The sequence below is a fragment of the Talpa europaea genome (genome assembly GCF_964194135.1).
Source record: "Talpa europaea genome assembly, chromosome: 6".
NCBI lineage: Eukaryota > Metazoa > Chordata > Mammalia > Eulipotyphla > Talpidae > Talpa > Talpa europaea.
The window spans coordinates 118,906,807-118,978,895 of record NC_140072.1 but is presented as its reverse complement, the minus strand read 5'-3'; the positions used below and the strand labels follow the sequence as shown (position 1 = coordinate 118,978,895).

At 36.7% G+C, this 72,089-nt stretch overlaps 1 protein-coding gene across 1 annotated transcript; it reads right to left on the bottom strand.

Moving 5' to 3' along the window:
- Positions 1–12,046: 12,046 nt before the first annotated feature.
- On the bottom strand, positions 12,047–64,892 carry NDFIP2 (Nedd4 family interacting protein 2; the record flags this gene model as incomplete). The annotated part of the gene is made up of 7 exons (XM_084235380.1): positions 12,047–12,150; positions 14,823–14,889; positions 19,712–19,836; positions 25,484–25,577; positions 30,986–31,119; positions 35,629–35,794; positions 64,572–64,892. The coding sequence occupies 7 exons, from the start codon at positions 64,890–64,892 to the stop codon at positions 12,047–12,049; spliced, it is 1,011 nt and encodes a 336-aa protein (XP_084091506.1).
- Positions 64,893–72,089: the final 7,197 nt, after the last annotated feature.

The following is a 72,089-nucleotide window of genomic DNA, read 5'->3' as shown; positions in this document are numbered from 1 at the left end:
TGCTATAAGTGAAACCATTCGATATTTTTCTTTTTCCTTCTGGCTTATTTCACTGAGCATAATTCCTTCTAGCTCCATCCACATTGCTGCAAATGGCATGAGTTTATTTTTTGATTGCTGAGTAATATTCCATGGTGTATATGTACCACATCTTCTTGATCCAGTCATGTATTTTTGGGCATTTGGGTTGTTCCCAGGTTTTACCTATTGTAAACAGTGCTGCAATAAACATAGGGATACAGGTGTTCTTTTGAATCAATGTTTTTGTGTACAAAGGAGGGATTCTAAATGTTGACTGGTTTAGCCAGGGTCACTGCCACATCCTAAGAAGCCAGTTTGGTCCTGAAACAAGGAAATGAATTTTAAACCCAGAATCATTTTAGTCTGCTCCACATCTACTGAGACTAGATGTACTTGGCATCCCTGACCCATTTCCTCATAATAATCTGGTTCCAGAGACTTCTAACCAAAAAGAATCTGTAAGATCCTAATGGACATTTAAATGCTGCAAATACCAGATCCTGAATAGCCTAGTTTTCAAAGGCCCCATTGAAGACATAAATCATCTTTCATCTAGAGACTAAGGGACCAAGGAAATAAATCTTTATTTCTCTGAAGAAATCAACTATCTTTGCAGGAATAGATTTTCCCCTGAGAGCCGTTTCCTGGAGTAAAGAGAAAAAGTTGCACTATCTCAGACACTGTACCTCTCACCAGAAGTTACACTGACGTACGACACAAGTCACCCTAGAAAAAAATTCATGTAAAAAATCTCTAAAAATATACTGTAAACTGTTAAAAGTGATCATTCCTGGAGAGAGAGAAGGAGCAAGGAGGTATGTTAGCAGAAGGTACGGGAGATACCAAAATATGTTATATACTTATACTGTGCAAGTGGAGAAGAGATGCCTCCACCCTAGTTGACTTCTGAAGTCAGCAATACCTGCTGGGTGGCAGGGTACTCACAATAACATGTGGAGAACTTGGACCTGATGTTTTAAAGTTGCTTATGAACTGGGCACATTAGAAGCTGTGGTTCCACTACACATGGATCCTGACTTCAAGCAGACATGCGGAGGCTTGAAAGCAAATTACTGTGACCCAAAAGTAGGAAGTGATTGAACAAAGAATCTTAGAATAAATGACATGAGAATGATGTCACTTCTCACTTAAAATGAGAAGGCAATTACTTCCTTCTGAGGCTCAAGGAGGCTAGAAGAGCATGCAAGAGATGAGAGAGATGTTTCTTTTTTTTTTTTTTTGTAAAGGCAGAAATAGTTTTATTTTTTTTTAAATAATAAATTTTATTTTTATATTCCCCCATACAACTGCACATGCCCCATTCTGACCCCAATCCCTCCCCTCCCGGCCCCCACCCCCCAAAAAGTGTCTCTGGTTCATAGTTTTTTTATTTTGATTTTCACTTTCTTATAGTTATTCATTTTCCTGGTCCCTTATTTAAGTTTTCTAGATTCCTGCTATGAGTGAGACCATCCGGTATTTTTCTTTTTCTTTTTGGCTTATTTCGCTGAGCATGATCCCTTCCAGCGCCATCCATGTTGCTGAAAATTGCATGTGTTTATCTTTTTTGAATGCTGAGTAATATTCCATGGTATATATGTACCACATCTTGATCCAGTCATCTATTTTTGGGCATTTGGGCTGTTTCCAAAGCTTAGCTATTGTAAACAGTGCTGCTATAAACATAGGGGTGCAGGTGTTCTTTGGAATTGATGTTTCTGTGTCCTTTGGGTAAATACCTAGGAGTGGAATTGCTGGATCATATGGAAGCTCTATGTTTAGTAGGTCCAGAAATCTCCACACAGCTCTCCATAGTGGTTGGACCAGTTTGCACTCCCACCAACAGTGCAGGAGAGTTCCTTTTTCTCCACAACCTCGCCAACATTTGTTGTTGCTAGTTTTTTTAATATGTGCCATTCTCACTGGTGTAAGATGGTATCTCATGGTAGTTTTGATTTGCATTTCCCTGATTGCAAGTGATGTTGAACATTTTTTCATATGTCTGTTGGCCATTTGCATTTCCTCTTCAGAGAAGTTTCTTTTTAGCTCTTCTGCCCATTTTTTGACTGGGTTATTTTCTTTGTTGTTGTTGAGTCTCATCAGCTCTTTGCAGATTTTTGTGATCAGTCCTTTATCATTAGTGTTGGGTGCAAAAATGTTCTCCCAGTTGGTGGGGTTGAGAGAGATGTTTCTATCTGGTTGCATTTTTACTTTTTCTTTAGGATCTTGTTCCAATGTCACCTCTGGAGTGAAGCAAGCACTGGTCCTCCCTGAGTTCATTTGCTCTGATCTGGGAATTTTTGTTCCTGCCTCAATCTTAGAGCAGTTTCCTGTTTTTAAATCTTAGATTCCAAGTTAAAGAACAGAAATCATTTTACTTAGCCTGCTACAGAAATAGAGTCTAGCACTAACATCCACCCCATTTATCCATTCGTTCAACTTGTTGAACGTTCTGTGAGGTGTTGGGGAAACATCCAAAGTCGATGAGATATAGAGCTTATAACCTCTATCACTGAATTGAGTAACACAAAAATCAATGTGTGTGGCATCTTGAGTTCCTTAACAGAAATAATACATAGACCTATGGGAACCAAGAGGTCCAGAAACAGAGTAAGAGGAAGAGAGAAAGGCTACCCAAAAGAAAGGATATTAAATGTAATATTTTGGGGGGGCCTCCCCTGGTGGCGCAGGCAATTGAGCACCGCACTGTGAAGCTGTCCGCAGCCTCTGCAGCGCCAGTTCAATCCCTGCTGGCCGGCGAGTGTCCCACTGGCGCAGCAGACCTCTCCTGTCTCACCCACTGCTCCCCTCAGCAGTGTATTTCGTCAGTCTGCCTGTTCTGTTCCCTGCTCTGTCTCTGGTGAATCCCCTCACCCTCCCACACATCTGGCCTGTACCCTGGTTCTTGTATAAAAATAAATAAATCTTTAAAAAAATAAATTTAATCCTTTTTTGAAAAAGGTGGAAATAGGTAAATGGATTTCATGTGGAGGGGACAGCATCATCCCCTCAAGAACTAGACACTGTCACTCAAAAACATTATTCCCAAAATTATGGTCAGACTAGACTACGGGATTTAGCTCCCATCTAAGTATTTCCCTTTGGAGTAATACATTTTTTAAATGACTCCCATACTAAGATCCCGCGATTTTGCAGAACTGCCATCTTCAAGTTAAGTCACCAAAATGACCAACACAAAGGGAAAAAGGAGAAGCATCTGCTGCCAGTGCCCTAGGCCGTTTAGAAAGCATGGACTTGTTGCTTTGGCCACATACATGCCAATCTATAAGGTGAGATTATAGACATCAAGCGGATGGGCACTGGTCAAATAGGAATGCCCCACAGGTTACCACAGCAACACTGGAAGTCTGTAATTTTACCCAGCATGCAGTTGGCATTGTAAACAAGGCAAGTGCAAGATTCTTAGCAAGAGAATTCATTGTAGTACTGAGCAGATGAAGCATTCTAGCATTCTAGCGCCAGGAGAGCTTCCTGAAATGTGTGGAAGTAAATGGTCATGAAAAAAAGGAATCCAAAGAAAAAGATACTTGAATTCCTCTGAGGCGCCAGCCTGCTCTGTCCAGAGAAGCACTTTATGAAAACCCATGGAAAGGAGCCTAAACAGCTGGAACCTATTCCCTAAGAGTTCATGGCATGATTGGTGTGAAAAAAATATAATAATAAAAGACCTCTGAACTATTTTAAAAAATCTTAATTATAGGAGCAAGCTAAAGAACTAATTTATCCTGGAATCAGAAACAACCCGCCCACCAGCTTTATATTTTCTGATCGCTTTCTATCCAGGATTTCAGTGCACTGACTCCCTGTGCAAAAGCAATGTCACCAATTCTAAAGTAACATCATCTAATGGATTCACAGTGAAACTCCAAGGGACTGGCCTCCAGGGCCTTCAGCCTGAGAGCCTGAGCTTCCTCTCCCTAAGGGCTGGAGTGCTTTATTGCTCAGTAAACAGACCACTCCCTTCCTCTCTTTGCTTGTGTCCCTTAAAATCAATTGTCATCTAAGCAACTTTTGCTTTAATTCCACTTGCCGCAGAGAAGATAGAAGGAGCCAACATTAGGTCAACATGATCCTGTTATAATCACCCCTTTCAAAGAAGCTGGCAGATACAATGCCCACATCAGGCAAGGACTTATTTGAAGTCCTGGAGGCATCTGTTAACACTAACAGGCGGCCTGGTCAGGAAACACACGAAGCAAAGATGTAGTAATAATGCCTACCTCTTTCTTTTGCATAAATCTTGCCTAATCCTCAGGTACATATTATGCTTCCCAACAAACAGGTGAGGAAACTGAGGCTTTGGTTAAGCAAATTGCCTGAGCTTGCATGAGAGTTGATTTTTGAATCCATGCTTAATCTAGCTCCAAAACCCAGTCTGTTACACAAAGCAGCCTCTTTTAATAATCCATAAGCTCCTACAGATAAAGATGCTAGTGGAAAGAAATTACATTTTCTGAGGCAAGAAAAATCAACTATTATGGTAGAGTAATTCAATTCTGCTCATTATATAGGATTATGGAGGAAATAACTCATCTCACACCAGTTTGTCACAAGGCTCCCATACTGTCCTGGTAATACAATCCTCAAAGCCATATTTTATATATATATATATAAAGGCCCGAAAATCAGAAGGGTTCTCACTCATGAGAGGTCATAAAGTAGGAACTCAGTAAATGCTAACTAACCTTCCAAGATCTGTATTCATGTGCCTTGTCCTGTCCCTGCAAGAACTGATACATTGGTCCTAATACTTTCTATCATGTATATACAAGGAACTAGAGGATGAAAGGATACAATGATGAGAAAGGAGTTAGTAGCATCACTAGACCAAGTTTCTAGAACCTCAAATCATGGGAAAGAAATGTGCTGTTATTGGGGCACACAATTGCACTGAAACCTTTGGTAATTGAGACTGGAGTATTAATTGCCCAAAAATTCCCAGCTGATTGTCACACACTTTACTGAATTAGAGTCACAGCTCTAGAGAGAGATCCCAAGAATCAGTCCTTCAAGAATTCATCCCTAGAGATCCCATAGGATTAGGGAAATCTAAGACTCAGATTTATCATTTAAAAGTTCATAAGTCTCAGTGAACTGATGCAGCATGTTTTCCAAAGTCTGTTCATCATTTAAACAGTCTGAATTTGAAAGTGATACTTCACACATATTCTATCACCACCTATGATATTAGAGTGGTCACCAGTGCCTGCTAGCAATTAAGAGTTTGTAGGTCATGTCTCTGAATGTCTAAAATGGGAATTAAATTTCTAGAGCTCCAATTGGATTGCATAGGCAACCAAGTCACTATTCAGGAATTCAGATGATTGAAGAACTAAGTTTGATGGAAAGGAATAATACATACATTTCCACAGAGGAATTGATGCAGAAGTACTGCTCTTATATTTCCAGAGGGTTCGTACTTTTCAGCAAAGTTATTTGCTACTTTTCATATTCTGAAGAGGCTGTTCTCCAGATTTCTTCTGAGCTTTGGGAAAACTTTTATTTGCTGACCTTGTCATACTTCTGGTGAAGCTAAAAGATGACACGATCCTCTAAGGAAGGAGAGCCTCTGCCCCTACTTGTGTCAACGAGGGTAAAGTGTTGATTTAGTTAAGACAAACACAAAAGGATGGAAAGTAATAAAGTGGTTCTCTTAACAAGCATTATAGAAAAACAATCTCTACGATTACATAAACCGGAAGTATGTGATTTTGGTTTGCTATATAACCTCAGCTTTTAAAAGGGTAATATCCTCTTTAGTTAGCTACTGGATTTTTAATTTACTTTTTCTTTTTTAAAGATTTATTTATTTATACAAGAACTGGGGTACAGGCCAGATGTGTGGGAGGGTGAGAGGATTCACCAGAGACAGAGCAGTGAACAGAAAAGGCAGACTAAAATACACTGTTGAGGGGAGCAGCAGGCGTGACAGGAAAGGTCTGCCACGCCATGTGGGTTGCTCCACGTCTGGCAGGGATGAAACTCATGCTTCAGAGGCTGCGGACAGCTTTACAGAGCTGTGCTCAACCACCTGCGCCATCAGGGAGGCCCGCTCCTAGATTTTTTTAAATGATTTTTCATTTAAATATTTTTTTTCCCAGAAGCAGACAGGTCAAGCTCTCAAGATAAAAACAGCTAAGTTGAAAATATCAAGTTAAAGCAAGTAAACCCATTGAGTTTAAAATAAACATGTTTTTATACTTTTTATGAAATATGAACTTTTTGATATCTTCTTAATAACTTGATGCCTCTACACTAAGTAAAAATACCAGTTCATAAACAGGTCTGATCCATGGAGGCCACTGATCTTTTGCAAAGTAAAAAGAAACAAATTATTTTCATAGATGATATTTTCACATTTATTAAAGTAAATGGCAGTCTGTCTCCTAAATGCAAGTTACTATGCCAAGTTAAATGATGTCCAACACTCTAACCTAATCACATGCCAGATGTTTTCACCTTAAATTGGATCTGCCATATAAACACTTTGGTGAAACCAATGTGGTAACAATAGTGCAAGTCTTAAAACTAATTTTAAAACGATACATCACAAGGCCTCCCCGGTGGCGCAGCGGTTGAGCGCTGGGTTGCGAAGCTGCCCGCAGCCTCTGCAGCACCGGTTCGTTCCCCAGCTGCTCCCCGGCCACTGGAGGAGGGTCCCACATGGCGCACAGACCTCTCCTGCTGCCCGCTGCTCCCCTCAGCAGTGTACTTCGGTCCTTCTGCCTGTTCTGCTCCCTGCTCTGGCTCTGGTGAATTCTCTCACCCTCCTGTGCTTCTGACTGTACCCAGTGCTTGTATATATAAATAAATAAATAAATAAATAAATAAATAAATCTTTAAAAAAAAAAAAAAAAGGATACATCACAGTTCACATTTCCACATCTACAGAATTTTATTAACAAGCAAAAACATGTATGTTTTATATATAAGCAAGGACATTCCCATAATATTAAGTGAAATATTTCATCTAGCAGTTACTTTATCAAGAATGAGGTTTTTCAAAAGACTAATATATTTCATGGCTATTTGAAGAATTAAATAAACAAAGTAACGTTTAACAGCACTTTAAAAACACCAGAGCTTCTTGCTTAGTATTTACCATAAGCTGGAATCATTCAAATACAACCACTTCTATTTAAAAAAGAAAGATTCTCTGCCTGTTCCACAGGCCAGATAGTTAGGAAAGGTTGATGATCAGCTCCTACCCTAATAATCCAGATTCTTCCCTTAAAGGGAAGTGGGCTGAGGCAGGCACTTCTCAATACAGAGTATGGTTATATACAGGGTGGTCATATAATGTGTCCTCCAAGTTGGAACAATGAAGTGTGAGCAGAACACTGTTTAATTAAACAGAGAAAAAAGCAATAACCAAGAGTCTTCAGAGCAGACTTAGGATATATGTTACGCTAATTAAATATTAGTCTCAAATATACTATCATCGTTACTTTTGTACTTTTGGGGACAGTACAGACCAACAGGAAAAAAATTAAATCAAAGAACCCTGAATTTTGTTCAATTAGACTTTTTGAACTCCACTTTTCCTATAAGGAGAGGTTTAACTGAAAATATTAGTGTTTGTTTTTTACAGGTTAAAATTTATGAACCACCTCAAAGCCATGGGATATATCTTACAGACTTAAAAATAAAAGATTAGAGACTAGTATTTTTTTCTCTTAGACTTTCATTTTAACTGTGCAATAGGATTCATCTTTAATTTTAAACTTTTAAAATCTATCCTGAACACTGGATAAATTAAAACTTATCTCTGAAGTATATAAAAATGGATTATACTGTCCATAACTAGTTTCTTAAATATAATAGAAATAATAAATTTTTGCATTAACTTCGAAGCCTCAGTTCACATTCATTCAAAAATTGTTTAGATACCCTAACAAGAGTTTTCAATTTCAATCTTTAAGGCAAAGTGCAAAGATGGTAAGTGTTCCCCAAACATAACAGCAGCTATTCTGTCCAAGCTCACAGGAAATGAGAGAAATATGCAGCATTGGATCTTGTAAGGAAGGGAATGGAAATTTAAAAAAATAATATTCTGATGCCCTTGCTTGGATGATGAGATTTAAGATGACCATTGAATTGTGCCAGTTGTAGAGGATTAGGTAATGTGCACATTTGAATCTTATAAATTTGAGGGGAAAAAATCAAAACAAAAAGTGAAGTTTTGATGTTGGATGAAAAGGGACACATCCATATTCAGAAGCCAAGTACGAATAACCACAAAAACTAAAATAAAATTTAAATAAAGTGATGTTTGATAACTGACCAAGTTATTTAAAATTACAATAGCTTAATTTTATTTTTAAATTTTTAAAAGAACAACGCATGGGTCTACAGGAAATTAACATGATTAAAAAAGATATCTAGCATGAGTTTACATTTCTCATAAGTATGTTCTAATTGTAATTAATTTCCAAATTAGGCAACTACATTTTTTTGCTTTCATTACCCCCACAATATTACATCAAGGGGTGTAACATATGTACTTGATTAAATGAGTGAAAGCAAAATTTAGAAGGCTCCATTAGCGAAACGAAACTGCATGTTTTACTTATCAAAGATAGTGAAATAAATCAGAAACAGAGAAATACAAAAGAAGTTATAAAGTATCATAAGTTTTATTTTTTCAGAAATGGAAAATGTCCCTGAATAGTTTTAGATGTATCTTTTAGTAGCAGTGTCTAATAATAATTTTTTATCGTATTTCTGTATTAAATGATTGTTTAGTTTAATAGGCTATAAAGTTTCCATCATTTTTAATGATGGCATTCAAAAGAAAAGAAGTAACTGACAAGAATAAGACATAAAATGATTTGCAGTAGCTTACCGGGCCTCCCCGGTGGCAGAGTGGGTTGAGCGCAACACTGTGAAGCTGTCTACAGCCTCCGCGGCGCCAGTTCGATTCCCAGCCAGCCAGGGAGATTTCCCACGTGGGGCAGCAGACCTCTCCTGTCTTGCCCACTGCTCCCTTCAGCAGTGTATTTCCGTCCTTCTGTCTGTTCTGCTCCCTGCTCTGTCTTTGGTGGATTCTCTCACCCTCCCCCGCCTCTGGCCTGTACCCCAGTGCTTGTATAAATAAATAAATCTTAAAAAAAAAAAAAAAAAGGCAGTAGATTACCATCGTAGATTCTACTTATAATAATGGTCACACACACACTCTCTTTAACACACATCCACACCCCACATACCTATATTTCACAAAGTCACATTTCCGTAACTTGAAAACAGACATCGCCCATATCTTGATTCAGGGGTTATGATTTCTCCAAGTTAATCCTAATATCATAGAGCAAAAAGCTATTAATTATTGTAGTTTTTATTAGCCAAGTTTAACAAACTAAAAAGCTAAAAAAAAAAATTACAATGATATTGAAAGATTACTTTTATTGAATTTTAAAAGACAAATGGGAATCTTATTCAGAAAATGAATTTATTAAATGAAATAAATATATCTAATACAATCTCTTCCTGCAAGAATCTCTAAAATAGGAAATGCCAAAAACCAAGTCCCTAATTTGAGAATCCCTAAAACTGGCATGTCCCTTAAAAGAAAAGTACTTCTTTACAAAGGACATGTGGAATACTCACATTTTCTTAAAATTTGTTCTAAAAAAGAACTCTATCTTTAACATCCAGATTTTCTCTATATATTAAGTTACTTAATTTATAATTAATGAAAAGATATCTAGACACAATTTCTAAGAAAACAATGAAGAAAAAAATTTGTGCATGGTTATTTACAGTTTTGCTAAATAATGATATAGAGATCATGTTCAAAAATTTGACAAAGCCTTTCTAATAATCAGCACTGTAAGTTTCAAAAAAAACCTTTATATATAACAAAGGATGTTTCATGTATAGAGTTATTAGATAAATCTAAGACCAGAAACTAAAGCATTTGACATGGTTAATAATTTCATTTTTATTATACTAAATGTCAGGTCAGAAGTCAATGGCATTTACATGCTGGAAGACTGTTTTTCACTCAACTCTTTCAATTATATCGAACACTGATTAACCAAATGTGACTGAATTTACTGCTACAACTTTATGTTTCTTTCAAGTATAGGCAAATCTTTTAAATGGGTACATATGCAAATGTGCAAAACAAATGAAATGTAAATATTGAACAGAATGAACAGAAATGGTTTTTAAGCATAAACCATCCTGCCATTCCACTTTGAAACTCTATCTTTTCTTCACGAATTTGTCTTCTGTTATTAGTAGTCTTCTATCCTGTTAAAAGTTGTAGGTTTACAGATGATCTGGAAATTTCACATTGGTATAAGAAAGGAATGTCTGGTTGATGCAGTCTAGGAACAAAGAAAGAAACTTAATATTATTAAGCTGCATTTATAAATAACAAAATAAAATACATGTATAAAAGTAAAAACAATACAATAAAAACTCAACTGAAACATTACTTCAAGTATATATTTTGTTAAAGATGACAAAGTAGCATATAGCAGAATGTATTCTAGACTTAAAAGCATCTATAGCAGACCATGTAGAAAATATTTACATCATATTTTCAAGTCTTAAAAATGCAAAGAAGATAATCATAGTGACTACTCACAGAATATCATTTAAAGTAGTAAAATTACTTTGCCATTTTCTTACAATTAATACTCAAACTCTTAATGTAACTGCTTGCAAGGGCATTTCACTGGTTTAAAAAAATGTGACATCTTCCGGGGAAGAGAGGAACCTTATTGGGACATTTAAAGTGGTACTTTAAGCAACTGTATTCATTGTACTCTTCAGTAAAAATAGGAAAATTATGTTAGCCTATATATAAATAAATAATGATTTAAGTAACAAAATCACAAATCAGCTTTTTTAAAAAAAAGATTTATTTATTTATGCATATATGAACAGGGGTATAGGCCAGAGGTGCGGAGGGGGAGAGGATTCACCAGAGACAGAGTGGGGAGCAGAACAGGCAGACTGACTGAAAACGCTGCTGAGGGGAGCAGCAGGCAAGACAGGAGAGGTCTGCTGTGCCATGTGGGTAGCTCCCTGAATGGCCAGGGATCGAATTTGTGCTGCAGAGGCTGCGGCTAGCTTCATAGTGCTGTGCTTAACCCCTTGCGCCACCAGGGAGGCCCACAAACCACACTTTTATAAAATGAATACTTTGTTATAGTAACCTTGAAACTTGAAACTTATAGTAACCTAGTAACCCTGAATGTATGTATACTGGCACATACATTCAGAAATTGTTTTACTAAACATTTTATTCATGCATTTCAAATACTTGAAAAGTTCAAATCATTTCTAGATGTGAATCAGGCTATGGAGTAAAGATATAAGGTCTTTTTATATAAAGATAATGAATACACAATAAATAAATTTGATTACTATACACACAGCCTCCAGAAACTCACTGGGTAACTAGTAAATCCACCTCTGCTCAATTCTTTATATTCCCATGTATTTAAGCTATAGCCTTCAGTGTTGATTCAAAGTGTCAACATTAAGAAAACAGTAAAAGCGTTCCTATTCTATTTTCTTCACATAACTTTTACTCCAACCCAGTTTGTTAAGATCGGTGCATGGCAAATTGCTTTTCAATCACAGAATTGATTTTTGTTTTTTCACCAGATGTTTATGTGGAATCAAATTGTTTTATGCATTATGTAAGTGCTTTCTCATATTTTGTTTTTCAAGCCTTCAAATTTTGTGCTGATGGCTACTTCATACATCCTGTGGTCACATTTTTTAAAGTTTTAAAAGTCCAATTTAAAGTTTCCATTTAGTCATGATATATTTAAATTAATTCATGAATGTAAAATTAAAAAATTTTAAAGTTCTCTTAAACTTACTAAATTTCAATAACCAAACTGGTTAACAGTATTCTATTCTAAATACATTAAATGCTAAATCTGAATAAACAACGTAAGTACATAGTAGACATTTAGTAAGTATTTGGTGAATGTGAATACACAAAGGGAATAAACAGTTAACTTGTTAATATTTCTTACCTCTATAGTAAGAAGAAGTATCTTGTTCTATGAGCAGCTGCCATACTTTCAGACATGTTTCTGACTTTTAGATAATTAACAAATCCTCTGAAGAAAAGGAGCAGACCTGAGAAGATTGAAATAATATATATGTATTATGTCCTTATACAGAAAGAGAGCATGATAAATTTTAAATAATTATACCAAGATTCTCTTAGCCTAAGGAATTTTAATATGTAGGATTCCATTCATTCCACAGTATACTTTACACTATAAAGAGAGCTCCAGTATAAGGAAATATAATAAAATTTTAGTGCCACCCCAATTTTTTTCAATTTGTTAAACCCAGATGTATCTAAAGTATAAAAAATAAAGTAAATCTAGCCACAAAAATCCAAAATATATACATTTTAATGTATACATTTACAAATATATATGAAACAATTTAAATTACAGTTACCTAATACATTTAAATGAACTCAACTTGCAGAAATCTTGTTTTATAACAAAAATTTCAATTATTGTAACTACTAAGCAAAGATATATTTACTTACATAAAGTATTCTAGAGAAAATATATTCATGTAGTTTCTAACAATTATGGGATAAAATCAATAAGCCTGTATGGCAATATCAAATGCCCATCCTCTGTAAAATCTTCATTGGAAGAAATAATCATTATGTAAATAACTTTAAATACTAGTTCTTATTTTCAAGTTGTAGTAAAAGATTAATTTGTAATAAAAATAAAGATAAGAGGAATCAGGAAAGAATGTTTGAGATGCAGCTGCTCACAAGCTGCTCTAGTGATTTCTTGAATGACCTGGGTTATATCTTACACTTATCTCAGTTTTCTCCATTGTAAAATAGCATTTTTAAATAACCATTTACATCACAGGTATTTTTCATAATTAATTAAACAATGCCTGTGAAATGCTTCAAAGTTTCAGATGAAAAAACTTAGCTAAGTATAAAAAACATTATTACTGGAGGTAAGCCTTTGATATATAGAAGCATACAATTCTAAGAAAAACATTTATTAACTCCAGTAAATTTTTAACCAGGTAATGGTGGGAGGCAAAAACATAAAAAGAAGGTATGTTTGTGTGAAACCTTCCTCACTATGTGGAAGAGCCTGTTCATTTAAAATACAAAGTCCCAAACTAAATTTATATCCCAACTCCAAGATGGTAATCAAAGCACTAAAAAAAGAAGCATGGTTATAATAAATTGGAGTAAAGATAATAAAGATATACAAATAACAACTTAAACAAGTGGTATAAATTTCAGTAAAATTTGATTCCATCTGCTTCCCATATCCTAACTCCCTCCATTTGTGGCTCACTCTGAATTCCACCCTCATGCCCTTCCAGATGCAGTTCAAAGATAATGTTATTATGATCCAAATATAAAAAGTATTATTGAAAAACATAAACCAAAATTATTTGTGAAATCCCTTCTTTTATCTATGAAACTGCTATTCTAAGATAGATTTCATTATGCTCAGACATTTATATTTCTAAAATAAGCCAACTCATATCTAGAAATCAATCACTCAGCAGTTATTGTCTCTTGGAGTTCTACAATGTGCTAAACATTCTTTCGAGTATATGTGAGAGCAATATTTTTATCATGGATTAAATTTTCAGTCTCCCAAATAAATGCAACATTATGGCTCTGATATGAACTAGGGATGTCTTCTGCATTCTCTCTGCCTCCTAGTTGTCTTTCTATAATATATTCATTTAAATGTACTCATTTAACATGCTTGAATACTTAGTAGGCTTTATTTCTTTGCATTTCCTACTTTTATGTAAGAAGCTCAATAAGGAACACAGAATTCATGCAGTCAGAACAAAATCAACAATGTAAACTGGCAAATGTTTGTATGAGTCTGAGTCGCCAATAAAGTTACAACACTACAATAATTTCACTATAACTATTAAAGAAAGAATACAGGATTTAGGAACTTAAATAACCACTAAGAATTTGTATCCCAAACGATCCCAAAGAACCGATAGCATAACTAAATAAAAACTTAAAGAGAACACTGCCATCTACTGAAATGCTATTACTTTCTGGTATAATTATTTTACTAGAGAAATGCAGGCTATTAAACCTAAGTAGAAACAAAATGCATTCTTCTTACCAGTAAATAAATTTGAAATATGGACTAAAGGTATAATGTGATAATTAACATAATTATCAAACATCTGAAGTGAAAACCACAGGTAAATAAAATAGGAAATTCAGAGAATTCATCAATATCAATAAGGAAACATACCTAGTTAAGAAGACACACAGCAGAAGTTCTGTGATCACTAGCCATGAAGCCCTTCCTATGCCTGGCTAATTAATGATTAATGCAAGGCACATTTCAAACTGTGAAGAATGTTTCCATGATCCAAAAATAAGAGAATGGATAGAACTATTCTACTGTCAAATTCATTAAAAGAAATGATGTATGTGTATTTTCAAAGATAAATGCTGAAAACATTTTGTAATCATGTTAGAAATTTCAAATTTTGTAGTATTCAACTATTCAATAATAATTCTGTAGTATTCAATAACCATCATTTTTTTTAAACTGGCAGGCTCTGGATTTTAAATCAAGAAAATCTAGAGAGTTACAGAGAATTATTTAAATATCTGAGTTAAGTATTTAGACATGAAAATTTACCACAGAAAAATTATTTTATATAATTTACAATAATTTATTTACACCTTACAATTTCATTAAATTAAAAAGTTAAACTAAATGCAAAGTAAACAAACTGAAATGTATTAAGAGTAAACTTACCAAGTACAAGAAATATCCACCAAAGCCAATATTGTCCATTGAAATAGCCAGTAAAATAATCCGAAAACTGTGGAGTGAACATAAAATACATTAACCGTGCTTGCATCGCTAAAATGAAAATTGTGGATAGCCTGCCTCATGATATACCTCAAATAATATTAAGCACTTAAAAACATTACCTATATCTGAGGGAAAAAATGCATACAATAGCAAATTCATACAAAATATTTATCATAAACAAAACAAGTTCAAACTGCTTATAAGAAAGATAAATGCTATATATCTGAATCCAACATTTTCTCATTAAAGAATTCACATGTCAATTCTTTTTTCATAATCTCTCAAAGCCACAACTACCATTCCAAACACACTACAGCAACCTGCTGCTTTAGATATTAACACCAAAAGCCACATTAGTTTAATCTTATCAGATGGGGATGTTCTACTGACCTCTAAAAAGAAGAGCTTTTGACCTTCTGTACACCCCCTACTGTTAATCACTGCCAAGAATACTAGGCACATAAAGACCCCCAACTCATTAGTCTTTTTATTTTCAAACTAGATGCTCCAGCATTCAGTTCCCAACCGTGAGCTGAAAACAGCTAAATGAACCTTGAAGTGTCATTTCAACAGTTCCTATTAGTGGCCACAGTAGACAGTTTTATATTCTCTGTGAAATGAGAATATGAACAAGCAGATGGAAGGCAGGGTTAGATGACACTGGACACAGGTATCTTTTCCTTGGTTAGACTCTAGACATCAATGATTCACTATTTAAAAAGTTTAAAGAATCAGTCTTGGCTACAGAGTTATTTCAGATAATTCTATCCTCTTACCCTCTAGCATCTAAACAATGTTGTAAATAATGAAATTACTCAAAAAAATACAAAAAAATCAACTTGCTTTTTATCTATTGTTTCCACTGGTCTCCCAATTTAATTTGATTCAACTAAAAATGACTTTTTGGTAAGTGAAAATTTGCCTTCAAATTTGAAATTATTTAAAATTATCTATCTCCAACTTCCTACGTAATTATTTCCAACTATTACTGGCAAATTTCCATAAAAGTTTAAAAATCCTACAGCTTTGAAAATAACAGAAATGCCTAGAAGTTGTAAATCATGTCACTGCTGCGGACACACATAACTAAAGATTATCTAAGTCAGTAAAACCTTTTAAGTATTTTCACAGGAAGTATTTACAATTAATAAATGAACCATGATGCAAATTCTCAGCTTAGCATTTTGAAAATTTCAAAGCACCATTAAACATGGAAATCCAGGGGACTCCTGTTCACCTTTAAAATATATACAGGGCCTCCCTGGTGGCGCAGCGGTTGAGCGCTGGGTTGCGAAGCTGCCCGCAGCCTCCGCAGCTCCGGTTCGATTCCCGGCTGCTCCCCGGCCACTGGAGGAGGGTCCCACATGGCGCGCAGACCTCTCCTGCCGCCCACTGCTCCCCTCAGCAGTGTACCTGGGTCCTTCTGCCTGCTCTGCTCCCCGCTCTGGCTCTGGTGAATTCTCTCACCCTCCCGCGCTTCTGACTGTACCCAGTGCTTGTATAAATAAATAAATAAATCTAAAAAAAATAAAATAAAATAAAATATATACAAGCTGGGCCTCCCCGGTGACGCAGCGGTTGAGCGCTGGGTTGTGAGGCTGCCCGCAGCCTCTGCAGCACCGGTTCGATCCCCGGCTGCTCCCCGGCCACTGGAGGAGGGTCCCACATGGCGCCCAGACCTCTCCTGCCGCCCACTGCTCCCCTCAGCAGTGTACTTCGGTCCTTCTGCCTGCTCTGCTCCCCGCTCTGGCTCTGGTGAATTCTCTCACCCTCCCGCGCTTCTGACTGTACCCAGTGCTTGTATAAATAAATAAATAAATAAGTAAAATAAAAATAAATCTTTAAAAAATAAATAAAATAAAATATATACAGGGGAAAAACTAAAAAATTGGAAAAATATAGCTTGTAAAGTAGGAATTACCTTCACCTTGAAGTCAAAGAGAAAGACTCACTATGTGAAAAGAATAACCTAGTAAGATTTTTAGGTTCATGACTGAGTTATCAAAAATGTTTTAAAATACTAAGCACCATAAGGTAGAGCCACGTGGATATGCTTTTTTAAATAAGTAAATCAATCAAGTTGATGAGCCAATCAGAAGCTGCAGAAAACTAATTTTGGGGGGGAGGATCAACAATGAGAATTTATCTGATTTTATTTTATTAACTTAACATCCTACTTTGAAAAAAACTTGCTAGTTTTTAATAAAACATATATAAATTTTTAAAGAAACAATAAAAATATCAAAAAGTCTTAGATAGAACTAGTATCAGAATCTAGTAAATCTAGTAAAATCTAGTAAAAGGAAAGCAGCAGTATAATTTATAAATTACTTAGAGTTAATAAAAGGAAACACCCAGCTTTTGGGAGAGAACCTTTCTCTCAGCACTAAATTGCAAGGAGAATTTACTGCTTGGAGCATCATAATAAAAGTCAAAGTAGTGTGACAGAGGCAGAACAGAATTAAGGCAACAGGCACTGATTCTAATCCTTATACAAACTATCAAATATTGAAGTTATCAGGCCCTTTTTATTCTTAGTTTCATCAACAATAAAATTACTAGACTGTCACTAGCATTACTGATTCAGATAGGGTTAAACAATTTCATATTTGCAATGAACTATGCCTGGAACATATTTAGTGCACAATAAATGGCAGCTGTTGTTATTTTATACAAAAGATTCTTTTTAAATTATTTTCTTATGTCAATTCTCAGTACACACCAAAGGTACAAACATAACTTTAATTCAGTCAAGGTATTTTAAAGATAAACTAAACAGTTTTGATGATCAAACTTGATATATAGTACATATCTTGCAAAACATTGAAAAATTCCAGTACTGAGTTTATCATAGCCCAGCTTATCATATTACATGCAGTTAATTACTAGATAATTTATCCCCCTCTTAAACTAGGGATTTATGAAAAAAATGAGGCTCTAGAATGATACAATTTACCAAATTTAGGAGAACTGAAAAAATACAACTCAAAAAAAAAAAAAAGAAAAACGAAAAAATACAACTCAAATTATTTTGTGTTCCATAATTTAAATGAGAAGTTCCATTTGAATTAATTCTATTACTAACAACCAAAGTTGGACATATCTAGGTCCAACTCTTGAACGTTTTCTAGTAATAACTTTTACAACAGTAGTATGCTTTAAAACATCTCATAGATTTACACTCATGGTGGGGGACACAATATTACATTTTTTGAAATAAAATTAGAACAAGAATCTGCCAGGGAGCAAGTTTTACAATGACTCAGGATTTAATCATCTAAGAAGTCAGTCTACAGGCCCCAACCAAGAATCTATGATTAATAACTAAAACTTGTAATCTGATCTGATGGGATTATTGAAAACCTGGGAAGCTACAATAGAAATTTTAAAATAATGGACACATTAAGCCCATAGTTTTTATATGGATAATTTTACATGGGTAATTTTTAAATCAAATTGATAATTCAGGTGCATAAGTGAAATCTAAAGCATTTAATTCTTTTTTTTAATTTATTTTTTATTTATACAATAGCTGGGGTACAGGCCAGAAGCACAGGAGGGTGAGAAGATTCACCAGAGACAGAGTGGGGAGCAGAACAGGCAGACGAACTGAAAACACTGCTGAGGGAAGCAGCTGGCGTGACAGGAGAGGTCTGCCACGCCATGTGGGAATCTCCCTGGCTGGCCGGGAATCGAACCCGTGCTGTAGAGGCTACGGACAGCTTCACAGTGCTGTTCTCAACCCATTGCGCCACCGGGGAGGCCCAAACCTAAAGCATATAGCAGAAGCTGACACATTAGTTCTGATTCAACTGAAAATTTTGAGGATCTAATGTATTCAACTAGAAATCAATGTTTAACAAACTATGATTTGTAGAAATAATGTTCTAACAAATACAATGTTATTAACTGTATAATAGCATTTATATGTGGGAGTAGCTTTTAGACCTATCAAAACAATAAACACCCACACTCAATCATTCTCCTAGACTTATTCTGAAAAAAGTTTTATAAAAAAGGAACCAACAGGAGTCTTTATGAGGCAAAAATAAAGAGCTGATGGAAGATCATACAAACAATACTACTGCCTATGTGACCTTTACAGAAAACTATTTTGGGAATAGAAGTTGATGAGCTGGGAGAAACAAAAAGACATATTACTTCCCTATTCACCATCATATAAATAAGATGTATACAGATAAAGAATGATTTCCTAGAATAGGAAATGAGGAAAAAAACAGAAGTAACATAAAGGGAAAAAAGAAAGTCCTAATAGTCACCTCAAAGATTTATGCTTTACTTTTGAACTCTCAATGCTACTAAAAAAATAAAGAGTAAGAAGATAATTAAGTCAACTAACCAGTAGAAGATTTTTACATTTCAAATGATTTTAGGAATGTCTGCATCGCACAATAATAATAACCATGATTTACTGAATACATATGAATGTTATAAACTAGGCAAAGTACTTTTATTATTTCCATAACTCACAAAAATTCTTTTTAAAAAAAAAAACCTATTACAAGCTTATTATAAAGAAACCAAAGCTCAAAACAATTCTAAAATTTTAAGTTAAAACATATACAAAAAAGGAGAGTCAAATTCAAGTTTTTCTAATTGCAAGTCTTTTCCCATGTATTAACAAGCTGTCATATAATAAATTATTAGTATGTTCACACCAAAGAAGTCATTGTAGTAATTAAATAAGGAAGTTAAGAACAAGCCTCAACAGAATTGAAATCACATGCCAAAAAAAATGAACATTCGTAAACCACATAGGAAATTTTAATTTTAGAGATAAAAATAAAAGTGGCTATTATGATACTCACCCTGACAATAAGGATCCATTTGATCAATGAAAGACCAAATCCACAGATAGCACCATACCTTCCGGCTATGGTATTGGTGATACAGAAGGATAAACAAAATCCAAGCCAGTTGAAAATAAATGCCACTAAAAGAGAAACAGTTTGTTTAAATGTCACACCTTGGAAACAAATTGAGACAACAGAAATAGCAGTCTCAATACAAACAGCAATCTCTCAATACAACTCAGCCTTTTTTATATACTATAACTTTTGCAAATATATTCATTATTTGTCTACACATTAACAATTGGATAAGCTTGGTCTCTTGTCACTTTGGTCAACAAAAATAATTTCATAAAAACTTATCCTAATGGGTAAAACTACACTTTTAACCCAGCTTATGAAGTAGTCCCCATGTGATCTCACCCAAGAGGTCTAGAGTAAGCAATCAACCAACCAAACCAGGTTTTTTTAAATGCACACAAAGATGAATGAAGTAACTTATAAATATGGTTTTTAGAATAAACATCATCTCTTCTTCATACCTAACAAAAGTTGCTCTATATACTCCCTTGAAGGCTACCCCTCTCTATAGTCTCTGTTTCAGGGAAGGGTCCACTCTACTCTTAGCCCCCAAAATGTAAGCCCTGAGTAGTCTGGGCAGGAAAGGGGTGTTGGACAGGGGGGAATTTTAGGAGGCTTAAACTCTGTCAATCATTATTTGGTTCTTAAAAATACAGCAAGAGGGCCTCCCCGGTGGCACAGCGGTTGAGCGCTGGGTTGCGAAGCTGACTGCAGCCTCTGCAGCGCCGGTTCGATCCCCGGCTGCTCCCCAGCTACCAGAGGAGGGTCCCACATGGCACGCAGACCTCTCCTGCCGCCCGCTGCTCCCCTCAGCAGTGTACTTCGGTCCTTCTGCCTGCTCTGCTCCCCGCTCTGACTCTGGTGAATCCTCTCACCCTCCCGCACTTCTGACTGTACCCAGTGTTTGTATAAACAAATAAATAAATAAATAAAAATAAATCTAAAAAAAAAAAAAAAAACACAGCAAGAGTAGAATGTAATATATAGGTTAAATAACAGAGATGCCAAATCACTGTGGAAACTGGGTGATGGAAGTTTATCAATCTATTGCCCAATTTTATATATATTTGAAAATTTCTCTAATAAAAGTTTGTTTAAAAAAAAAAAGAAATGGTCCGTCCTCTACCATTTAATGACATGTTTGGACACAGTATCTAGAATTCCCTCTGGGATCATGCTATCAACCTGAGGATTAAATATCAATCCAAAGTGTGGGGGGAGTGAAGAAAAGCAAAAAACATCAGAGTCACAGCGCTGGTGCTTTCTGTCCCTGAGATCTGCTTATCCATGGACTTTCTGTTTTGTGAGATAATTTCCCATTTGAAAAACAGGTGAGGAAGGGTTTTCGATGACTTGAGCCAAAATCACTTTGACACAGGTCCTTGAGATGGAATGAGTGTCCTATTTGTGTCTAAGACATCAAAATAACAATAGTCATGACATCAAAACTTGTAAAGATCAATTTGAGCCTAAATTTGGCCCATCCTCTTACCATGTGCATCTTCAACCAACCCTCAGAGAAAACAAAGCAAATTATTTAAAGAAATTCTGATTCCTCAGAATTCAAGAAAAAAAGCTAATACTCTAGGGTAAGTTTAACTGAAATAGCTATTTCTTTGCAGTAATTCTCCCACTCAAGTAATTTCTTCCTTTCTAATGCCCTCCACTCTCATCTTTTCTGATCATTCATGGAAAGCAGGATACAGAGCAACAGTCAGAAGATTGAGTTTTGAAATGAAAAATATGTGTATGAGTCACAGTGTGCCCCACTCCCTAGACGTGGCCTCGGACTCACTCTGATTTCTGTGAACCACAGTTCTCTGATCAGTAAGTACAAGGGTAACAAAAGATTAAGTGAGATCATGAATGTAAAAAGCTTAGCATAGTGCAAAACTGAGCACAAGGTGATTGCTAAAGAAATATCAGCTATCACTACTACTAATGAGCTCTCACTTTACAAGTAAGTCCGACCTTTTCTGTGAAAAAAATTTCAGGAGACGCTCCTGGAAATAAAGCTTGTTTACTCTCCACTTTCTTTAATTTTGAGGCCTAAATACTGTTCAATATTTTAATATCCTCTATGTCTGTGCTACCCAATGCCACTAATAACACTACTTCTTCCTCCTGTCCCAGGAACTCATTCTTCTCTACAAAGGAGGTTATTCACATTTAAGCTCCTTGCAATTATATAAAATTAAAGAGTGATTTCCTCAGTCACATGCACCATATTTCAAGTGCTCAACAGTCACATGTGATTTGAAGCTACCACACTGGACCAAAAAAATATAGAACATTCTATTACCGGAAACAGCTGCTCTCTGCCTAATTGACTATTTGTGTTAGTTGTGGGGGAAAATATTACACTTTACCAACCAAAATATAATTCTGTGTCTATTTAAAATAAAGAATTTACAACAACAAATAGTACTAGAAATTCCCAACTGGTGTGCCACAACTGTGTAATGACAGACTGTAATGTTATTTCTCTCCTCAGCCTTTAAGGCAGGAAGGAGAAGCCTGGGGCAGAGAGCAGACTACCACCAGCCATGAGCACCTTTACTCTAGTATGCTGTAAACATTTCATTATTTTGTAAGCATGTCATGTTTTTAAAACATAGAAAGCATTGATGGAGAAAATTCAAAACAGCAAAATATTCCAAAAATATATCTCTACTTTTGAGCATGTATTTTTTTTTTTTGGAGGGAAAAAAAAATTCAAGTACTGTCCAGTTTCTTCAAAATCAGACTTACTGCTATGTATTACAGACCTCATTGCATGCATTATAGGAATAAGACACAAAAGAGAATAAAAGTCTTTTCTGAGCCATCATATTTTATTTTTGATCCCTGCCACCAATATGGTTATCTATATAACCTGTATTCATGTAATACATAGTATGTTATGAACTAAACTCTGCCCCTCAATTTACAGATTAAAATCCAAACATTCCAGTATTTAAGAGATAAGGCCTTTAGGGAGGTAATTATGATTACATGAGGTTACATGGGTAGAGTCCTAATCCTAGAAAATTGGTGTCTTATAAGAAAGAGTGGAGGAGTCAAGTCTCTCTCTATACACATGGAAAAACCATGTGAAGACACAGCAAAATGACAGCCATTTGCAAGGACCGAAGAAAATTCTTTCTCACCAGAAACCAAATTTTCCAGCACCCTGATTTTGGATTTCTAATCTACAAAATTTTGAGAAAATTAATTTCCAAGTAAAATGCTTCTATAAGCATTCCCTCTTTCTCAAGTTTTTGGAAGACTTTGAGAAGTACAGATATTAGTTTGTCTTTGAAGATTTGGTAGAACCCACTAAAGTAAAAATATCTGGCCCTAGGCTTTTTTGGTTTTGGGAGACTGAATTTCTGCTTCAATTTCCTTGCTTTTAATTTTCTATTTCATTTATTTCTGCTCTAATTTTTATTATTTCTTTCCTTCTGTTGGCTTCTAGTTCTGTTTGTTCTTCCAGTTCCTATTCCCCATACAGCTATGCCCAAGATGGAACCCAAAGAATCAACACACTTATAGACTATATTCCTTAGGAAAGTAAGTTTTTAGGGAGCAGGGAGCAAAGAAGCGGGACAATTAACTCAGAAAAGTTAGTACTAAGTGTTGCTCTTATTATGCTTCTCTAAATCACCTTCAGAGTGCCCAGCTTTGTAAGAAAGCTAATCAGACCGGTTCAGACAGGTTAATGACATGAAAGAAGGCTGCCTATCACTTAAAATCATATTACTTGCAACTAAAAGTAACTGAATTTCCAGTTAAAGATAGGGAAGGAACACTCTATAATTAATGATATTTTATATCTTTTAACTCATTTGATTCTCACACACTAGTCTTTTACTAAGGACAAGGTCAAAATTAATACCATTTTACAGAAGAGCAAAATGAGACTTAGACCAGTGAAGCTCCACATGAAGTTAAAGACAAGCAAGTAAAAAACTAGGATTGGGGCAGATTATCTAAGTCTTTCACCTCTCCCGCCCAGTGATACACTTGTATATATTATCCAAAGATAACCTAAAAAAGCAATACTATACACAGTTTATTCATTAAATTTAAACACTTTTAAATTTTCAGCAGTCACAAAATACTTATTAAGTAGGAAGGGAAAAATAGCAACTTATAGTAAAGAAAACTTAATTTCTAGGTTTCAACTGACAAATACTGACTTCTATTCTCTTAAAGAAAAAAATCTTTTAAAAAGATGAAAGACAAAAAAGGTTAAGCATACATGAGGCATTTTGTGATGATACGTTAAGGGACTACAAGAAACAAAAACATTATCAATGATTACATACATTTCTTTATATTTTCTGAACAAGAACATGAAATTATCTTACCAAATTTATATGTAATTTTTTTTTAGTGAAGACTAAAATGTAAACTTTGAAAACAGAGAAGGCAAGAATTATAACAAAAGGTTTAATTAAAATATTCTTATTGATATTCTAGGTTTTTTTTGTTTGTTTGTTTGTTTTTTGTGGGACCCTCGCCAGTGGCCAGGGATCGAACTGGCGCTGCAGAGGAGATATTCTAGTTTTATTTGTACAATGTATACAACCTAAAGTGCGTAAGTTATAAAACACATTAAAGAAAATCTACTTCTGCATTTTAGAAAGAGACAATAGAATCTAGACAAAAGTTGCTAGATTAAGCATGGAAAATGGAGCAAGTTGCAATTTTCAGAATGGCCACTAGATGGTAGTAATTACAAATCTATGTTTACCCAACAAAAAAGGTCAAGCACTCACCAGAAAAAACAATCTACCACAAAAAAAGAAATCAATAAATGAAGGTAAAAAACAATCTACAATTTTACCCTTATAATATTGGTACAATATTTCTGGAATAAGAAGAATTAAAATACAAGTTATAGAAATGTAAAACATAATTTACATTATATATGCTGAAATGTAAACATTTATATTCATATACCAACATGGCAAAAAATAAAGACAACCAAGTGTTTAGGTTATCATGCATTTATAGCACTGCTATATTAGTGAAATGTTTTCAAATCTAAATAATAAAAATTAAAAAGACGATAGTAGGGTTAAGTGAAATATAACAGCAAATAAGTCAATAATTAGGTGGTGTCAAATATTTTTACTTATAGCAGGTACTTATATTACAAACACCACAATAAACTTCAGTTATTTTTCAACTATGATCTCTCAAAAGACAAAAACCATGAAAATAATTAATGTTTACAATAGTTTTGTAAACAATGTGGGAAATTTGTTATCTATATAAAGGGTTACCAGTTGAACTATAAAAGGATGTAAAAACCAAGGCGCTTTTCCAATCTTTCCTCTTCAGTTTAAAGACACTCATGTTAAGTCCTCTGTCCCCAAAGCAGCATTTATAGATTTATTTGACATGTACCTACAGCACTAAATAGACCTGCAGCATTCTCATACATAAATTCAGCTAAAATAGACTTTTATATCTCTGCACAGTCAGACTGTATAATGACTGCAATAGGTAGTTATCAGGTAAGTGTTTAAATAAATTTTAGGATTTGTAATGTAACATGATCACACAGTTCAAAATTAGGAACAATTTACATTTTGAACTAGATACAAGCTAACAGTATCTACTTTCTCCATCATATTACATTAAACATACACATAAACAATAAGTGCAAAAAAAAAAAAAAAGAAAAGAAAAATAGCTTACAGTGAAATTAAGACTTACTGAAAAATGCCAGCATGAAAATCCCATCATTACCCACTCTGAGCTGGTCTGCATCACTGAAGTCATCTCTTGGTGGACATTCTTCCTCCTGAATCTATAAAAATTAACATTATATATAACTAGATATAATTTGCTAAAATAATTAAAACTCTATTATCCTAAATGCAAAGATAAGATGTAAATAAAATCTAGTATCTTCAGTTTGTGGTATAGACAAAATGAGATAATTAACTACAATGCCTAGTGCACAGTAAATACTCAAGAACCAGTACTAATTAACCTAAACAGAGAAAAAGTTGAATAAATAACACCACACTAATGAAAATGCTATCAATAAAGATAAATGTGACACTGATGTATTAATGTGAAAAAGGAACTTCCATACTCAGTGTTGGAATATAAATTAGTACAATCTCTATGGTTAGCAAAGTAGCAATAATTGGCAAAGATAAAAATGTTGACACCCTTTAGCCCAGCAGTTTCAGCTTTCAAAATATATTGTAAAGATATGCAGATATTTTTCCCACTTATAAAAATGATGTATTACAGATAATTGATTATAGCAATGTTAATACGAACAAAATATTAGATGCACTTTAAATACCCATTAATAGTGGAATACTGTGAGGAAATAATTCTTCACAAGTCACTGCATAACTTCCGAGGAAGAGGCACTGACTGATTTATTGTACTATCTTTTTAAGAATATTTATATCATAGATAGTTTTTAAAAGAAAGAAATAATGCATCACCAGAGCAGAAGTATGGACATGCTTATTCACCATTAGAAAATTCTGGGATCCTGAAACTCAGGATTCCAGACTGCACATGAAGGCATAGTTGGACCTCCTGGGTTGCCCTTTGGGGGCAGAGGTTTGGGAAATGATATGAGAAAATGCTTGTGCTTTAAGCTACTACCATTGCTGTGAATAGTAAAAATTTTGTCTCGGATTCAGCTGTCTCTTATCATTTGCCATCATCCAAGAAACTGTGACAAACTTATCAGTTAGTTTACAAGTAGGATAAATCTCAGACGTTCACAATTCTTGACATACCAAATGAAATGTAAATTACTATATATCTAACTAATGAAATTCGAAAAGCAATGTAAAAATTTTAAAATATAAAAGAACAAGTTTTGACCATTCTCATGACAATCTCCAAAATACATTAAGTAAAAATCATGTGTACAATACTTTTCATGTATTGAATTTTATACTAACAAATTAATCTATCTGCATATAAATATAGAGAAATTCTCTCAAAGTACATACAAAACGCCAATGTTCAACAAATATTGATAAAATACCCATATTATACAAAACTTTCATTTCCTGGTACTTGGGATAAATGAGAGCACATAAAACCAAGATGCTTGCTTCTCTGGAACCTATGTTCCAGAAAAGGGAGCCTGAGAGTCATCAAAGACATAATAAATAATTTACCTATTTAATCATTAAAAGATAAATGATGCTCTACAAAGAAAAATGTAAGGAATAGGATGTTGAGAAATGCTATGAAATTAATGGTTACAGTTTTCAATATGGTGGCCAAATAGGCCTCATTGAGTCAACACTTGAACAAAGACTTAAAGGAGAGGTAGGAAGAGTCAGCTATGCATGTATCTTAGAGAAGTGTTACAGGCAGAAGAATGTCAGCACCATGGTCCTAAAGTTGAATAATATGTGGAATATTAGAGAAAGAGCAATGAGCGTGTCACAGTTCACTAGAGTGAACAAGAGAGAAAATAGGAAGAAATGACATCAAAGATTCACCTGAAGGACTCTGGATTTTAATGGCAAACTGGTAGATCTTTCAAGGTGGTAATCAGGTTAAGTAACAGGCCTGATTCACATATATATAATCTCAGTTGGGTACTGATGTCTCCATTTTGTGTTAGTATACACAGAGGCTCAGAGAGGCTAGGCTGATATCAGAAGGCCAGCCAACTCGAGGAGAAGGAAAGTAATTTAATTGGTCGACAAACTGAGGAGGGCAGCAAACTAGTGTCTGAAAGACCACTGTCCTGCTATTTGGCAGAGGGAAGGGGTATTCATCTAGAGTTACAAGAGAGCTGGAAGGGTGCGGGGATGGTAAAGGATCAGCATGTCCATCCTTGCAACACAAGCATCTGGTGACTGTCTGACGCCAGCATGCCTTCACCATCACATGGTGGTCAGCCAGTCTGCTGTTATCTTTTTAGTGAAGCTCCTTCCCCTTGGAATATAAAAGAGCAGGGTTGATCAAGCCTAGAGGGTAAATAAAGGAAATGGGAGACCTTATCTGGTAGGACAGAGAAAGACATATATTTTATTGCTGCATCAAAGCATCCTGCCTGAGATCACATAATTAGCAAGGTCAAAGCAGGCTTTGGTTCTAGGACACTGATGCTCTTTCAATACCATCCTATAGTTTCACTATGCACTTGCTTCCCACAAAGAAAAAAGATCTTCAAATCCTTATTTTTAATTATTTGGGCAAAATGGTTCCTCAAATTCTGCAGTCATATATCCTAGGCAACCTTCTTATGGTAAATTTAATGACTGGCAATGATCAAATGCATATTAATAAAACTGTATATACTTCAAATTAATTCAAGAAATAAACATTAAAGCACAGTGTAAGCCCAAACAAACAAAATCCAATCTCAGTATGGTAGCCAGTGTAGGGTAAGGCAAAAAAAGTATCAGGCTTTTCTGCCCTCCCACTATTAGGAGAGATGACAGAACACTGCGGTCCCGAATGCATGCCTGATGGTGGGCACCTGGAGTAGGGTGTGGGCATATGTAGATGGGATTCACCTGGGCTAAGACTGGGCTTTTAAGGGTGGCGTCACGGGGACGCCAGTAGAAACAGAGAAGCAAAAGAACCACGAGAACAAGGCCACCAGAGAACGCCAGAGAGCCCAGATAGAGTGAGGACTTGCTGGAGGCCTGCCAGCCTCCCAGCACCCCTGCCTGCCATGTACCTGGTAAATCCCAATAAAAGCCTGCAAATGCCACTGAGGGCTCCAGGACTCTTTCCTACTTTACCCCGTCTGGGATCATAGAAAACGTGCTCCGTGGCCTGTCCTGACCTTACAGCCAGAATATAAATTCTTTATACTCTCTTGAAACACAAGCATGGAGATTTTATCATAGATGATCATTTAGACATATATATGCATAAAATGTCTTTTACAACATTATCACCAGAAGAGCACACACATATTGGAAAATAATTGTTCACTGGAGAGAAATAGCCACTAAATTGTACTGTGTACTGATTCCAGGGAATTTTAATTCCAGTCATTAAAATAACAAAAATATTTCTATAAACTATTTAAAATAAAGCCAGCAGAGGCACTGTCTGCCTTTTTTTCTGCATTAGCTTTCCAAGGAGGATATATCCAACTCCACTAAATACTGATTTATAAATCATAAAATTGGTGAAAGACACAAAAATACTGAAGGGCTATAATGGAACTGTGGAATTTTCTCCCTAATTTCTCACCTGTAAAGAAAGCACTCATTAATTTTTTATTATTATTATTAAACACCAACAATGTGCCAGGTAATAGAAACGTAAATACAAAGATCCTGTACGGGAGCTGCTCACAATTAGTTAATAGTTTTTATGTCAAAAGACCAGCTACTGAAACAATTTAAGACAAGATGTCAAAAAACAAACACTCCATTACAAAGTTATGAGACTAACTGATGAACAGTCAAATTATATCCAGTGAATTATCTGGAATGCAAATACTTTTCATAGAAATATTGAAAATGAGTTGTTCATTTGCGTAAATCAATTTAATCATTCCTTGATATGCATGCAACCCTATACATGAGAAACAGAAAACAGTAGAAGAGTCCAGTTTCCAAGTCTCCTCGCTACCCACATTCTTCCGGTGAGAGTGATTTAAAAATTCAGCTTTCAGCTCACCCAGCAGAGACTCATTTACAACTGAATGCACTCAAATGCTAACCAGACCGGTTTTGTTTTGTTGTTTTTTTTTTTTTTTAATCTGAACCAGGTGTAAAAACTCACACTCAAACATTCACAGAGAAATGGGGTGCTGGAGCACTAAATTAGAAAGCACTGGTGAATTAAGATTTTCTTTTTAACAAGGACATAAGTTCTTTGATAGTTATATTTTGCTTTCTATGAAACTTCCTCACAAGCCAGAGTTACAATGATATCAGAAGCAAGTAAAAACAGAAAACTTTTCTTTATGGACATGTTCCAGCTCAGGCTGGAGATCACATTACCTTCTAAAGAAAGGCGCGGGAAAGGACAGGGAAGGGTTGCAAAGGTCCTCTTCAGAGCTTTCTCTCGAAAAGGTAAAAATCACTGGATGCTTTTCTCAGAGTACAGGAAGCAGGAACTACAGTTTCCTACTTTCTCCTTAGAGTTCTCTCTCACTGCACAGAAGCTAGGAGTAGAAGACTCAAGGTCCATAACAACCTTTAGAGGGCCCTGGCCATTCCAAGGTCTCTAGGAGACATGCCCTAAGGACAGGATGTCCCTCAGCTGCACTCGAAGTGCGTGTGTGTACACAAATGTCGGGTACACACATTTACGAAATAAGAGGCCTGGAGTTCATTCTGATAGAAACTCCACACTTCATCAACCTATCTTCCCTCTCCACAGTGCTGTTTGTTCTCTTCAGCATCAAAATCCTGTACTGATGCCGCCCTCTTCATAGACTTGCCTTCTCTCCTCTCCCAGAGGGAAAGACGTAACTAATAATTTGGGTTTTACTGGCTTTACATAAATGCCCAATTCTATTTGCTGATGTTAACTCGGTGTGTGCTGGAGCATGGAAGGAAGAGCAGGTATGGAAAGGGCTGTATCAGATGAAAGAAACCCATCCAGAAAAAATGCTCACAGGAGAAAGCAGGTGTGATCCTTGACCATCATTCCAAAATTCTAGGGTGGGATGTGTAAAAGGGCAAAAAGTGAGGTGACAAACATAATCTGAAGGCCTTGTGATTTATTTCTCTGTGCTATTTATCCTACCTTGAAGTCATTCATCTTGTCACTAGACTGGTTATGCTAATACGTAAGACAACAATAAAAAAGTGATTGATGATGATTGCTGTGGACCACAGAGCTAAACTTTAATAAAAGGAGGGCAATAAAGACATCAATAGTGAAGTCAATGGAGTGTAGGTAACTAGAGTGAATCAGTCATAAGGATTTGGGGGAGTGGGATGAAGAGCGGACTATGATACCTAAAGTCAAAATACAGAAAGTAATAAAGTTCTATTCACAATAAGGTCTAGGATGACCACAGGTTTAGATGGCGGGGAAAGATCAATGAAAGTAGAAACAGAAGTGAAAGATCAAGGAATGAAGAAGCGAATTAACTGTGAGTGCCAATTTCACCAAAAAATAGTAAATTTTTAGAAAACAATCTACATGCACACTCTTAAATAAACACAGAATTATTTCTGATATTAATAGATGTACATATCAATAAGGAAAAAGTCTCAAAAGGAAATGATAACGTTGTCTTACTCTTTGAGATGTTTCTGCAGCTGCAGCTGCCATTGCAGCAGCTTTAGCCTTCTCAGCTTCGTCATATGTAGGAAGAGAGGTAGCAACACTATAGGGAGGTGGCACAGGATAAAACTCACTGTAAACTTCTGTATCTGAAGAAAAACAATTAAAAAAGGATAACCATCAAAACAATAATTTACAACAGGCCACTACTATTGTTTGTTGTAGTCCTATGCTATAAACTATGTAACGCATAAATCACTGCTATAATGATGTATATTAATTTAGACCTATAATTATTATAAAGAGAAAGGACAGAAAAATATCATCTACAGGCTAATACACAAAACAATAACATGAAGAATGAGATTCTGAAATCTCATGCTGATAATATGAGCATCCTCTCTGCCTATTGCAATGCTCGAATAATTTACTTATCCATCATCTCACCATCAAAAAAGAAATAATCAGGAGTAATAGAAAACATTTATATAGTAATAATCATTTAATATCCACTTCTCTACACATTGATCCTAGCAATTCCGAGATTAGAAAAGTTAAGTGACCTCAGAATCTCACAATCAGTAAAAAGAAGAACTCAGGGATTTCCTTACTTCATTTACTTTGCACTGATAATGTATACAAGGTTATGTTATCTCCAATATTCCTGGTACCTTCTATATAGGCCAATTTTAGCAACTGCCCTAAGCTCCTAAGCAAACTCAGTATTTCTTTTTGTTAAAAGATTAGTTTCCACTTGTTAATTTTACTTATAAAATTTTACTCTCAAAGTCTGTAGTTTTCAACCAGAGAATTTAAAGTTTGGGGAGCTCCAGTCCTAGCTCCTCCTCTTAGAAGTTGTGTGACTACAAGCAAATCATTAGTCACTATGAAGTTCCACCTTCTAGTTCATAATACTGACCCAAAAAGCTATTACTTGCTATTATGGAGTGAAACAGAAAAGTACGCCAGAAGATTCTTTAAAGGAACTGTGAAACATTACACAAATGTCCCCTATTGCTGATGTTGTCCAGACCTATAAAATCAGACATAAAGTGACCTACTGAAGAACATAATCTCCAGAGAAAACTGGTGTTTTTTAAGCTCTCAGGCTTAAAATATAACAACACTAATTAAGCAGCTCATGAAAAAGAATATCAATTAGTTTCATTAGCGACCTACAGTGCTAAAATTATTGTACATGTTCAGTTATTGTCATTAATAACCTTTTAGCAAAATTGTAAAAAATAAAGACCGTTAATCTCAGAGACAATAAAAATAACTGAACACCCAGGAAGCAGGCTCAGCTTCTTTTTCGCTTGAAATTTATCAAACCTTTAAAAATGACTTGCTACATCATCAAAACTATACCAGATTATAAAAAATGAGAAGCTTCACAATTCATTTTATGTTGCTTCTATAATATTAATAATAAACCCATAAAGTCAGTACATAAAGGTTCCATTAACAAAGCTGTAAAATTCTAAATACAAATCTAAATCCAGAAATCAGAATATGAAAATAAACAGATGTACCCCAGAATGAAGGGGTAAACTAATAACATAAAGAAGAAATCTACTAATAACATGCCTTATTATATCAAGAGTTAAAGGATTAAAACCATGTAATTTTATGATAAGGGACCAAAGAGATGGCTGCAAGATGGAACCATTTACTGAAATGATGAAAACGACTGTCAGAAGAGGTGAACTGGTGATAGGGGAACAGCCAGTATGCAGATGTGTTGGTTTTATTTTATTTTTTTTTTAAAGATTTATTTATTTATACAAGCACTGGGCACAGTCAGAAGCACGGGAGGGTGAGAGAATTCACCAGAGACAGAGCGGGGAGCAGAACAGGCAGAATGACGAAACATACTGCTGAGCGGAGCAGTGGGCGTGGCGTGGAGAGGTCTGCGCGCCATGTGGGATCCTCACCAGGGTGCAGGGGATTGAACCGGCGCTGCAGAGGCTGCAGGCAGCTTCACAGCCCAGCGCTCAACCGCTGCGCCACCAGGGGAGGCCCAGATGTGGAAGTTTTGAACTCAAGCCCATTCTACAATATTCTGTTCTTTGAAATTCTTCCCATTAATAGTATTGAATAAGGAATAAACTTAGTGACTCACCTCTAACAAACCAAATATATCAGATAAGACACTGACTTTTGAGGCAATGATATAAAAGGTGATACAGTTTCCATCTAGCTTTTAGAGTACTTGTTCTTGGAGGGCCTCCCCAGGTGGTGCAGGCAGTTGAGCGCAGTGCTGTGAAGCTGTCCACAGCCCACATGGCAAGCAGACCTCTCCTGTCTCACCCGCTGCTCCCCTCAGCAGTGTATTTCGTCAGTCTTCCTGTTCTGTTCCCCACTCTGTCTCTGGTGAATTCTCTCACCCTCCCGCGCATCTGGCCTGTACCCTAGTTCTTGTATGTATGGATAAATATTTTTTTTTTTTTTTTTGGGTGGGACCCTCACCGGTGGATGGGGAACAAACCAGCACTGCAGAGGCTGCCGGCAGCCTCACAGCCCAGCGCTCAACCGCCGCGCCACCAGGGGAGGCCCATAAATAAATCTTTAAAAAAAAATATACTCTTCATTTAAGGAAGCCGAAGCCACATATGGGCCATATTAGGGCCAAATAGGCTGACAGCCCAACGGAGGCCCTAAGCTGAGGCTTGCATCAACCACCACACATATGAATAAGGAAATCTTCAAACAAACTCCGGGCCCAGTGACCTTAGACAACAATCACAGGAGAGCCTGGGAGAGATCATAATCAAGCCTAGTTCATTCCTAAAACCATGAGAATTAATAATAATAAATCACCGCTATTTTACTCCATCAAGTCAGAAGCGCGGGAGGGTGAGAAAATTCACCAGAGCCAGAGCGGGGAGCAGAGCAGGCAGAAGGACCGAAGTACACTGCTGAGGGGAGCAGCGGGCGGCAGGAGAGGTCTGCGCGCCATGCGGGACCCTCCTCAGGTAGCCGAGGAGCAGCCGGGGGATCGAACAGGCGCCGCAGAAGCTGTGGGCAGCTTCGCAACCCAGCGCTCAACCACTGTGCCACTGGGGAGGCCCTACTCCATTAAGTTTTGAGAGAGTTACACAACAATAGCAATGTAGTAACAACAAACTGCTGCTATTTCGCTCCCAGCATCTTTCATCGTTCAGACACAGACATCAGGAAAACAACTCATTCTCTTTTTTCAAGACTATCAAATTTTTTTTAATCTGAGGTACCAAAATTACTGCACTGTATTTCGAAACTTGTAAAACAATAAATTCACGCACAATAAATTTCAGCACACATAAATCCAGATGTTAAATCTTATAGCCAAAAGTTGAATAACAGAAATCAATATATAAACTGTGCCTCAAACTGGGTACTGTACAAGCATATTGATCAAATAAACTTTCTATACAAATAAAAGCACCACCTATTTACTAACTTAACTATTGAGAACATCTTTATAGAAAAGATGATTTTCAGTAACCACTCTAAAAAGCAAAAAAAACTGGTGGAAGAAATATTGGGTCTTTTTACATATCCCAAGACAAAATTTGGATAAGCAAGCTAAGTAACTAGAGGAAGTTGAGTTCAAGAAAAGTAAGGAACTTTAATTACAGATTAAGGGATAGGGAAAATTAAATATTGCAGTGAAGGATTTTTACACTGAATTGGTTTTCAATAATTGATTTAAAAAATAAATGTTTCAGAATGAGTACATAAAATATTTAGCAGATTTTATATTAACATACAAAATCATATTTAAAATATTAATTTATGGGCCTTCCTGGTGGCACAAGGGGTTGACATGCAGCCTATGGGGCTGTCGCAGCCACTGCAGCATGAGTCTGATTCCCGGCCAGGGAGCTACCCACATGGCACAGCGGACCTCTCCTGGCTCACTCGCTGCTCCCCTCAGCAGTGTATTTTAGCCAGTCCACCTGTTCTGTTCCCTACTCTGTCTTTGGTGAGTCTTCTCACCCCCTGCATCTCTGGCCTGTACCCCAGTTCTTGCATGCATAAATAAATAAATCTTTAAAAAAATTATTTATAATGATTAACTTAGCATTATACTGGAAAAACAGAAATTGTGTTCAGAGAACTATCTAAGGGTAGTTCTTTAGAATGCCCTGCAAAGATAAAATGAAAAAGTAGCAAGCAGGAAGCACTGCTTGGTACCCCAAAATTATTACCATATGAATGGAATAACATTACATATACTCTTCAATTCCTTTCACAGTACTCACATTTCCACTCATCAATAATGCCTGACTTTATTTAGACTATATAAGTAGATATATACACATATCTGTGTGTTACATGTTTTTAAGCATGCATGTGTCTGTGTGTATGCATACATAATAGATATATGTGTGTGTTTATTTACTTCAAAAGTAATATGCTGGTCCACCAAGAATAGAGTCAGAAAGTTTAAATAGCCACACTTCAATTTTTTTAAAACAATATGAGACAAGTTAATATATAAAATAAATATTTCACTAGCCTTCCTTAGGAAAATATTTTTTTAAAAAAAATCACAAAACCAAAGCCCAAGAACAGACATGATAATTACAGAAAACCATACTGGTAAGACAACAAAAAATAAAAACAGTAAGTTAAAACATTACTATCTGTTTCATACTAAAATAGGACAATACCTGAAGTTGTAGGTACTTCCACAGTAATACTACTGTAAGGGGGAGGAGAAGAGTCTGATTCCAGTACTGACGCTGAAGGAGCAGTCTGCACACTCTGAGGTGTTCGGTTTGATGTTGATGGTTGCTCTACAGGAGATGATTCTGAATTATCCTCCTCATTGTGAAGCTAAGAGACCAAAGGAAAAAGGAAACATAAATATGGTTCTGATTATTTTTTCAAAATGTAAAGCTAAAGGCCTCCCCTGGTGGCGCAGTGGTTGGGCGCTGGGCTGTGAAGCTGCCCGCAGCCTCAGAAGCGTCGGTTCAATACGCAGCCGCCGGCAAGGGTCCCACATGGCGCACAGACCTCTCCTGCCACCCGCTGCTTCCCTCAGCAGTGTACTTCCTCAGTCTGCCTGTTCTGTTCCCTGTTCTGGCTCTGGTGAATTCTCTCACCCTCCCGCGCTTCTGACTGTACCCAGTGCTTGTATAAATAAATAAATAAATCTTTAAAAATATATATATATATAAAGTAAAGCTAATTTTAAAGATCATTTCAGGCAAAGGATCACTTTTTAGCAAGATGCAAAGTAAAATAGCATTTTAAAGGATGAACATAGTTTTTAAATGACCTAAGAAGCTCAAAATTTTGAGTTTCTTTAAAATAAAAATGAAGCTCAAATTAAGAATTTATAAAGAAAAAAAAATTCATGATTATAAAGATTCAAGTATATTCAGCCCTTCAGTAAATATTGTCTATCACCTCTCAATCACTGTATATCACAAAAAATAGTAAAAAGTTTAACAATATTACACATGGTACTATTGCTACTAGTCTCTGGAATAACTGGAAATAAAAACTGAATTAATGTAATGGGACAACAATATATAAAAACATTCCCCAAAATGAGGAATACTCTAAGGAGGTTTTCTCAAGTACCACAAGAATTATTCACAAAGGAAAATGAGTCAATGTGTAAATAAAATTTTGGAAAATGTTCCTTATCAGAGCAAATTTATTTTTTTAACTTATAGGAACAATCCTTGTTAAATTAACCATCTCAACAAATTTATTGAATGCTAGCTAATAAGAGTTAAATGATATGTTGAGATTTTTAATGATTTAATTCATTTAATCCTCAGGAAAAAACACCTGTAAATAATTCTAAAGCATCACAGTAACTAGGAAGGGTGAAGCCCAAATGAAACCCAAGCAGTGTGGCTGCAGACCTTATACTTCATGTATAGTAATCTTTTAAACCCAATAACCCAGTCTATAATCTCTACCCACCTTCGCACAGAACTTCCAACTTACTTTAAATGCAATAGGAGTCAATAATAACTACATACAGGCAAACTAATCTGAGGTGAAGAAAAGCAGCACTACTATAAAAAGTGACACATCAACCAAGGTACTGTAACTGGAAATGAGGTCTTATTAAAATATTTTAAGAATTTGCTTAAAACAACTGGAGTTTTGGTTTGAAGAACTACAAGTTTTCATCATTAATTAATTTTCACATCTTAATTAGTTCTTCCTTTAAGAAAGTAAACGTTGAGAATAATCCCTCACAAAAATTTTGTCATATGTACGTACGTACACATACAAATTGAGATCTTGTGGTATTGTGAAACAAACATGCATTTTAGAGTTGAGAAAGAACAGTATGCAATTCGTGTTCCACTCTTAGGTCTCCTGATAAACTTATCTTCATTGATTGCCGTGCCTCTGTGTCTCCATATGTAAGTTCGGAATAAAGTCAAAATCCTCACAGAGCTGTGAAACAATACTTGGAAAGCATTTAACATACTGCCTAAGACACAGAAGGCATTTAATAAATACTAGTTTTCCCCTTCTTTCATTTATTATACTTAATTTCATGGACTCAAAGACAAATTATGTGGTGATATCAATCCAGTAAGTCTTCGCTTGCTTTTAAATTATACATATGCTGGGCCTCCCCGGTGGCACAGCGGTTGAGCGCTGGGTTGCGAAACTGCGCGCGGCCTCTGCGGCGCCGGTTCGATCCCCGGCTGCTCCCCGGCCACCAGAGGAGGGTCCCACATGGCGTGCAGACCTCTCCTGCCGCCCGCTGCTCCCCTCAGCAGTGTACTTCGGTCCTTCTGCCTGCTCTGCTCCCCGCTCTGGCTCTGGTGAATTCTCTCACCCTCCCGCGCTTCTGACTGTACCCAGTGCATGTATAAACAAAACAAAACAAACAAACCAGCAAACAAATAAATAAAGCATGCCTCTATAAAAAAAAAAAATAAAAAATAAATTATACATATGCAAAGTAGAACAGGGGATCAATTTACAACATTGTTGTATGCATGTGTCTCGTTAAGTGAGTACGCTAGCAAAGCATTTTTGCAAGTTGATAAATGCATAATTTTTAACAAAATGGTCACAAATAGACCTAAAATAACCTTTCAAGTTAGTAAGATGTTTTCCATAATACCAAGGTTTATATAATAAAGTCAACCCACAGAAACTAAATTCTAAGCTCCAATAACCATAAAGGGAACTTTGTGTGAGCTTCACATTTCCTTGTAGTACCTTTCCAAGCAGGCCCTAAGTGACCACACTCCTGACTAGCAAAACTCTGCCCCCGGTCACAAATAATCTCCCATGTTTCCCATTACCAGGTACTCAGGAAAATTTCTACTTCAATCATTCCTGATCATATTTGTAAGAGCAAAGTGCTGGATGAATTAACGAAGGCAAATAAAAAAGCACAGCTATATCTTTAGCAGTATCAACCAAGCAATTGAGCAATAGCAAGTGGCAAAATGAGGAAATTACTTCTCCTTTTGGAAAAGAGGGTTTATTAAAATGGAGATATAATGACCTGGACTAAAAAAAAATTTCTGTATAACAACATGGTTCTCCTCTAGTTGGTTGCTAACAAGAAATACTGCTTACCATACATATAAAATACATATATGTGTCCCCACACAATGACCAACTCATTCTTTCTTTAAACTCATCATAATTTATTCAAAAAGCTACAACAAAAAAATAACTACAGACAGTTTTACACATATGATCTCAGAAGTAAAGCTCTGGAATGTGTACAACAAATCTTAATTTATTCTAAATGCTCTACCTAACACCTCCAGTTTCATTTCTACAAAATTATTAACATGCACATTTGCTATGTGTCAACAATAAAACCCAATAATTCAGTCTATAATCTCTACCCACTATAGCACAGAACTTCCAACTTACTTTAAATGTAATATTGTAATTTTGATATCCCTGTAAACTCTTTAAGATGAAATGCTACTATAAATTAATTTCTCCTGATTGCCTTTTAAATAAATCCATACAAAGGTTCAAATCAAATTACATGTTTATCCCAATAGATAATGCCAATTGACAAAATTTTTCCTTCATCATGCTGTCCAATAATTTCACATTCTTTAGGGATCACCTTAACAGAAAAAAAAGAGGGAAGTGAGGCAGGATCTATATGCAGAAATGAACCATGCTCTGTGGGCTATCCACACAGCACCTCAAGTTAACCTCCCAGCTGGTCCTACTTATGAGCCTCCTGAGAAAACATACATCAAATGAAAATTAAAATGTCTTCAATATGATGATCAGGGAGATGAAAAGTTGAATACCGAATCACCATTTTTTAGCCTGAAGGAAAAAAGGGTAGTCTTAAACATAGTTGTGGCTAGTCTTTACTGGTGTATATTGAAATCTTTTAATGACAAGAAGCTATAAGCATCATGATGAACTTGTTGGAAGTCCGGCCTTCCAGAGTATAAACTACTGTTTCTTTTAGATTAATTAGCATACCTCCTATACTCTAGCCTTCATTCTACCTGAAGATGACAAAATACTAACATAACAAGCAGAAGCTTTGCTTTTGAGAAGTTGAAAATAATACAAACCTCACAGAACGTTTCCTAATGTGCCAAGGTAAGAATCTACCAATGTACTACAAAGTGTTTGACCAACTGGGCCCTCCCTGTACCAGACCTGACGGGCTAAACCAGTTATGTGGCCTTTTCTTATTTTTCTGGCCATTTCTTTTCTGTTTCAATTTGGGCATATGCTAGAACTACAGTAACAGAGCTTTTATAAAGGGGGGAAAAAAACATTTTTAAAGTTGTAAAAAAAAAAAAGATATCTGACAGCTGATATATTCTGGATAGTACCATATGCTGACTATATTTAGTACCAGAGCACAATACTGGGAAGGGAAGTTAGTAGTTACAAGACACAAATTTTAGCTGAATTGAAAAAACTTTTAATTTAATTATAACTTTAATTATTAGAAAACTAATCTTTCCGTAGGGCAACAAATACTTTCAGGGAGAGTTTAGGTGATTATCTGGCTGTAAGGCTGCTGTTAAATAACCAGGACCACCATACACGGGTATTTCCTAGGACAGACCCACTTTCATATGCCTATTGTTCTAAGGCCCACTCAATTAGCATTTTCTCTACCCCTTTCAGCCTCCAAAAAAAAACCCAAAACACTCTATGCTCAACCTCCAGATATCGATACAATAACAGTACAATACTAGAAAAGATGACCAAGGTCTCTTCACACTCTATGATAACATGACTCTTGATAAAACCCAAGCAGTCTCTATCATTCTATGTTGCTTATTTAACATCTGACTAAAGTAGATTAAGGTTCAGTTGGTAGAGTCAAGCTACTCATTTCAGTTACCAAAGAAGAATGTGAACTGCTCTACCAATAATGGTAGGTATAAATAGCCAACAGGTGCTCAGATAGCTAAGCAGTCTAAACTATTAGCCCAAAAGATAGGTCCCACAAATTACTGCTGCTTGGCAAGTGGATTTAACTTTCTACCAACAAAAGTGAATCATAGCAACCTTCCTCATGAACACATACATACCAATACCCAAACTAACAGGATTTTCACTATTTTAGATTTCCTATCAAAAATTTTTCACTTAACTTTTGCTATCTCTTGATATTTTTCCACTTAATAGAGCTAACTTACAACAAAACAAAATATTAACCATTAAGAATGCATCAGTAACAAATGAATATTAATTTAAAAAAAAACTGTGAATTGGCAAATCAAGCCTAATTTTCAGCTTCTCCTTTGGAATGACACAGAGTTGGTTGTTTTTTATAGTTTACAATATAATAAAAGCAGAAGAATGTATGCACAACTAAGTTGTCTTTTAAACAAAAAGTTCCTGTGTCATTTTAAAACTGGTGTTGTCTGCTCATAATATATCCACTGAAAGATGCAGAAAAGTGTTATGCATTATATATGGATTCTTAACATTAAGAGAGATACTATTTGTGGGCCTCCCCGGTGGCGCAGCGGTTGAGCGCTGAGTTGCGAAACTGCGCGCGGCCTCTGCGGCGCCGGTTCGATCCCCGGCTGCTCCCCGGCCACCGGAGGAGGGTCCCACATGGCGCGCAGACCTCTCCTGCCTCCCGCTGCTCCCCTCAGCAGTGTACTTCGGTCCTTCTGCCTGCTCTGCTCCCCGCTCTGGCTCTGGTGAATTCTCTCACCCTCCCGCGCTTCTGACTGTACCCAGTGCATGTATAAAAAAACAAAACAAACAAACAAACCAGCAAACAAATAAAGCATGCCTCTATTAAAAAAAAAAAAAAAAAAGAGAGAGAGATACTATTTGTGTAATACATATGGGCAGTCAAACTTTTGGGACATATACACAAGAAACAGCAAGGAGTTTCAGGTGAGGGGATGACTTCATCTCTCTACTCCTTAAATATTTTACCCTAAATACAAATTAATTGGAATTTTTAACTCTTTATAAATAAAACCAAAATGCAATAAAATTGAAACCTCTAATTCTGGTTTGGCACGTGTCAGAAACAAAAATGTTAAGGTAAATACTATGAATGAAAAATATTCTCCAATATAAAATATTATGCAGTATTACAAAAGCTCTCCTTGGTTTATGCAATGCAGTTTTCTGTTGAAAATGACATGATCTGAAATTTTAGCCAAACAGATAATATATTTGAAGAATGAAAACAAGAAAGTCTATCTTTTTCAGGAAAAAAACAGGAGTGGTATAATAAATGAGGCATTTTTCAAAATCTGGCCAATTATTTTGGGTTTTTGTCTCTCTACAATACAACAGCCTGATTTCATGCATTTTTTTTTTTTTAGATCGATTTATGATGACAACGCTGTGGTCTTAAGTAATTAGGATATCCGGTCTCAGTCAGGATAATGTTCTCCTTAGGCACAGCACTGGCATGGCTGAAAACAATTTGTCTAGCCAGTTAGAAATGAGTTAATATTATTCCACAGTTATATAATAATTCAACATTTAAAATCGATGAATTAGAGCTATATGAATCATCTTAAATCTTTAAAACATACTAAGCAAATACAGCAAGCTGAAAAAAGAATAAAACAGCCAAATAGCGTAACAAATACATTTTTACGTAATCTTTAAGTATCAGTTGTATACAGATACACAAACTTATGGTAAAACCATGCAAATAAATTATATACACCAACTTCAAAACAGGGTAAGACATGAATGTAACATTTTAGTTTATGTTTCTTTTAAGAAAAAGAAAAAATGTTCCAGACTTGAAGCAAATATGGCAAATTGCTAACATCTATTATCTCCACAGCAGATACAGAACTATCTTTCACATTTTCTATACTTTGAAATGTTTCATATTATTAATGTTTACATTAAAAAAATGGTAAGCTAGTCAAGTTGTCTTTCATATATAAATACATCTAGCATTCATGAGTCCTTGAAAAAAAAAAACCATTATGAAATCCAGGCAATCAAAAAATAATCAAAGAAAAAGGCAAAGATAAAGAAAACCAATGGGAAAAGACATGAGGATTAGCACTGAATCCTTTTGGGTATAGACTAATGATATGTAGAGACCTAATGACAAAATAGTTTCTGCAAACAGAAAACAAACATTATATACCCTGAAAAAATAAAAATATAAGCAACTAGAAAAATCAGGAAATGGGGAAAAGAAATGAGAGAAACAATTAGTATCACTTACCTCATATTTCATAGCAAGGATTTAATCTTTAGTATCTAAAATAAAAAATTACTCCAATTCCATGTAAGTTTATATTCCTATCCTCATTTTACTGTAATCCTACAGAACCTAATAGCACTGTGGTAAAGAAACCTTTATCTAGAATTCTGTAGTTCTTTTAGTTTTTTTCCTTGCTGCTAAATTATAAATATTCAAAAACTTTTTTCATTTTTTTAAATAGTATAACACTATCCCACTCTAATCTCATTACTCCTAACTATAGCACAAATGGAATGATGTTCATCAAATGTTAACATATTTCTGGTTGCTAAGATTGGGTGCCAAGATTGATTCTTTCTTTGTACTCACGTTGCCTGTATTTAAATATATATAGATAAAGTTTCTTATAAAAACAAAAAGATTACAAAAATATTTTAGCTAATAATTCTCATTTTTAAGACTATGGCAAAATAAACTTATCAAAAACATAAAAGAGGATTTCTTTATAAAACTGTTCATCACAGTTAATAATGGAACACTAAAAAATAGTCTATTCATCCAAAATAGAATAAACATACTGAACTATATAATAGAATATTATACAATCACTTAAGATGGTGTTTCAAAAGGCTTTTTAAGGACATAAGGGAATAATCAAGAAATAGTGTTAAAGAACTAACAAAATTGTAAGTGTAAATCACATGTACCAATTTTATATAAGACAAAGTATTAACAATTTCAAAATGACTATTGACAGATGAGTAGAGTGGGTGCTTTTAAGTCATCTGAGTTTCTTGTTTGTTTTTAACTTTTCTGTAGTTTTAGAACAGAAATGAAAATAAGGAACATTCTTCTAAAACAGAAATGAAAGTAAGGAACATTCTTTCTGTTCTTGATGTAGGACAGACTATAGTATGTTAAAGAGATCTCCATCTGTACTTAAAGAATTGTCTTGGTAAGTTAGAAAAGTGACATAAGTAAAATTTCTCAATGACACTTAAAGATCATCACAGACTTTACATACATTCAATAACCTTTAGTTTATGTGCTACTAGAATGAGCACTCAATGACCTTTTATAATCATTATCATCTTTACAAGAAAAGGAAGGCAGGTACATAATCCCAGAGGTGATATTATTATTTTCCCTCAATCAGTTAACAGTAACAGCAGCATGTATCCTTTTTGGTGTGATGATTTTCTGGTGAAACCCATTTTGGAGATCAAAATGATTCATAAAGGCTCTTGGTCGCTTTCCCACCTATAACCACAGTTTTATTCACGGTTGTTATTCACATTACATACTTTCCACATAATCTACAAAGGCATTCTGTTTTCACAGTAATACCATTTTTCCTTGAAACGCCAGTCACAAGGTATGGCGTGCGTCACAAGGTATGGCGTGCTAACCTGTAAACAACACAACAACAATGTTCCCCAACTGCTTTATTCAACAACTCAGCTGATAAAGAACTCTGCAAACTTTGCACAAACAACTCAAAGAAAGAGCACCCAGCACAGCAGGAGTAAGCTACTGCAGTAGCAACTGCAGTGTCAGTGTTCTTCTACTGCAAGCAGTTTAAACAACGCTATATAAATTTAAACAATGCTCCTCCATCCAAACTAAACTGTAGAAATCAGATATTTTCATGTTACCTAAACGCTATATGGTAGGGAGTGGAAAATGAGATGGGACATATTACAAAGACACAGGAGCAGATTTAAGAGGCTCACTCTGGTCAAATCTGGAATGATCTGCACTTCAAAATAAATGAAGAAGGTGTCAGACTATAACCAATAAATAAAATCCCATGAATTCAAATTAGTATAAATGAGTAAGTAGAAGGCAATAAGGGAAAGGTCTCCCTTATTGAATTCTAAATAATAAATGTAGAACAGTAGTCAGAATTAGATCACCATTTGACAACCACCATAGTTATAAATCTTTTGGGTAATAATAATCAATGAATTCCAAAACCAACAGGTGAAAGTGTAATCCTTCTTAAAAAATCTTTCTCTTTCTCATTTCCACTGAGTCTACTTTTTGAGTCCTCCATTTGCAACACCTGATTTTAGTTTATGTCCTTGGTAGCACAGACTATAAAGTTAAAATCTTGCATGACACTCACCCTCAACTTCCCAGTTTCCATATTTTCTATCACATCTACGCATTGAGACCTAATCTGGGATGCATCAAGTCTACAGTTTCTGATAGAGGGAGGAAAACAACATCTAACCGTGCAGAGTGCTGTCACTCAGAATGCAGTACCTAACCCCAACCGGGCCAGAAGAACTAGCTATCGCCATGACATGATTCAGCTCCACCCCTATTTCTTTTCCCCACTTGCAACCATGAAACTCAAAACCTTGGCTTCTTAATTCAGAGGAAAACAGGTTACAGGTTTTAGAGCAAAAACTTCAACTTCTCTCCTCTGCATCTCTAAGTTTAGCATTATGGCATCCATCCTAATTTATATTCTTTGCTCCTAAATGCCAGATAAAAGTACAGAGAAGATCCTGCCTCCCAAAGGATCTTTTTCTTTAAATTATGTCTCTCCTTCCTGTTCTTTTTCTCTACCCACATGTATACTGAAGCCATACATACAAAAAAAAAAAGGAAAAAAAACCTGCCCTAGCTAAAAATAAAGAGTTTTTCTTGTGCTTTCTGAACTATTTCCATCTCTCAGTTTGTTTCACTGGCATATCCTAGAAGAAAGAAAAAAGATACCTCTCTGTTCTCATTCTGTGCACTACTAATTCTCATTTCATTCCCAACTCATTACCATTTGGCTTTCATTCAAACATCTCTTGCAAAAACACTGACCTTCTAATTGTTCAATTCAAAGGCCTTTTTTCAGGCCCCATCCTACAGAAAATCTTTAATAGACTCAACTGTGTTGAGTGTATTTCTAATTGGTTCTTCTTTGGCTTCCAGAGCACAATTCCCGTATGGTTTGCCTCCTACTTTCGACTATTCATTCTGTTTCTTTTGCAGGGGTCCTTATTTTCCTGTCAACTTTAAAGAGTCTTAGCTAAACTGAATTCAGAGTTGGGGATACTGTCTTTGACACACAGGTGGACTGATGCTGGATGGTGTATAGTTGGTTTGATTTAAATTCATTTGCAAGGGTATAAGGCAACTATAACCCCATGTAACATATTGTTAGAGTTACTATTACAAGTATTCACTTGACATTTATAACATCAGCATGTCTTGTTTGATTTCACATTCTTTTAGATTATCAAGTAGTTGCTATATGAATAAACTAGAAAAGAAGATAATTTGATGCTAGAATAACTAAATTTAAGACATAGATCTACCACTTCCTAGATGCATGAGTTTTGTCTTTTTTTCTAATTCACTCATTTTCGGTCAGTCAGTTTTCAGTCATTCAACCAATATTTACCAAATGCCTAATGTATTCTAGTACTATACTGGGCACAGGCAGTAAGAACAAATCTCAACTCATCAACCCCTACAACTTCTGGCTTTAAACAACTAAGAGTTCTGGAGACCACAATACAGTATGTAGGGATATGTCAGGGGAATAAAGGAAACTAAAAGTTTGCATATTACATCATAGGTAAACCAAACAACCAAGCAAGACTAAAAGACCAAGACTTAAATAATAACGTTCTTCAGAGAAAACGTCATTCTTCTCAAGTAAGTACAGAGAAGTTAAGATCTGAATCCTCAAAGAAAACTAAATACAGGAATACCAATTACTAAGACTTGCTGTTGATGACGCATCCAGGAAGTATATTAAATGCCAAGTTGCCACTGCAAATAATAGTTACAGGGCTGATCCATCCAAGTGCTATATGCTAAAGCATACCTTTCATAGCCAGCCAATATATCTAAATACATAATCTGAATCATATCAGAGGCAACACATGCATATACACGCAATCCTTTTTCTCTCAAAAAGTTAGCCATCTCAGGGGAGGGAGGAGTAAGATGGGAAAAAGGGGAGCAGAAGCTCAGTGGTCTATGATTAGGATAATGGTGCTTTGGTGGTGCATATGGTATGGGGGCATTATATCTGAGGAGGGGGCATACATCTGCTAACTTAATAAATAAATAAATGAAGTTAGCAGTCATGCTCACCTATACAGATTCACTCTATCATATTTCTTTATTCCTGTATAAACAATACATATTGTCCTATTACAATGACCACTGCAAGGCCATTTCTGAAGGCACAATTCAATACCAAAACGGTAATACCTAGGCTTTCCACACAACTTGATATGAGCATATTTTTTGTAAGAACATTATATACATGAATTCCATTACTACATCAATTTGCACTAGCATAAAAGTAGTACACAACAAAATATCTTTTAACTTGTGTCTTTGGAAAAAAGCAAAATCTAGAATGAAATTGTGATTCTCTATAATGCTCAAATTCCAATTGTCACCAAAGCTATTTCAGTACATATAATAAATAAAATGATCAAATATCTTTGGCAGGGAAAAAAAATCTGGTAATCTAAATTTTTAAAAGACTTATTTTTACTTTAAAGAGAAATCCTTAGTTATAACTAAAACAATGATAAAGACTTACAAGTATTTTGTTATATAGTAACTTTGCTTTTAACTAGGTTACTGAAAAAGCACTGTATATTATTTATTGATAAATGAAATAACAAAATGCTGGCACAAATAGTTTTGATTCTGTCATCAAGTACCTACATTGAGCTAAGATGAGAAAACATACTGGTTAAGTACGTAAGTATTTTCTGGATTCACATTGAGGTTTTAGCACTGTAGGGTAAAACGATTTTCAGGCTTTTCTGCCCTGCCATTAGGATTGCCCTGCCTGATGGGGCACCAGCACTTGTTACACTGTTATAGTTAAGTCGTTTACTTCTGTGGGCCACAGAAGCAGTACTGAGATATTCTCCAGGAAAAGCAGAAGCAGGAGAACCGCAAGAGTAAGAAAAGAGAGAAAGAAAACCAGAGAAGCCCAGAGTGAAGACTTGCCAGGGGCTTGAAGGCCTACCGGCCTCCTGGCACCCCTGCCTGCCGTGTACCTGGTTGCTGCTCTACATGTAAAAGCTCAATAAAAGCCTGAAAAAGCCACCAAGGGCTCCAGGACTCCTGCTTTACCGGTCTGTTGTGCTCAAATCATAGAAAACCTGCTCAGTGGCCCATCCTGCCACTACAAGCACTTATTAACTCTGTGACCTAAATGGGTCTTGTTTTTTAATCATTTAAAATGGGGACTCTTTCCTCAAAGAATTTTTGTTAAAAACTAACACCTGTAAATGCTTATAATAATGCCTGATAAAAAACCTAATGTTAGTTTTAAAAAATAAAAGCACTTTGCACACATCATCTACTTTAGTCCCCACAACACCCCTCTGAGGTAAGTGTTGTCCTCCCTCTTACAGATGATGGAAGCCTTAAATAATTGAATTCTCACAGCTAATTAGGGCCAAAACCAAGTTTTACTGTCTCTAAATTTAGGTTCTTTCTATTTCAAGATGACTCTAATAAAAATCCACAGGTAATGACTAACTACCTGCCAAAAAAGTACCTTTATTAGTATGTGTAATGCAGATTTGACTATGCACACATGCGTGTGCGTGCACACACATACACACACACACACCTCACATCTCTCAATCCATACACGTCTCTTCAATGCCACTACTCTAATCCAAGTTAACATTCCCCTTATCAAAACTACTGCCATATCTTCTAAACTAAACAGACACTAACATTTGGGAGATGTCCAATAAAAAAGGGTGGTTCACCAAGGAATGACACAAGACACAAACACGCAAATACTTATAGAATATTATAGAATATTAAGGAAGAATTATAGAATATTAAGCTTGTAGAATATTAAGGAAGACCCAAATTTAAAGAAAACTTCCAACATGAAAAAAAGCACATGGGGTAGAAAAACAAATATCTTTAAAAAAAAATCTACAGTTGGCTCTAGATCCAGGATGTCAGTGTAGGGCCCCTACAGGCCTGGCCTCACACTGACAGCAACTATAAACGTGAAAAATACAAAAGCACAGCTACGTGAACATTAAAGAAAATAGTGATCTAGAGGGAACTTAAAACATAAAGAAGGAAGCTGCACAAGGAAGGTTTCCTGTTTTTTTCTTTTTGTCGCTTTTTTCTGAGGTAAAATCACAGTTGTGAAGACACACTTTAAAGGCTTGCGATGCATAACTCCAACAGAATCCCTTCTCTTTCTAGACAGCGGAAGCATGGAATGGAGCCCAGGTAGACCAGAAAGTGAAGGGAAATCACTAACCTTCAAACTGCACTTGTATGGGACTAGTCCAAAACATAGTAGTAAGAGCCTAACAAATTAAGTTGAGATCTGAACAACTGCACGTGGAGTGTGTGGCAGTATTACAATCTAAAGCTACTGAGCTTGTTAGGGGGAAAGGATGTCCTCAGCAAACTCCATACAGCAGACTCCACCCCCACTCCATCAAGACACCGGGAACTACAAATCCCATGATCACCAAAGGGAAGGCTGCGAGGACCTGAAGGCAGAGTTAAGCAACTAGGCTCTCAGTTTGAGTATTTAACTGGCCATGTGGCCGGGGGTCGCCCTCTTGGCTACACAGCGCAGTGGGCTGGTTTTTCACAAGCTCGGCAGGTCATTGGGATTCCAGGTCAGCGGAACGGGTTGGACGCATTTATGAACTGATCTCCCTCTCTTCTCCTACAGTTATTAATTTCCCTATTTCCCCTACCCTTGTAAATAAGCCTTTTATCAACCTTTTGTGTGTGTCTGCAGTTCAGCATTAATAAGTGCCCTTTAAATGCACGGGTGAGGGCCCACAGTCAGGCAACCCCATTTTATACTGGGGTTTGCCCTGTAACAAGCTGACTAACTCTATAGCAAAATATCTACTAATACATTCTCCAGAGAACCATGGAAAACACTCAAAAAGTCCAAGATAAAAATCCAAAATTACTAGAAATACTAGAATTAATAAGTCATTCTGAAGGGAAAATGCAGCAATTCGATAATTTCAACAACTCAGATGTTCCAGAAAGTAAAACAAAGTTATTTTAAAATCAATGAAAAAGGTAGGGGATGTCGGCAGATTAATATTTTTTAAAATGCTAAATAGAAACTTAACAGTGAAAAAATAAAAATATATGAAGTAAAAAAATTTCTGGACAGATCCATAGCACCATGAAGATAGCAAAGAAAATGATCTTGAATTGATGGAGAGAATGTATCCATTTTGAAAAACAGAAAATAAAGAAGGTTGACTGAATAGCTGGGTGATGGGGTGGATGGGTGGGTGGGTGGATGGATGGATGGATGGATGAGCAAACAGAGCCACAGGACTTTAACCTTTAAAGGTCAAACAAATAACAAACAAAAAATGGCTAACTAGCTGCTTAAAGAAAAAGAAAGAGGCTGAAGTAGAAAAACAAGAAATAACGGGGGAAAGTCTTCAAAGTAGTAAATTTACAAATTCAACCATAGTGAAGCTAAAACAGAACAAATTCATGGAGAACTGCTCTTAGACAGTTTATAATAAAATTCCTAAAACGATAATGAAAAAAACAATTATTTCAAAATAGGTTTCTCGTCAGAAACCAGGGTCATGAGAAGAAAATGGGAAAATACCTTTAATGGGCTGAAAGAAAAAACTGAGCCTACAATTCTACCCCGTGGGTGCATGCGTGCGTGCATGCGTGTGTGTGTGTGTGTGTGTGTATACACTTCAAGAATGAAGACAAAATAAAAGACATCTCAGATACTGAAAAAGAAATGATTAGTAAATGATCTGTACTTTAAAAAAAAATGGCAAACTGTTCTTTAGGCTGAAAATTTAATAATAAACAAAAATTTGTTTCCTAATACGGACACTCCAGTTAAAAGGCAAAGTCAGAGTGAATGAAAAATCAAGATTCCACTATATGTTACCAACAAAGAACACACTTTAAGGATCAGGCAGGTGAAAAGTAAACAAAGAAAAAGGTAAGCTGCAAGAATTGAAAAGTCTGGAATGGCTACATTAGTATCAAACATAAAATAGACTTATACACAACACTGTCAGGGATAAAGAGAAATTTCATAATAATAGAGCATCAAAATATAGAAAGCAAGAAACTGAGATAATTAAAAGATAGAAAATTCTGCAAATAGTGATTTTAACACCTCTTGCTCACCAATAGAGTAAAACAAAAATAAAATACAGCAAAGACAAAGAAGGCAGAACAACACTGTAAGTCATATTGATCTGTATTTAAGAACACTATATTGAACAACAAAAGAAAGGACATTATTTTCAAGTGCACATAATACATCACCAAGATTATACATACATGCATACATACACACACACACACACACATAGCACTATAAAACAAGTCACAACAAATTTAAAAACGATGAGATTATACTGGGTTCTCTTATCACAAATAAATTAGAATTTTTTCAAAAAAAAAAAAAAAAGACACATCTGGGGCCTCCCTGGTGGCGCAGAGGTTAAAGACAGTGCAAGCTCTCGCCAGCTACTGCAACAAGAGTTCGAGTTTGAGCCCAGGCAGCCAGGGAGCAACCCACATGGCGCAGCAGACCTCTCCTGTCTTGCCCACTGCTCCCCTCAGCAGTGTATTTCAGTGTATCTGCCTGTTCTACTCCCCACTCTTATCTCTGGTGAATCCTCTCACCCACTGCATCTCTGGCCTGTACCCCAGTTCTTGTATACATACATACATACATACATACATACATACATACATACATAAAATAAATCTTAAAAAAGACATCTAGGAAAATGACAAATAAATGAAAATTTTAAGTACCTCTAAATAATGTGTGATTCAAAGAAGAAGTAACAAGAGAAGTTACAAAACTAAATAAGCTGAACTGAATGAAAACAAAATGCCACATATCAAAATTAGTTTGCGTGAGCAAAAGCCGAGAGGTATTTGTATTAGAGGAAAAGATTTATATTAGAAAAAAGAGTCTGAAATCAATGAAAATTAGAAGTTAGAGAATAAAAAGTAAAGTAAACCACAAAACGAGAAAGGAAATAGTAAATTAGGTGAAGGTGGAAATTGATAAAATAGAAGACAGCAACATTTAATAAAGACAGAAGTCGGTTCCTTGAAGTCAACAAAATTAACAAAAATCAAACAATTCGAGGAAAACTGAAAAAAAAAAAAAACCCAAGCAATTTCAATATTGGGAATGACAAGGGGGTTAGTACCATAGATGTACATACATTAAAACGATTAACAAATTAGGGCCTCCCTGGTGGCACAAAAGGTTAAAGACACAGCACTATCAAACTGTTGCCGCCACTGCAGCACCAGTTCAATCCCCACCAGCCAGGGAGCTGATCCACATGATGCAGCAGACCTCTCCTGTCTCGCCTACTGCTCCCCTCAGAAGTTTATTTCAGTAGATCTGCCGTTCTGCTCCCCACACTCTATTGTGAATCCTCTCACACACCACACCAGTTCTTGTATGCATAAATATACCCCAGTTCTTGTATGCATAAATAAACAAATCTTTTTAAAAATGATAACAGATTATGAAAATAAAGCCAACAAATTTGATGCCTTAATTATTTTTCTACCCACCTTGGGCCTCTTTTCTTAAAGACCCCTATAAAACTCGTTCCACTAAGATAAGGGAGTAAGCCAAAAATAGAGAAAACCTTAGAATTAAAGAAATAGAGGATCCCACACAGCAAACCAATGAAGGAAAAGGCCTGACAGCCGTGCAGCAGCCCTAGAGAACAAACAGTACAGGAGTACAAAGGGCTCTAGGACGAATATCTTTGAAAAACAAAACTAAGGAACTAGTAATTATCTGATGCATTTGATCATGCAAAAATATATGGCTGAAAAGCAAATTTTGAAAAATCATCAGATAGGCAAAGAATTAACAGTAGGTATACAAAAATAAAAAGAAACAAAAATTAGGCAACTCCGTGAAAAAGCTGTGTAAAATACACCACTTGACTTGGTAAGGAACAATATCTTCATTGTCAAAATTGTAATACTAACTGCTGATTTATCCAAAAAAAAAGGTGCTTTTCATACCATTTAATCTCCCAGTTCCATAATATACCGATAGGTATCATACAGTCTTATTTTATTTTTATTTTCTAGTTACGAAAGCTATGGCAGCATAGTTAAGCCAACTGAGTCAAGGTTACAGTACTTGCAAGTGAAGAGCTAAGATAAGAACCCAAGTGATCATAATCAACAAAGAGAAAGCAGGACATATAAGAAAGGAAAGTAAAATTAATATATAAAAAATAGTTGTGAGCATGTGTGTGTGTTTGTGTGTTCTAGAAATAAATCACTTAAAAGTCATTTTCTTTTCAGGAGAAAGGTTGGAACACAAAGTATAAAAAAGGAAATTGCTGTTTCTCATGTTCTTTGATACTTTAGTTTTTGAATCTGTATACCTGTATTATTTTGATTTTTAATTTTTCTTTTTAGATTTACTTATTTATACAAGAGCGGGGGTACAGGCCAGAGGCACGGGAGGGTGAGAGAATCCACAAGAGACAGAGTGAGGAACAGAACAGGCAGACGGACCAAAAACACTGCTAAGGGGAGCAGCAGGAGAGATAGCAGAGGTCTGCCACGCCATGTGGGTATCTCCCTGGCCAGCCAGGAATCGAACCCTCACTGCAGAGGCTGCAGACAGCCCCACAGTACTGCATTCAACCCGCTGAGCCACCAGGGATGCCCTTGATTTTTTTTTAAAAAAAAGCACATGCTAGTCAAAGAAAACGTGCCTAGAAGCTGAATCCAGTCCACTGAATGACTGCTGACTTGTGGGCTTTCAAAAATCAGCAGGGTTCACATACTAGCTCAGTGACAACTAGACTCATGCTATGCCATCTGTGCCCCCCCATGTCTGGCACCACCATGAATAAAAGAAAGTTAATTATAGTGAAATTTCTATTTCCCAGGATCTTCAATGTATTTAACCCAGCTGATATGTTTACAAGTAATAAAATAAAATCCTTCCTCCTCTAAGCTTTGCTGCATAACCTTGAGCTGATCCTCCCTCAGACAGTCTTGTATAAAAGGATGAAGTTTAACTTCATTTTTTAAAAAATAATCATTAAGTACAAATGCACTGTTTTCCTTCTTTCCACAGGCAGACTAAGTAACTTAATTGTGGCTAACTGCCTTACCAATGAAAGCCACAAGCCAGAAGAGGAATTACGTGGAAAAAAAAAAAATCAGAATTCATGTAGACAGATTCATCAGCACCACTATAAAAGCAAAGTACATACCCTAATTCTGAACATCAAGAATATCAACACCATATAGGCTAGGTAATGCACTGTTAGTTTTTACACAACAGAACTCTGAAAAACTGTTCACTTTACTATGAAAGAACCTCATCTATGTACTGTGAGATCATTTAGAAAAGGCATTCCATCTATTTCTTCTGATGTGGGCCCAAAACTATGCTGTACACTATTACAAAAAAGGCATATCTAAGCTCTACTTTCTAATGAGTTTACAACCCAGCAGGGGAAAACACCATGGAAAAAAGATTATGCTAGGGATTAGTGCACAATAATGTTAAAAGAGCAGAAAGAAATTGAAAATGATGGGAAACGGGAGGGGATGTAGAGACTGCAGGAAGGTTTTCTGGAGATAACATCTAAGTGGATCTAAATTAAGAACATAAATTAGCCTGGAAGAAGGAAGGAGAATAGAGAAAATGGGAATTTGTGTTACTGTTATTATGCAAGAAGACAAGAAAGAACAAGGCTCAGAGTGGTGGTTCGAGAAGGATAAGAGGTATCACAATTCAAAATACAGTTCAAGTGTGCAGTTCAGTAACAAATGAAGCAGGTGACATATGCAAGAGATCCCTGTTCTATCAGGTTACAAACAAAAACTTACAAGGGTCTCAAGTGTTATTTCAAGACCCTTTCCCTTTGGGGAAATCATTCAAAAAGTCATACTAATAAAAATGAAAACTCTACCCAGATGAGAAAAAAATGTTCTCTAAAAACTGTCACTACTGGATTTCTGCAATTCGACATCCAACAGAAGTCCTTAAGACCCTCTGGATTAAAGAGGTTTTAATCCTTTTACATAGCAAAATAGTTTATAACTTCAAAGTCTCTGTCCAAACAGCACAATTTCTTTACATATTAAGGGCAATTCTGGAAAAACGTCATCAATGAACTAACCACAGCACATTCCTAAACTTCCAAAATATTAAATTGTTCATGCTCAAACAAATCTTAAAAGCAAAACAAAACCTTTAAATAATCTGATAGTAAATCTTACACTACTAGAGCATTTCCCAACTTGTTTTTGGCAAGTCTTTAACAGGAATTTTCCCACACCTTAATTCCAGTTAAATGATCAAACTTTTGTAAGGAACCATGATAGCAAGTGATGAAAACATAGACACAGGATGATTTACAAACATTTGGTCAGCAAGTCAGCCTTAATTACAATAATCTTGTCAGCAAAATTACATTAAATATCAACAGAATGTACACTATAGTCATTCAAACCTAAGTAAGGTCTACATACACAGACGATAATAATGAGTTTACAACCTATATACAGACACGTATGTATACATTCTATAGGTGTGTAGGTTCACAACCTACACACACACCTATATACAGACATGTATGTATACATTCTAAAATAATGTGTCACTGATACACATACAAGCATACAATATTTTCAAATGTAGGGTCTGCTATTAAGGAAAGAACAAAAAGAAAATTGCTAAAATTGCTAAAGTAATCAATATAAAGCAGGCAAAGAAAAGCAAAGTAAAACCCACAACTCTACCATGAATTAAGGCACTAAGCAGGTCTACTGCCCATGGTTTCATGGGTTACTAAGGGACACCATTCGTATATGAGATAGAAAGGCACTAAACAGTAACCGCTAAGCTGAGGGGTAAAACCTACAACCACCACCACCTAAGGACAAGTCTCAGTAGCAACGCATTACTCATGCATTCATTCTTATCAAACACTTCCTAACTAAGTGCTTGCCATATGCCAGGTACTAAAAGACCTAGCAAGTAACAAGACAAGACAAAAATATCATTCTCATGAAGCTTACTTGTGTGTGTGGTTGGGGGGGGGGGAGTGTGGAGGTGAGTAGCAGAAAACAAAAAAGCTAAATATTTGCCTATCAGGTGGTGACTAAATACTACAGCTAAAAACTAAAGCAAGAAATGGGACTAGAGAGTACTATACAGAGGTACAATGATTTTTAAATAGGGTAGTTAACAATGACTTCAATGAAGTCATCACTCCAACAGAATGAAGATTTCACTAGACATGAGAAAGTGTGATTCTCAAGAGAATTTTATACTCTATTCCACTGGCCATTCACTCTATCCCAGGTCCAGTGACAGACAAGGTTCCTACTTGATTACCAAGAACAAGTGATGAAAACCACCTTACCACATTCCTTAGTGTTTACTGCAAGGCTGGGTGACATAAAAAATTCTGGAACATGTAAAAGTTTTAGGCTTATAGGAGAGACATACGTTTATCATTGACTTCAGGGGTGGGGCAAACTACAGTTAAGAGGCCAAATCTACCCACCATCCGTTTTTGTAAATAAAGTTTTATTGAAACACAGTCAAATTTGTTTACATAATGGGTATGGAAACTTTTGCAACACAACAGCTTATGTGAGTAGCTGTAAACAGAGACCATATGGCTTACAAAGTCTAAAATACTTACATCTGGCCCTTATACTAAAAGTTTGCTGGTCCTAATCTAAACCATCACTACCCTCCAAAACTATTTTCAGGACCATCTTCATGAGCAACAAAGGGACCCACCTCAGGAAGGCTCCATGCTTGAAGTTTATGCTCTGTGTGGTCACTATCTTCAAATTCTTAATAATTTTACCTTTGAATATGAGTTTTATATGTGAACTCAAAGAGACAATGGAGCATGGAACTTCTGTTCACAAGCTGTCAATCTCCCCAGGAAGAGTTTCTGGTCAACCAAAATCCCAAGGATCAGCTTAAAACTGCAATCCTTACCCCTTGACTAGAGAGTAACAAGGCAGTAACCATCCTACAGCAGGCTGGCATTCCCATGACACATTCAGCAGACAAACCAGCAGGGCTTCTGCTCTATTGCCAATTCAGGTATCACGCATAACCTATGTATACATATTGTATAACCTATGTATACATAGGTTATACATATTGTATAACCTATGTATACATAACCTATGTATACATATTGTATAACCTATGTATACATATTGTGGCGGTCACAATCCCTTGGAGGTCATGTGCTGTGGGTTGGAAGAGGAGGCCTGTAAGAAGGGAAGATAGACTTCTATTCCAGGTCAGGGCCCCACATTTTCATTAGGCCTTGCAAATTCACGTATACTTCCAAGAAACAATTACAAACAACAGATAAAAGTTCTAATCACTATCAAATTCAACAAAATTACTTCTATGTTTTGGCCTCTTATCCAGTCATCCCCTTCATCTTCATCTTCCTCCGACTACAGTTTTCTTCATATTTCTTAGACAAACTCATTTCCACCACAGGCCATTATCACACTTGTACTTGTAATAATCATCAACTGGGATGTTGCAGTAGTGTCTCAGCTTGACTGTCACACATTCAGAATGATGGAGTTCCCAGATTATCCTGATTCCAATCTACTGAAGACTCAAATTAACTGATGTCACATCCAAAGTGGCCCCCATCAACTTCTTCCTTCCATGTCTGTGCATACCTCTCCCTTACTGAAAGATGGAGTTTATTTCCTCATCCTTTGAATCTGGGCTGGTCTTACGTTTGTTTTCACCAATAGAATGAAGCAGTAATGACAGTTCAGACCTTTAAGCCCACACCGCCTATACCTCATTTTTCTTATCTGCCAAATGGGGATCATGACATGTATCTACTTCATGGAAGTGCTCTAAGAATTAAGTGCATTGTTGTGTGCAAAGCACTGAGCAGAGCTCTCAGCATATTCCAGACTTACTGCAAAGTCACTATTGTTCTATTATTGTTATTTTATTATTAACAAAATGAATTTATTCCATCAACCTGCTTTATTGTCTTCAAAGCACCTACCTCAACCTAAAAGTAAGCATATTTGTTTATCAGTCTCTCCTCCACCTAAGTACAAGCCATGAAACAAGAACTTAACCATCTTGTTCACCAGCACCTAAAGCAGAATTAGGCAGGAAGAAATAATAAATTATTACACTTGAAGAAATAAATGAATTATAGGATCTTTGTTTCATAGTTAATCCAATAATATAAAAAAAACTGCTCCCATGATTTTTCTTGAGCACTCAAAACACAGAATAAGCTATCTACTGATAATATGGTATTTTCATGATATAATTCTAATGCATTTACTTGTTACTGTGCAAATATTAAGCCATTACTAAAATATGTACTGCTCAGATATACCTAAGTGATGCATCATGCAGGTGTGCTAGAATATATACTCACTTGTGTAATTTTTTTTAATGAGCTGTACTCAATCAAATTAATCACAGATTTAGTTAATATCACTACATTCACAGAAATTGCCAAGACAAACATTAATATGTGGTCCATTCAAAAATAAAATACCCTAAAGACAAACCACCATAGTCTTCAAAATGCAGAAATTTGTTATAAAACACGCTTGAGTGTGAATATGCAATTACAAATTTTTTAAAGTTTAAAACTTATTCAAAGATGAAATAAAAATCAGACAATCACAAAACCCCGAAGCACCTCTGAAGAAAAGCATTAGCCACCAAGCACAAAAGCACACAAAAACATAATTTAGTATAATAGCTACTCCAAGCATTATGATTCTCAATTTTTCTTCTGCCTTCATGTAGGTGACAGATATAAGAAACTCACCCTGCCCCCTCTGCCAAGAATAGTTTAGTAGGAATTCTTACATTTAAGAACAGAATTTTATCAGGCAAACAAAACAAGAGGAGACAAGAAACAAATGTTACATGTTAATCTAGAGAAGAGAGAACAGGTTGGGTTGAAGAAGTGATAAGTAGGTCCTGCTATAGACTACATCAGTTAGTGCATACAATTTCAGAGAACAGACTATTTAATATTTAAACATGACACTACACAGTTATGCAAGTTTCATGGCACTACACAGTTACGCAAGTTTCATACAAGGAACTGTGTGTTAACTACAGAAACACAAACTCAAAAATACACTAAAGTACTTAAAATCAAAAAGAGCAACACCACCAAAATTGCGAAGCAACCAAAAATTTCATACATTGTTGGTAGAAGGAAAATAGTACAACTACTTTGGAGAAGAGTCTAACGCATCTTCTAAAACTAAACATATATCTACCCTACTATAAGAAATTCCACCCAAGAGAAATGAAAATGTAAAAATTATTTATACAAGAATATTGTGAAGAATTTTATCCATGATAGCCAAAAATAGGAAATAATCCAAATGTACATCAACAAAGAATAAACAAACTGTAATGCAGTCATATGATTTATATGATGAAATGCTATTTGGCAATAAAAGGGATGTGCTGCTTATATACACAATAATAGGGCTCAACCTCCAAAACCATACAAGGTAAAAGAAGCTCTGCAATCATTCTAGAATAGGCAAAAGTAATTTCAAGTGAAAAAAAATCAGAACCACCAGGGGGTAGGAATGGACAGAGAAGGATCATAAGGGAACTTTCATTTCAAGGATGATAGTAATGGTCTATACATCCCAGCCTAGTAAATTTTTATAAGGTGCAGATATATATCTGGCTTTGTAGGCTCTGCCTCAAATACTCAATTTGGCCATTACAAATGAAAGTAGCAGTTGTTTTACAATAAAACTTTATTTACAAAAATAGTAACTCACTGATCCCTGTTCTGTATTTACCTGGGTTTATGCATTTATCAAAACTCATTCAACAGACCATGTAAGACTTGTGCATTTCACTATGTACCAGTTTTACCCTAAAAAAGAACCATAAAAAAAATACTAAACTCGAGACTAATAAGCATGCAGTTTATAGTTTGCAGTATGCTGACAACTGCAATTTACTTTGAAAGCATTAAAAAATAAGACAGATTACAATAACACAAATACAGCAAACTATTTGCAACTACAGACCATATATTTCGCCATACATATACATTTTTTTTAAAGATTTGAATTTTTTTAAAGATTTATTTATTTATACAAGAACTGGGGTACCGGCCAGAGGCGCAGGAGGGTGAGAGAATTCACCAGAGACAGAGCGGGGAGCAGAACAGGCAGACAACCGAAAACATTGCTGAGGGGAGCAGCAGGCGAGACAGGAGAGGTCTGCGGTACCATGTGTGTATCTCCCTGGCCAGGCAGGAAATCGAACCCGCGTGCTGCAGAGGCTACGGACAGTTTCACAGCGCTGCGCTCAACACACAGCACCACCAGGGAGGCCCCATATATATACATTTGTAGACCATGTACATATGGGAATTAACTGTACAAGTCTTTCAAACTTTCTAAAATTTGAAAGTTTTAACATTAAATAAGGAGGGAGGAATTCAAAAAGGGACAGTGAAGTTTTTGAGCAAAGAAATAAAAATCAATTTATAGTCCATAAATATAATTTACACCATGTAAATGATACACTAAAGAAAGGGTAATCAGATGAAGGAAGAAAGTGGTAAGTAGTCTATTACAATAATACATGCTATGGAATGCATCACCATTTAAGAAATACAAACTGAGTTCACAAAGAGGATAAAAGTCAGAGAAGAGCAGAATTATTCTTGGTATCAGGAATTAGGAAGATGGTTCAAGGAGAGAGTTCAGTGTAGATGTAACAGAGTAGTCAAGCAAGACCAGAACTGAAAAGTACCTATTAGATTAAGCAATGGCACCCATGATGATGCAAATGAGGTGTGGTAAGAATATAAATCAGATAAACAATACTGGTAAGTTAAAAAGAAACAAACAGTAAAGATCAAAGGAATCAAGTTGGACCAAAAAATAAAAAAAAAATAAAAAGAGAATAACTCAAGAGTAACAAAGATAGCAGTATTTCTTTAAAATGAAAAATAAAAGTAAACTACTGCACCTAAAAATCACCATATATAGTATCTCTTCCACAATATGTGCTATTGGTTAAGATAGTCTATCATGGGCCTGGAATGTCCCTGCATATTCTTGCTGAGTATGACATAGTTTATCCATTTCCTGATACAGAGAGGATTCTTGAAATAAGTCACACAGGAGCAAAGAAGGTTAAGGTTACAACAATATTTAACTAACCCAACCAGGGAGAGGGAGGAGATCAACTAGTTTGTCTGCTGTTTGCTATACTGTTCACTGCTTGCTTTAAAAAAAAAAAAATGCTGTACCCTTAGTCCTGAGTTCCTGAGTTGTAAACTACTACCTGCACCCATCACCCTCAAGGGACCTGGCTGCAAGGAAAAACTATACAATGCAGATTCATGTGATTCCTTGCTGAGCTGTAAGTAATGTCATTTCTTTCTTACCTCCACATTTGTTTCTGCCAGTAAGGATGAAACATTAACAGGCTAATTAGCTTGCAATATGGCAAAATCACACCTTAAGACTTTTCTGTTCTTGGTATGTACAACAAAGTACTAGCTGACAATCACATAATTAAACAAAAGAGGAGGCCTAAACACGTCACCAGCAAAAACTGAACTACATATATTTTAGTTTATTTGCCTCATGTTAGTCACAGTATTTATCAGGTACTTATATCTACACTGTATCTCTTACATATATTAAAGTTACTTCTCACAATAATCCTAAGGAGATAGTTACTAATATGAGGAAACTGAGCCCTCAAGAGGCTAAATAACTATGTCAAAGGCTCATAACTTGTAAACAACACAATCCAGATGTAAGTCCAGATGAAAACTTGTGCTTTTTAACCCTTAATAGTCAACCTCCTATCCAGCCAATTTATTAGGGGCAACTCTAATTTTCCGGATAATAAAGCTAAGTATTGAAACGTTAGCAGTACAAATATTTTCTTATGTTCATGAGAAACAGTAACATTTAGAAAATGTTAATATACTATTTTAAATTTTTTAATCTGTGATCAAAATTTAGGATGAGCTAAACAAATATGATCCATGTCTTTAATGCAAAATTTCTCATGGTTTTAATAGGCAAATAAATATTTATAACATAATAACATATACTATATTGATATAAAATACATATTATAAATGCACTATAATAATGCTTATATTAGATCTAATATAACATTATGCATCTATTATAAATCTTACAAGAACTTCTATTATCAAAATTCCAGGATAAAGTTTGGGAAAATACTGCTACAACCAACACTGCCTATTTAATGCCTTTGAAATTTTAGTAGACAGCTAGGTACAATACATAATCCTTTAAAACAGAGAACATCAAAGTTAGAATGTGGCCTAACAGCTCTAAACCAAGTAAACTACTTGAGTTTGGCAACACTGCTCACTTCCTACCAAAGGAAACTGATTTTCCCATAACACAGTGACACTACATAACATACCTGGCTTTTTCAGAATGGTAACAATCAAAGTTTTTTGTAGCTCTATGTTTTTTATACACTGCTCTATTCAAAAAAATTTAGACACTTTTAACAATGAAGAAGACAAAGCAGGTTCCACATAGAGCTGGCACATTTGTTAAAGGTAGTCATTCTGATGCGCTGCGGATCACTACTAACTTTCCAACATGGAAAGCTACATTTTACCTCTTTTCACCTGGGGATAAACTAACACTGATCCTAAGTATACCTCCCCATGTCTTAAGTCATCTCTAAACATTTAGCAACTGGAGTTGCTGAATGCTCAAGTTTACTAATCATTCAGAGCTTTGAAAATAAAATACTGAGCTAAAATCAGCCACACAACAGTTGCGCCCATCATATAATCCAGAGCTACAGACTGGGCCCAATTCAGCTGCTTCTCTTTCATGTACCTAGATTGAGATACTGACCGGACAGTCCAAGTGTTATACTAGACAGATGAAATTACTATATAATTACACAGTTTTAGGAATTAAAATTCTAATTTAAACTGTGCTAAGATTCTCACATTTTGCCTTACTAGGAAAACAAATTGATGTTCTACCTATTTAAAGTATTATCATCAGCAGGACTGATTTTTGCCCTCTGTGCTAAAGGACTGTCTCCACCCATTCAAAGTCGATGTAGGACACATCTCCAGTATGAAATAAAGGAGGCAATTATGATACAGTACACTTATTTTGAAAGGAGTTGTAGAAAAAAAGAAAATATCCTAAGACTGAGTGCAAATTTCAGTATTTTGGTATTAGGAATTCTGTAAAATAATAATTAAATCAAGTCATCTTAACTACTAAAAGCAAACGTGGCAATGTATCACTGCTGCTACATCAGTTCATCAGCTCTCGTATGAGTAAGAATTCGGCTGCATGAGAATACAGCTGGATGAGGATGTGGCTGATTCTGATAAACAAACCTCCTCAAGAGAAAGAATTCAAATTAGCTAATGACCATGAAGAGAAGAAGATTAGAAAAAAATAAGTTAAACTGGTAATGAAATTCAAAATTTACCTATAGCACTTTACTTTTGTAACATTTCCAAAAATACGTGTATCTTTAAAAAAAACATTCAAACCAACAGAAGTGTATACACAACTTAAAAAACGTCTTCCATACTAGCAGCAAATCATTTAAAATGCTCCAATAAATTTTGACAGAATTCAGAATAAAGATCATTTGGAGGTTTTACAAGATGTAAACGTAAACTAGATAAAATGAAGGGTCACGATCTTTTTCCTTTGAAAAATGCAAACACATACATTGGAATCTCGTCTTTCAATATTCTGAAATTGTCAAAAATGCACTTACTAGTTGAATTTCTTAGTTCACATGTTTCACATGTACAAAGAGATTGCAAAGGTGAACTCTGCACTAATATATCTACATTTCACAAACAGTACAAAAATTTTACGAACAGTGCTAGTAATTGCACCTTCAAAACTGCCTATTACTTTTCTTCTCTCCCTCGGTAAACAGGTTTAACTAAATGACCACCTGAAAGTTTCTAGAAGAGCATGCTACGGAATGCAAAAGAACAGTTCATTTTTTAAATAGAGTTTTCAATAGAAATCCCCAATGACACCACCAGAATTAACACTAAAAGGGAAAAAAGGTATAAAAAAGGGCCTTGAAAATACAGAACAATTTTCACTCGCTTCAAGTTACAATGGTTTCTATGTTGGCACCGTAAGACCTCGTATTTTACGATAACACATTTTTCAAACAAGACTGGTATGCTTTCTGGCAAAACTTTGTTTTACCAGGAAAAAAAAAAAAAGTGGGGGAATGGAAAAAAGAACAGTCACTTTCAAAACTAACAAAATGGAAAAGGACAACATGACAAGGTGAACTAGAACTGAGAAACGAGAGGAGTCCCATGAGTACTATCTACAGCTGAACAAATTTCAACCTCTTTCTTCCTAAATCCCCATTTTTTACCCACGCCCCCAGGTTCGAGGTGCTCACCTCTCCCCGCCTCCCCACCCCGTTTGTGACGGCGATCACCTTCCCGCAGGTAAGTGGAGTCAGCACCGTCTGCAGTAAACAATCCCCTGGAATGTCTCAGAGGTGACTGGGTCAGGGAATGGTTAGAAAGAATCAGGAATGTGAGCAATAAAACAGATTTCTGCATGGGGGTGGGGGGTGGAGGGTGTCTCCCTGCGGGGACGAGGCCGCAGGAGAGGGGTGCAGAGCTAGGACTTTGGGGCGCAGGGACGCAATGACAGGCAGGCTCCACTGGAGAGGTGGGAAGGACGCAGCTCCGGCCAGGAGCCCCCAAACAACGCCGCCAGCACGTCGCCTCCGTGAACACCCGGCGGGAAGGACTCGGGGGCACGGAGGGGGGCACGGAGGGGGACACGCAGGGGGACACGCAGGGGGACACGCAGGGGTCCCGGGCGGCGCGGGGGCGGGGGCCGGGAACTCACCACCTGGTAGCGGCCGGTCCCCGGCTGATGATGATCCATCCTGCCCGGCTCGGGATCCGGCTTCCCAGCCGGCGAGTCCCCTCGGCGCTCGGCCCCCTCGGCCACCCCGGTCCACGACGTCGGCGCCGCGGCGCCCCTTCCGCCTCCGGTTCTTCCGCCGCGGTCGCCCGGCGGGGCCGCCTCACTTCCTGTCGCTCCCGCAGCGGCCGCGGAGACCTCCGCGCCGACCGCCGCTCGTTGGGGAAGCTCCGGGGCGCCGCGAGCACCACTGAGCATGCGCGGGGCGGCGGCGCATGCGCCCCGCGTTCTCCGGCGGCCCATCCGCCCCGCGAGTGGGAGGAAATGGAAAAGTGAGCCCAGGCCGGGGGCGCGGGCTCGGTTGTCAGCCCGTCGGCGGTAGGCGGTGGCCAAGGGAGCGGAAAGAATATGTAACCGGCCTTGATCGGCCTTTTCTATTGGGCGGCTTTCGTGCAGGCACCGGCAAGTGCGCAGTCATACCTGCCGACCAAAGTCGAGGTGGGAGGGGACGCGTTCCTAGAACACCGGAGGGCAGGTCACCGGCTTACTCAACATTTCGCCTGATTAGTCACCCGTCCTAGGAAAACGCAGGGAGACTTGTCTCTGGGACATTCCTAAAACGCTTGTTCAAAACCATTAGTGACTTAAGGATATTAACCAAAAAAAAAAAAAAAAAAAATTCTGTCTCCCTCTTGGTGTAAGACTCTTCAGTTGACTCTTGTATCTCACCGAGGGGCGAGAACTCTAGGAGTCCTAGGTTATTGGAAGGAGACTAGAAAATAGTGCAGTGAAGTCGATTTTATCATACATCAGTAATTCTGAAGGATTTAATAGTAATGGATTACTTTGTGTGCAACGTTATAAGACGATCTCCATGTGTGATTGACCACACCAACGTGGCACAAAACATGTTCTTTCGCAAGTAGAAGAGAATGATGGAGCAGTGTAAAGTACCTTTTAATTGAAAGGCTTGTTTTTTGTACTCTGCAAACTATAATCCCACGTTTCTGGTCCAGCTATTTTATTTACTTCCCTCCTGAATATCCAAAGGAAATTCTGAGAATGAAGAAGGCCGCTGGATGAAACTGAACTGGTTAAAATAGCAAAAATACAATAAGGATGGGAACGCATTGAGAGATCATCAACTAAAAAATATGCTGTCCTTAGAGTATTATTCAAAGCATTGTCCAATTGTTCCTATTTTTGCCATCTTGACTCATTTAGTGGTAAAGAAAGGCTAACAAGATATGCTTAATTTCTTTAAACTTCCTTCTTCGACCAAATTTACTATATTTTAGATTCTAAAATAACCCTCATGTAACATTTTATTGGCATTATTGTGCAAGCGCTCACCCTCACAATTTCACCCCAAATGTTACCAACTTTTAATAATCAAAATAAGTCAGTATCTGCAAAATGAAATTAACTTCCTCTATCACTTTGGTCTATATAATTTACTTAGAATTTAATTTTACATGCACTTGCATTTTAACTAATCACTTATCTCTACTTGTTTTTCAAATGGACTGCTGCTCAGCTCAAAGGCTGTTTGTTTTTTCACACCCAGCACAGTACTGAGAACCTAAGACCTGGGAGAACCAAGACCTGACCTAAAACATCTTCATAAGGTAACATTCTGGATAAGGTAACATTCTTTCAATTCCACTCTCCTCCCAGGTTTTGTGAATGTTTTGCTAATGTAGCACAGCAGGTGACAAAATTCAAAATGGAAGTGTATTCTCAGTCAAGAGGGGCATAGGAAGAGTGGAAAGAGTTGATAATAAGAGAGTGCTGGGACAGAGCTACAGTAGGACTTGAGACATACAAGGACAGTGCCACCCATTAAAGGACAGGTCACTGCTGTGGATTTTCACCTGAGCTCACCATTGCAAGATCACCCAGGCTCAGGGAACAATGACAATAGGTTTCCTTAACAAAAAAAGAGTTCCTAAGGCCACAATGGCCATTTATCTCACCCATAAAGCATCCACAGTGTCTGTAAGTCCTAAACAAAAGGCTGCTCATTCAAGATGGCTCTGTCCCATCAATGAGGGCCTGGAGCTTGTGGCACGCTGGCAAGTAAGTAGCAGGCCAGGAACCAACTCACCACAGCTAAAGGTGCTGAAAGGTGGGCCACTGAGATGATACCACAGCAGCCCACAGCAACATTCTGCAGGATGGGATGGACAGCACTGGACAATGGACCAGATAGCAACAGAGCTAGCAATACCAAGAGGTAGTACTGGACAATCAGAAGTGATTAACAGGTTTCAAAAGGTGACCTAGACACAGAGTGCTGGCTAACCATCAACAGTGCTGGGTACCACTGCCAGTAATGCCGGTCACCACTGTTCACCAGGAGGCAGTATCAAAAATACCAGTGTTACAGCTTTTTCTGAGTTGTTGGCCTGCACCAACAATAAACAGCTCTTTGAGACACCAGCCCGGACCTTTGGTGCTCCTTTCAGATGATATCAGAGGCAGGGCGGGAGGGAGATGTAGTGGTGCCCTGCCTCTGCAGAGCTCTTAGGCTCTCTGCAAAGCTTTCAGTTTCTCTTCTTTGTTTGGAGGTCAGCTGCTAGATGTTTCTTTTTTCTTTGGAGGTAAGGAACAGAGTCGTTTTTCTTCAGAGGCCAGAAACAGAGTCCAAGTGAATCCTCAATTGGCACCTGCCCTACCTTACATCCTTCTTCAGGGTCTCCTACCTATAATCCTATGGTTGATTGAACCATTTAACACCAATCAATTCATACCTTGCACCTGATCAATCGATTCTATGATTTAGGAATCAAGTATGGAAAACTTGGTGCGTGTACAAAACTGGCCTGCCCTTACCTCAGGACAGGCTCATGGACTGGTGGGCTCCAAGGAGCATAGCCACAACTGGCCTCAGTGGGGCCTGAGGCCCACTGCACTGGTAGCCCTGCAATGGGGCCTGGTAAAACAATGTAAAGCGGGGTGTGCAGCAGTATGCAGTATGCAGCAGCACTGCAGAGTGGGCTCCCCTGGGAACCCCCATGTTGGCTCGAGATTCCTTAGGTAACTCTACTGCCTGCAGCTAGAGGCAGCCAAGTGTTGGAGCTGGCCCAGTGGGACCCCATGCTTCTCCCTGCATTCTTGAATGGGGGGTTTGATGCCCTGGGGTGCCATGGTAGGGGGACCACTGCTGTCCATCATCACTGCTAGCCTCTGCCTCAACCTGAATCCCAGTGGGGCCAGTGGTGGTGGACAGTAAGTGCCCATCACCCATTGTTGCTTGCACGTCCCACAAACAGCTGCTTCTGGCACGGGCAGAAAACCTCTATTGCTCTTCCAGTGATGAGGGTGCTTAAGTGGTGGTTGGAAAGAGCTAGCCTTGCTCCGCAGCTTGTGCTGCTTGCGTGGCTCCAGTTTCAATAACAGCAAAGAGAAACTGAGCCAGGGACAGTACTTGTGTTATATCACTTTGTCCTCACCACAGCTCTGTGGTGTAGGTCCATGTGTAATTCCTTTTCAGCAAATAAAGAATCTTCAGCAAACTAAAGCATAGAGATGTTAAGGAATTTGTCCAAATTCAAATCACTAGCAAGTAGACACAGACTCCATCCACCACTTCTTTTATATTAATTGTTATATTAAGCACTATAATATAATCCATTCTTAAAAAAAATCCTGTCTCTCCTTGTAGTCTACGACCATGTGAAACGTGTGCAAAAGCCAAAAAAATCGTGATGAATAGTTATGCATCACAAAGAGCCAACCTGACTTCCTAAGATCACACCTTCTCAATCTATATGAAACAAATGATTCTTTTTTCTTTTACATCATCCCCAAAAGAGACATTTTGAGCTCCTTTTGCCCTTTTCACTACTATGGCAGTGTGACCTGGACACAAGCAGAGGGCCTGACTTGTCCCACTAGGAGTAACTTAATTGACAACCTATAATATTTTGGTGTCCTAAAGAATGAGTGGTGGTACACTGTTATAAACTACCTCAAGTGGAATTCTAGAATTTTAATGCACTTTGCTAACACCTCTTGTTGTGACCTAATCCAGTCATTTCCAAAAATTGCACCACCCAAAATTTTACCACTGTCACACTGCAGTACTGGGCCAGACCTGGGATTTCCTGTCAAGAAGCACACACTGTCGAGGTATAAGGAATGTGATGAACCAACAGTCTCCAGCTGTTAGATTTGTCGTTTCAGCTTTTAAGGCAAGGTTATGCTATTTTCAGGGTAGCACCTGGCTCAGACTGAACAAGGCAGTGGGACAAATCTAGATGATTTTGTCTGACACTGTATCCCTTCAAGGTGTAATCTTTGCTTCAGAGCTTCCTGTTGAACTAGGAGAGACTATCCAAATGTTGTTCCTTTCACAGATGCTAATTCTCTAATAATTCTCTTGAATTCATACCTTCATATCAGTATCTGCTTCCTGGAGAACCTGACCGAGATAAGAACCAAGATATAAATCGAATATTGTTAATATTATCAAAAATGTGGTAAATGACAACTGCTCTTTCACAAAAATTGATATTTAATCTCTAGAATAACCCTCAGTAGCCTCCATTGTTATCATTTTCTCATGTGGACATAATATATCTACAGCTCTTCCCATTAAGAATGACCTTGATGGGCCTCCCCTGATGGCACAGTGGGTGAGTGCTGGGCTGTGAAGCTGCTCGCAGTCTCTGCAGCGCCTGTTCGATTGATCCCTGGCTGCAGGCGAGGGTCCCACAAGGTGCGCAGACCTCTCCTGCCGCCTGCTGCTCCCCTCAGCAGTGTATTTCGTCAGTCTGTCTGTTCTGCTCCCCGCTCTGGCTCTGGTGAATTCTCTCTCCCTCCAGCGCTTCTGACTGTACCCAGTGCTTGTATAAATAAATAAATCTTGAAAGAAAGAAAGAAAGAAAGAGAGAAAGAAAGAGAGAGAGAGAGAGAGAGAGAGAGAGAGAGAGAGAGAAAGGAAGGAAGGAAGGAAGGAAGGAAGGAAGGAAGGAAGGAAGGAAGGAAGGAAGGAAGGAAGGAAGGAAGGAAGAAAACCTGATGTTTATGTTCAAAAAAAAAAAGAATGACTTTGATGGGCCTCCTTAGTGGTGCAACGAGTTGAGCACTGCGCTATAAAGCTGTCCACAGCCTCTGCAGCATGAGTTCAATTCCCAGCCAGCCAGGAAGAAACCCACAGGGCATGGCAGACCTCTCCTGCTTCGCCCACTGCTCCACTCAGCAGTGTCTTTGATCCATCTGCCTCTTCTCTCCCACTCTGTCTCTGGTGAATTCTCTCACCCAGGTCTCTGACCAGTACCCCAGTTCTTGTACAAATAAATAAATTTTAAAAAAAGTTTTAAAAAAACCAAAGTATTAAAAAAAAATAATGACTTTGATGTTGTTCTATAGAGTGATGCTGTCAGATCATAGGAACTTATGTGCCTGGGACATACTTCCCATTGAGTATCCCTCCCACCTTTGAAGAAGCTGAACTGTTCCTGCTAGAGGTCAATTGATTTCTTAGTATCACCCATCCCCTCCTCTTACTTCTAGCAGTTAGGTATGCTGAGCAGCATAAACATATACATATACATACACAAACCCATACACACATATATATACACGCCAGGATTCTTGCAGTTGCCATCAGTGAAAGAGCAGTGCAAATGCCATTGCCAGCAAGATGATCAGCTACACAGGCCTATATCACAAGTAGGCAAATGCTCCAAAGTTTCCTTAATTCTTCAGGGATTTTAGTCTTTCATTAGTTCCTCAACAATATAGAACCTACAACATGAAAGTAGCTACTGATGTTAGTGTGATCATAGACCCTAATAGTTAATTGCATTTGGACTATGTGTGATTTTATTTCTTTACCTAGAAAATGTTTGAAACAGTTAACTGATATTCTTTATATAAAGATTTCTATCTCTACCTGATAAAATTTCACCAGCCATTATTTTCTAAATTAAATTCTAAAGTAGATTTTAGAGTATAAGAAACTGTTACTTGTCATTTTAGTGTATGAAAATAAGTATAATTATTACTCCAAAGTGTAATCAGTTACCATATATGTGGGTCTTTTAAGCAGTTTGTAGGCTTGGACCTCAGTTTAGTTTTTCAGTGTTCCTTATTTAACTGACCTGAGATTCCTAAAGTAAGTAAAATTCTAAAGTAAGGTAATTTGACAATCAGATATCTACTGATTTTCTCTCTCACTTTATTCTCACTCAGTCTATCAGAAGAAGCTAAAATACACCTAATGTTTTGTCAGGGTTCAATTGAAATAAGGGCTAAGAGAAAACATGTATTGAGATGATTTGCAGGAATTGCCTGTGCTATTATGGGTGCTAGTTAGGCAAGTCCAAAATCCATAGTGCTGGTCACCGGAACTCTGGAAGATGTCTAGAAGCTGCTGCCTACAGGCAGAATTTCTCCCTCCTTGGGAAAGACTCAATTCTGCTCTTTATAACCTTTTAGTTGATTAAATTGGGCCCACATTGAGTTATGGAAGAAAATTCCTTTATTTAAAGTCAACCAACTTTGGACCTTAATCGTATCTATAAAATATCTTCTCAGCAAAGCTTGAATTACTGTTTGAGTGAATAATTGAGGACACAGCCTAGCCAAGTTGATGCAGAAAATCGACTACCATATTTATTTAAATACTATAAGCTGAAATTTTCTCTATATAGTAAGCAAAGGATAAATAGAAAGAGAAACAGAAGAAAGGGGGGAGGTATCAGAGTTTTTAGAGATTAAAATAAATGCCCATATTTAAGAATTTCTTATCAGATTTATTTTATATGTATACTTTTATGTATGGAGGCACCATCACCAGGCCATAATGAGAAAAGATTTGAATTCCGATAAGCTGCATCTCAGTTCTAATTTATATTATACCTTTCATTTAATATTTATACCTTTCATTTTCCCCTTCCTTTGGACTTAAGTAATACCTGGGAGCAAATCAACAACCATTTTGCCTTAGGGATTACATATTTTAAATTGGACTAAACCAGGAGTTTATTAAATTGGTCTTTGCTTAACCTTGAGTACCAAAGGTTGTTTTTCAGCCATACTGAAGCAGGACTTTTTGTGCTATTTCTCTTCTTTTTTCTCTGCAAGTCTGATAATAATTCTCGTTATAGAACAGCAGGGCTGATACTGAATTATTTTGCCTATTATGACAGCCTTCTCTTGCCTAACTAGTGTATAATCATCATATAAGGAGACAGACACTGTATGTGTGTATGTGTGCCTGGGTATGTATATTAAAATGCCAGGAGAAAAAGTATCTTCTGTGCGTCAAAGTTTTCTTAGCATGTAATGATCACTTGCTCTCTCTCTTCCATAACAAAGAACTAGGTTTCATTTGTTTAAAAAAAAGTCTAACAAAATAGTACAACATTAACAATAAGTTTGCCATAAAATAAGGTCGCCTGATTTCAGTACTGAGATAAAGGTCATTCAAATTCTGGAGAAACAAAATGATGATGGTAATCAGATCAAGTAACATACAGTAGTCACCAT